This window comes from Mesoplodon mirus (assembly GCF_964341445.2).
Source record: "Mesoplodon mirus genome assembly, chromosome: 2".
NCBI lineage: Eukaryota > Metazoa > Chordata > Mammalia > Artiodactyla > Ziphiidae > Mesoplodon > Mesoplodon mirus.
Genome location: NC_138977.1, coordinates 28016630 through 28088718, shown reverse-complemented (window position 1 = coordinate 28088718; position 72089 = coordinate 28016630). Strand labels below are relative to the sequence as shown.

At 41.5% G+C, this 72089-nt stretch overlaps 2 protein-coding genes across 2 annotated transcripts; both read left to right on the top strand.

The window, feature by feature from the left end:
* Positions 1-41412: 41412 nt before the first annotated feature.
* Positions 41413-44658, top strand: LOC309793225 (HMG box transcription factor BBX-like; the record flags this gene model as incomplete). The annotated part of the gene is given in 2 exon segments (XM_082603600.1): positions 41413-44557; positions 44559-44658. Coding segments are annotated over 2 exon segments (2820 nt in total). The 5' UTR covers positions 41413-41837.
* Positions 44659-67337: 22679 nt separating this feature from the next.
* Positions 67338-70964, top strand: LOC309798870 (HMG box transcription factor BBX-like). Its single transcript, XM_082611605.1, is given in 2 exon segments — positions 67338-70202; positions 70204-70964. Coding segments are annotated over 2 exon segments (2820 nt in total). The 5' UTR covers positions 67338-67482; the 3' UTR covers positions 70304-70964.
* The last annotated feature ends 1125 nt before the right edge of the window (positions 70965-72089 follow it).

Here is a 72089-nt window from a genome sequence, read left to right as displayed (position 1 = left end):
GCCACCTAGCAGCTGGGCCCATGAGCCATGGCCGCTGAGCCTGCACAAAAAAAAAAAAAAAAAAAAAAAAAAAAAAAAATCAGAATTATTTAAGTAAATAATACCAAGGCAAAAAAACCTGTGAGTCTTTTTGCCACCAGAATATGGTGTCAACATGGCATTAAGGTTCAGGTCACGTTCCTGATTCATGAAACAACAGTTTACATCAGAATTATCATGTGGTTGATACCCTATGACTTGCTAGAGTATAAAACATCTCTATCATTTTCCCTTTGTCATGTACGCACCATCTTCAGGGTCAAAGAAGAACGTAGCCTCATCAGTGAGACAGAGTACAGGAACCAGCCCTGGAAGTCCAGTTACACTAGCGGGTGAGTAAAGTTCAGCTGATAGGACCATGGACAGCTCTTTGCTAACAAAATGGTGACAGGAATGGTGACTTTGATGTTGATAATATAAAGTAGGATGACAACAAAGGACAGCATTTCTGGTCTTTGTCACTGAACCATGTCCATCATTTCCTTTAAAACTCAGCTCAGATGATATCCCTAAACCAGCCAACTTAGATTGGTTTTAACTGTTCATTGCTTCGGCATTCACATATTCTATATCTGTTCCACCATTTGCACCAGCTATTTCACTTCGTGATTTTTCCAAAATCCTTGCAGTTCTGCATATGTTGGTTTCCTATCTCCTAGCAAATAGGAACTGTGACCAATATGTTTTAGTCCTGCAAGTTAAACCTGATTCAGGGCTCTATATATCATAGGTGCTGCTTTTAGTGATTAAAGTCAAGTTTGCAAATATATGCACATTGGGTACCTATTTGATGTGAATAACAACAGGCTGTGGAAAATGCAGGGTTGAAGAAGACATAGTCTTACCTGGCACTCATGAAATTTAACACAGAGTAGCTAAGAGGCTTGTGAACAATTAACAGTCCTGCCGGGTGGGATGCATGAATGCTCACACAAGAGGCCTGCCAAAGTGATTACAGAAGATACTTCCTCTACACTTAAAGGACTGGGGAAAACTTCTCAGTGAATGAGGTAAAGTTTCTCCAGAGAATAAACATGAGGGGATTTTATTCCAAACAGAGCCTGACCAAGTGCATGGGAGCTAAGAGTGAGAATTATGCTCAAAAACATTGAGAAGGGGCTTCCCTGGTGGCACAGTGGTTGAGAGTCCGCCTGCTGATGCAGGGGACACGGGTTCATGCCCCGGTCCGGGAAGATCCCACATGCCGCGGAGCGGGTAGGCCCGTGAGCCATGGCCGCTGAGCCTGCGCATCCGGAGCCTGTGCTCCGCAACGGGAGAGGCCACAGCAGTGAGAGGCCCGTGTAACGCCCCCCCCAAAAAAAACCACTGAGAAGTATAATATGACTACATACTATGGGAGTGAGGAAAAATGTGAGAAAATGTGAAGTTTTAGTTGAAATCATCATGAAGTATGTCAGAAATCATACTAAATAGTTGTGCTTGATTCTGTAGGCCTCTATTGCTCAAAACTGTTATCCAAGGAATCCCAAGATATTTTCTGTTACTAAACGGATGTGTGGTCAGAAATTTGGGGGAAATACGCACAGTATGCTCCCTTCTTGAATATTCTTTATGTACAACTAAAATTTCTGAAAAGTCTGATGGCAAAGATGTATTTTTGAGTATTTTTAACTCTCAGTTTCTCAAGTTCTAGAATTCCTCTAATTATTTTTTTCCATGACATTTATTAACACCTTGTGGATCTGATTTTCAGGAGAATAAGGTCTGCAGAATGCTACTAGGCAAAGAGGATCACTTATTTACCTGGATGGAAGTGAGTGTTGGGCTCTGATCAATGTTTAATAAATACTCATAGGTTGCCCATTTTACAAAAGGAATTTCAAGCAATATACAATTATTAGTGAGATCCCTGAGACCAACCCATCAACAGATCATTTCTGCAAGGGGTGGTGGCGTAGGGTAAGTTAGTATGGTTCTTTTCTTTTTTTTGTTTTTTTTTGCAGTACGTGGGCCTCTCACTGTTGTGGCCTCTCCCACAGGCTCCGGACGCGCAGGCTCAGCGGCCATGGCTCACGGGCCCAGCCGCTCCGCGGCATGTGGGATCTTCCCAGACTGGGGCACAAACCCGCGTCCCCTGCATCGGCAGGCGGACTCTCAACCACTGCGCCACCAGGGAAGCCCGATTCTTTTCTTTTAATCATGATAAAATATATGTAACATGAAGTTTGCCATCGTAATCATTTTAAGTGCACAGTTTAGTGGCATTAAGTGCATTACATTGTTGTACGACCATCACCACTAGACAGCTCCAGAACTTTTCCATCATTCCAATCTGAAACCCTGCACCCATTAAACAATAATCACCATTCCCCCCTTATCCACCCCAGCCCCTGGTAACTATTATTCTACTTTCATCTTTATGAATTTGACTATTCTGGGAATCTTATGTAAGTGGAATCACACAGTATTTCTCCTTTCATGTCTGACTTATTTCACTTCATGTAATGTTTCAGGATGACACATTTTGAAAAGAGGTGGCCTGAAGTCCAGGAAGAAACAAAACAAAGCAAAGAACCACACACTACAACAAGCTCTAGTAAGAATTATTAGCAGAAAATCAAGCTATACACATCAAAATGTAAAGCACTGGAGGATATAAAGGCATTAACTTCCCTCAAGAGGGCAATCCTCTAATAGAAAGGGCAGAAATAGAAAGAGCTTCAGGTGCATCCTGCCTGTTATGTAGTTCCTTGGGAGATTGGGTCATACCCTGTCATTTTCTGGAGACGAGTTGCCATCATCCAGGCCTTCAGAAGGCTCTGTTTATGTTTAAATATCCAGAGTACATCAAAAATCACAGAAGCTGGGACTTCCCTGGTGGCGCAGTGGTTGGGAATCCACCTGCCAATGTGGGGGACACGGGTTCGAGCCCTGGTCTGGGAGGATCCCACATGCCACGGAGCAACTAAGCCCATGCACCACAACTACTGAGCCCATGTGCCACAACTACTGAAGCCTGCGCACCTAGAGCCCGTCCTCCACAACAAGAGAAGCCACCGCAATGATAAGCCCGCGCACTGCAACTAAGAGTAGCCCCTGCTCCCCGCAACTAGAGAAAGTCCACGTGCAGCAACAAAGACCCAACGCAGCCAAAAATAAAATAAATTTAAAAAAAAAGATGATTCTTTAAAAAAAAGAAAATCACAGAAGCTGTTGAAGGTACTGAACAGGGTCTGCCATCAGAGAGACAGACTGAGGATCAGGCTTTCAGTTGTCCTGCATGGTTGCTTTCAAGTCATAAACAGCAGAACAGAGGCTGATGAGCCTCAGGTATCAAAGGAAAACACAACTGTTTGGCTGCCCTGGGAAACTCTCATAGGAAAGAAAACAGAAAAATTAAGTGTGTGGTAAGGAAGAAAAGCTGAGGAAAAGGGAAAGTATTAAGGCTGATCTTTTTATCTTCCCATCTTCTGAAATCACGTCTCAAGCCCAAATCACTGCACACCTAGACAATGGTGAGACTGGTCCAAACCCCTCACCCCCATGCCTGGATCTCCCCACTAACCCTCCCTCCCAGGCTACCAAATACTCTGGGCATCTGAAGCATCGCTGTGATAGCTTTTCTTCTTTGCTGCAAACTCTCTAATCCTCAAGTGGTCCCCGTGGTCTAACAGTTAAATTCAGCATTCATGGTCCCCAACAGTTCAACCCTATTTGAGGCCAGGTCAGACACCAGGAAATCAGCCATGCTTTCTCTCCTTACCGAAAACCACCCTCTGTGTATGTGTCATAAACTGCTGTTTGATGTGGACACTTCTATTGTAGCCTTTGGGGCGAGAGCAGAGTCCAAGGGAAGGCACCGGAGTCTGCATGCTGAGGTTCACACCCTACTTCCGCCCTGTATGGCCCAGGGCTGGTTGTTGAATTTCTCTGTGCCTCAGTGTCCTCACCAGAAACACAGGAACATAAGAGTGCCATGAGGTCGAGCAGGTCAGGCCCTCAGAGCAGCACAGGACACCGGGGGCAGTGATGAGCCTGTGCCGACTCTCACTCAGCAGACAAAGCTCCATATGCATCACTCATCAACATCTTCTGGAGGAAAGAATCAATGGAAATTAGCTAGTACTATGGCCAAATGAAAGATTCTTGTATTCAACACAGGATATCCCATGAAAATTGAAAATTCCCCAACTATTTAGGGATGGCTATCATGTTTATGAACTATGAGAGGATATAAAATTCTAATCTGCTCACTTTTTACTTCTAGTAATAAAATTGAGCCAAACAGCCAAGAAGAAGAAAGCAAGCGGTTGGTGGGAAAGAAAAGTGAACCATCTAGGGATGTCTCTTTTGTTTATTTGCATTCTTATGCAAATTCCACACAGCCTCTCTGCAGATCCTTGCATCACAGAATTATGAACAACACTCCTCTGAAGATCAATCACTGTGCTTCCTCACCATAGATGGAGCCTGGGTTGTCCCTGGGGACACAGTGTCCCTCTTAAACTCTTCCAGTGAAAGTGGACAGATCTCTGAGCCACTGAACAATAGAAAGGGATTCACACATATTTTAGCACCCACCTCTGGCTTCTGTGATGGCTGTTGTTTTGTTTAGGCTTATTAAGGTCTTTTTATGAATTTATGTCAACCTCTTCTGTCACCGTTGCTCTGTCCCTTGACCTCTAGAACCCTCTGTCACTTGCCTGGATTTTCTTGTGTACATCTCCCACCCAGTCCTTGTATTTTACTCTTGGGCCTTCATTAATATATTTGGAACTACCTTTTGGACTGGAAATAGAGAAAAGTGATCTGCAAAAATAAAAGAGTAAAACAAATACACAAAGGGGGCTTCCTGGGTCTCCACAGCACTCCAGTCCACTATCGCCCTCCAAAGGCCACACAGAATCCCCACCCTTAGAGTCAAGACACCCTAGTGTCCTCCTTTAACTCAAGTTAGTTCAAACTGAGTTCCTATTCTAACAGAACAACACTTTTCAGGGATTATTTATTTGCCTAAATTGAACGTGGCTTTACTTATGGCATGAAATCAATGTCTTACAAGGTCTTTGTCTCATTTTTCACTTTAGCAAAATGAGAGGTTGTATTTAACTGCTTCCTGGAGTTGTCAGAAGGAAGAAGTAATCAGTCAGGATGCTGTGTCTTGGAGGAGAATGTGGGCAACTTTCCCCCGCTGTGTGGCCCAGGGTTCTTTCAGGAGCACTATGACCCTTTAACTGGAACATTTCTCACCAGCTCTTTAACTCAGGGCGGGGAAATCCCACTAGCTTTGGATTCACGTTTGACTCTCTTTCCTAACTCAAGTTTCCTAGAGGGTTCAGGGATTATCTGAGCAACTCAAGCTAAAGACTTGGGTGACTGAAAGTAGATTGGGATGTTGAGTGTCAGAGACCCGAGTAACTGTACACCCATAGGCTCATCAAACTGGGCAATTAGGGTCCCAGCTAGAGTAAATATCTTATTTTCAGTGCTTTCCCCAATTACTTTCTACTCCCTCGTATCCTTTTTTTTTTTTTTTGGTACGCGGGCCTCTCACTGTTGTGGCCTCTCCCGTTGCGGAGCACAGGCTCTGGACGTGCAGGCTCAGCAGCCAGGCTCACGGGCCCAGCCGCTCCGCGGCATGTGGGATCTTCCCGGACCGGGGCACGAACCTTTGTGCCCTGCATCGTCAGGCGGACTGTCAACCACTGCGCCACCGGGGAAGCCCTCCCTCTTATCTTTGATGCATCTGTTTTCTTTCTAATTTTAAGAATTTAGCCTTAATTCTCTAACACATATGTATTTATTTTTTTAACTATTCAAATAAATACTTTACAGATGGCCTAAACCTTGAACCCCTTCATGTTTTCTTAAAGAGTAAGATTTTGTAATGATTCTCCCTTAATAATATAACTGCCGTGTAGGACAACTAATCATCTTTGCATGGCCTCTCTCCAAATTTGATCCAATGATAATCCGACTCCTGATAAAAATTCAGAGTAACATCAAAAAAAAAAAAAAAAGAAAAAGAAAAAGAAAAAGAAATTCCGTTTGATTTTATAAACAACTAATCAGATTAAAACCTCTATGTTCCCTTCCTCTGATTTGTCTTCCGAGGGGGATTTGGCTATCTTGGTGAAACAACCACTAACTTAGATTTCATCTGATTTAAGAGTCTCCATAGGGCTCCCAAATGACAAAGACATAGGATCTTTAGATATTCATTCTAAAAGAAAAAAAAAACAATATAAAAGAGTTTTGGGGCCTCCCTGGTGGCGCAGTGGTTGAGAGTCCGCCTGCCGATGCAGGGGATACGGGTTCGTGCCCCGGTCTGGGAGGATCCCATATGCCGCGGAGCGGCTGGGCCCGTGAGCCATGGCCGCTGAGCCTGCGCATCCGGAGCCTGTGCTCCGCAACGGGAGAGGCCACAACAGTGAGAGGCCCGCGTACGGGAAAAAAAAAAAAAAGAGTTTTGATTGAGCCTGAGGTGAAATCATGCTGCCGCTGACTGGTAGAGGATGTACTCCATCCATACCCTCCCCTCCCCCTTCACTTATTGATTTATGGCTCCTAAAATTCTGCTCCCTCCTGTTTTACTCTTCTATGGTGTCCCCTTGTGAGCAGCCATCTTTACTAAAGCTGAAATATCATGACAGTGGATCACAGCTAGACACTCCATTTGGGGCTGGATGCCTGGTATCTGTCATTATGTGCAAATTTGCTTCTCACTGAATATGGGGGAGACAAATAAGGAAGATGAAATTGCACATGGTTTAATATTCTGCTAGGTAAACGAGCGTGTAGCCCTATTAGAATTAGGGTCAGATATCACGAGACTCCACGTGTCCTGTGAGTTATGGAAGTGAGACAATAAGGTCCCCCTAAGCCCTGCTCCCACCTTCCTCTGGATTTTCAGATGCTCAGCGGTACCTAAAAACCACATAAGGCCATCTGACTTGAACTCTCTATTTCCAATTTGTTCACTTCATGCTGGAACCCCTGCCCTACTCCCCATCTCCTCGAACTGACCCAGATCCTGATCCAAAGCTGATCCCTTGGATTATTGCAGGTGGAGCCATTTCTGTCTCCAGCAGGGGCCTTCGGGAATGCTCACTATGTCTGCTTTGTCTCCAGGGAATATCAAATCGTATTTCAACGTAGAACAGTGAGAAGGACTTTATCAGTTTTATTAAAGCTGTACATTTTGTTTCTAAACCTGCCAAAGAACCCTCTAAGAGCAACTCAACTTCGTTCTCCTTCTTCCTCTACAGAATCCTCCAGCAGGTCAGACCACCAGGACACTCCACGTGGAGCGCGCATGGAAATCGTCCTATGATTCAAGTCAGCGGCGTCTGTCCGGTGGGATATTTCTGTTTAATCTATCTGGATTCATACTTGGCGCGATGCTGTGGATCCAAAAGGAAAACGGCACGTCTGAGGCTGCAGCCAGGAGGTCTGTGGTGGCTCTGGTCTTGCAGACACGCAATGGTTACTTGGAATTGCTTGGCGGTATCTACCTGGGAACCCCGCACATGCCTTCTGTCCCGCTGCTTGTCACAACCTCCTTCTCCACCCTCTGTAGCATAAGCTGACCCCAGCCCGCCTGGATCTTCGCTGCCTTTCCCTGTCCACACCGTCACTCCCCTTATAGGACCCTCCCAACACATAAGAAGTACCTTCACACCCCTCAAGTTACTCTGAATATTCCACCGGACTGGTACTGTCTTTATCTTCTTTTCTGCCTGGTGAAATCTACCCATTTTTGAGGATCAGTCAAATACACATGTCCTCATCTCCTCAACTTTCCTCCTTTCTCTGCATTCCTTAGAGTCTGGGTCTCATTCCTTGTCTGCTTCCTTCTCTACATCGATGCTCGTGATCGCCAGGACTGTCCTAGCACCTGACACTGTCTTTCCAACGTTAAGCCTACAGAAAACGTGCCAAAGAAGCTCACTCAGAATGGAGAGAAAGGGCTGACCGCATACAGGAGGAGGCATGAAGTTTGTGTGCAGATCATGGAGCTGAAAGAAGTCTGAGGCATGTTCTAGGGGAGACTGAGTGAGTGACAACAGCTCTGTCACAGTGATGCTCTGAGGCTGCCCTAACAGGGGGCTCTCGTGGATTTAAAGTTTTATTCATCTAGCAGGTCAAACACCACCCTTTGGGGACTTGAGGCCATATTGCAAATCTGGACAATTTGATTTTTTCATTATTATTCATTATTGATATTAGGGGACTATATTTCAAAAACCAAAGTAAAACTCACATGACTCACTCATACTTGCATTTTCAACATTACTAAAAAAAAAAAAAAATAGAAAAGAATTCGAAGACTGGACCACTGATCGTGGTAGAAATGTTAGCCGTGGGGATATTTCTTTTTTCCTGTCCCAATTATGAATGATAGCACTGGGACAAAGACCACAGGAGCTGTGCCTGCACAACCCTTGTCCCCTCAGTACCTAGAACACTACCTGGGACATGATAGGTCCTAGGTATAAGTGGAAGAACTAACAGTAAATCCACTATAGCTGCACATGCATGAGAAACCATGCTTTCTGAGTCATGTCCAGAAAGTAGTCCTGAAGGTGGAGATGTTGGTCTGTTCTGTTCATTGCTGTGCATTAGAGCTCAAAATGTGCCTGCCAGGCACTCAGTAAATATTTGTCAAGTGAAGGATTGAACGGTGTTCGGATCTTGGAAGCCCTACAAACCAGGTTAAACTTTGGACTCCATCCTAATAGCAACCAGAAGTCATTAAAAGGTTTCAAGTTCGGAAGTTACATGATCAGATTTCAGGTTAAAGGATGATGCTGGTGGGAGAGTGAGGAAGGGCAAGTGGAGAAAGTCAGGGAGCTGTGGCACACGTCCAGGTGGAGGCAGCCCCGATGAGTGGGGATGGAGAAATGAGCACTAGTTGTCAGAGTTTTTTTTTTTTTTTTTTTCTTTTTGCTGTATGCGGGCCTCTCACTGTTGTGGCCTCTCCCATTGCGGAGCACAGGCTCCGGATGCGCAGGCCCAGCGGCCATGGCTCACGGGCCCAGCCGCTCCGCGGCATATGGGATCCTCCCAGACCGGGGCACGAACCCGTATCCCCTGCATCGGCAGGCGGACTCTCAACCACTGCGCCACCAGGGAGGCCCTTGTCAGAGTTTTAAGAAGAAGAATTAACAGCGTGGTTACTGACCACATGTGGGTGGCAAGGTAGAGGTGTCCAGAGCAACTGCCGATTTGAAGCCTGAGCAACTGAGGAGATGGGGCTGCTGTGGATCAGATGCAGTAACAGCAGAAGAGAGGGTTTGCCAGGGAAGACTGTGGTTTGGTTTTACATGTATGTCAAACTTATGAGGACTGTAAACATCTCAGTAGGGAAGTCTAGTAGATGATTGATGACTCTGGTCAGGAAGTTAGGACACACATCTGTCCCAGAAATTAAGGCACAGCTAAGTGACTGCAAACCAGTGGCCAAATTTCTGCCCACAGACTTACTTAGCAAATTAAAAAAATTTTTTGTGTTAGTTGAAACCTTAAAAATGAGAAGACTAGGGCTTCCCTGGTGGTGCAGTGGTTGACAGTCTGCCTGCCGCTGCAGGGGATACGGGTTCGTGCCCTGGTCCAGGAAGATCCCACATGCCGCGGAGCGGCTGGGCCCGTGAGCCATGGCCGCTGAGCCTGCGCGTCCAGAGCCTGTGCTCCGCAACAGGAGAGGCCACAGCAGTGAGAGGCCCGCTTAACCCCCCCCCCCCAAAAAAGAGAAGACTGCACCGAAAAATCCAGATTTTCAACTTGTTGAAGAAAAGTTGAAAATCTAGTAAGGCTGAATCCACATTCCTTTGAGCTAGCAAAGGGTGAGGGCTGGGAAGTGGCTCCCCCTTAGGTGGGAATGTTCAGTCCAGATCACCATAACCCTTATTCCAGGCTGGAATTCTGGGCTTATCCCACACCTGGAGTTCCAGGCACCACTGTCAGGCTGTTTGTGTGCTTGTTCTTCCTAGAACAGAGCTAAGAGAAGAGTGAAGTCTTTCTTACACAACAGTCTCTCTTGAAAGTTGGAAAATGAAAGCTACTAAGAGGAGTGAGTATTTCACAGAAACAAAACAAATTCTTACCCTTGTTCCATATCATCATTGGGTTATCTGTCTAGCACCTAAGGCATTTGACGTGTGACCTCTGACTTGGTTTCTAAAGATAATTTGAGCTACTGTCATGATATTCAGCTTGGAGGTCCATTGCCCAGAAACTCTGCAGCAGATGGTTCTCTCATAAAGCTACAGTGGTCTGGGGGTCAAATTCTGTTCTTCATTCATCTTGATCTTTGTTGCCTTAGCAAGCTGTTTCCACATCCTTGTTAGCTGGTGGTAAGTAATTTATTTATAATAGAATTGTATGTATTGATACTCTTTTCTGATGATATCAATGAGGAATGCAGATTAGACTCTTACTTTAGTGAGGAAGCACTAGTCATGAGCTAAAATGAAGTCCTGCTTATTTTAGTAGCTATAGGGCTTGTTAACTTTCAAGAAATGTGGCATAGGCTTGTTTACAGAATTCTGAAACCTCCTTAGGTTGAGCAATAAAGCATATTGCATGTGTAGTTTCATGGATTTAAAAAAATCAACAACAAAAAAACAAAAACAAGAACTTATTCTGCTTCAGCGCAGGTCCTAATTCTGCCACAAACTTGTTAGTCTTCCGACAAGTTAATTAACTTTTCGAATTTTTCTATGAAGTAGGGTTAAAAATAGCTGAATAATCTACTCTCAGAACAGTGGGAACTACTATGTAAGATGTTTTACAAAGCCATATATAACATTTTACAGATTTTAGTTGTGGTTATGTTTTCTGGTGATAATATAAAATAGCATATGTTAAATCTGCCTCACGTTCAGTCCAAACTTTCATCAGCTTTCTTCTGGTTTATTAAAACTGCATTGGTCGTTGAACTCATTAGTAAAACTGGAGACTTTTCGCTGGCGTTTGATATAGATATGAAAGAAAAGTGTTTTCATACTGAATTGTCTTCAGAGCCGTCACTTTCCGGCTTCCCTTTGGTATTCCTTAATGCTGACTTTACATCTAGTAATTTGATACATTTTTCTGAAAAGCCTGCCGCTCAGAGGATGGGAGTTTGTGCAATTTACTGGAAGATGAATAACAACCACCAGCATTGCCGGTGTCAAGGCGGTGAGAGCAGAGCAAGGGCGCCCTCTTGCGAGGATGTCCTGCCAGTGCACCTCACGGAAGGATGTAATTGGTGGCTCTAGGAGAGAGATTCTCAGCACTCATTTGAGGTAGATGATTCTGCTGCTCTTTGTTTTATTTGCTTAAGAGACCTTCATACGTGGGAGTCATTGACCCTGATTTTGTTTTAATTTACATGTATAAGTGAACTCATATATTTTATCTTTCTCTGTCCTACTTATTTCACCAAGCATAAGTACTCTTTAGGTCCAACCACGTTGTTCCAAATGGCAAGATTTCATTCTTTACATGACTAAGTAATATTCCACCCTTAAGTCTTTCTGACGACTCAGCAATGGGGATTACAGCTGCACCCTTAACTATGTTTTTACCTTGACACCAGTGTTACTATTAATGTCCTAGATTTGGTCTTTACCCAGAAGCCCTTTCTTATCTTGAGAAAACTTAAGAGTACCTCTTTTTACTTCAATTCTCTCTATCCTTTACGTTTAGCCTATGTAGCTAAAAGAAATAGGAGGGACTTTCAACATCCTCCATGGAATGTCCTGGGCCAAATCCATTAGCTCATTTCTACCTGCCGCATTTCTGGAGGCAACATTACTGCCAATCTTTCTGAGACTACATAGCAAGAGTCCTTACTTCTCCAGCTTCCAATAAGAATTTCCTAACTGTCCCTCAGATTTCGTTAACAGTGTCCTCAAGGCCCTTCCAGTATTTGCTTGCTGCCTGGTCCCAAAGCCAGCGCCACAAGTTTTAGGTCTTTATTACAGCAGAAACCCAGTTCCAGCTAACTTCTGTTGCATGTATCTATTACCGTGCAACAAATCAACCTAAACTTAGAGGCTTAAGACAAAAACTTATTATTACCTCTCATAGCCCTGTGGCTTTTCAGGGCCCAGCTATGTGGTTCTTACTTAGGGTCACTCATATGGCTGCAGTCAGATGGCATCTGGTGTTGGAGTCATTGTGTGGACTGAACCCCTAAACTAGCTCACTTATAAATGATGCTGACTGTGAGGTGGGAGCTCAGCTAGAACTGTTACCCAGAGCACCTGCACAGAACCTCTCCGCATAACCTGGGCCTCTCACAGCATGATAGCTGAGCTCTAAGAGGCAACATCCAAGGAGCAAGCCTTTCAAGACATCCATGTGGAGGCTGGGAAGCTACTTGTGATTTAGCCTCTGAGACACCAGAACATCCTTTCCACCTCATTCTATTGGTGAGGCAGTTCATCACTGCCAGCTCAGATTCAAGGGAGGAAAATTAGATTCTACCTCTTGATGTGAGAAGCAGCATGCAATGTGGTACAGGAGGATTTGGTGGTGGCTGTCTCTAGACTCTACCATAATAAAAAACAAGGTATTTATATAGTCTCAAAATCTCCTTCCAGTGGAAAACCTGTCAGACACTACCTTAACGAAATGATCAATGTTAATATCACTATGAAGTACTCAACATTACTCCGTATTCCAACCCCAAAAGCATAAACTGTGTCTAATCTTGAGGAAATGTCAAACAAACCTCAACAGAGAAAATGTACTCTTCAAAGTGTCAAATCATAAAACACAAAAACGGCTAAGTGCTTGCTTCAGATTATGGACTAAGTGGGGATGACAACTAGCAGAGCACATTCCTGGGTAGATCCTGGGCAGGGAACTTCTTTTTCTTTTTCCTTATTGCTATAAAGTAAATTATTAGGAAAAAAGGCAAAATTTGAGTAAGGTCTTTACTCAAGATGGATGCATTAAATCAATACTAATTTCCTGCTTTTGATTACCATATTGAGGCTATTTAAGATGTAGGAAATACACAGTGAAATATTTAGGAGTTAAGGGTCTTTGTGTGTACATCTTACTCTCAAGTGGTTCAGAAAATAATAATAACAATAATAGAAAGATAAAGCAAATGTGGTAAAATATAAATATTTGGGGAGTTTTTTGTACTATTCTTGTAAACTGTATGTGTTTATTGCAAAAAACAAAGCTATACATAAAACAAACAAACAAAAACACAAGCAGATCAAACATACCAGAGAATTCAGAAATGGAATCAAAGAATGAAAACAACTGATACATAGGAAAAGATGTGATCAAACAAAATTTCATGAAACAGCAAGCACACAGTCATACAAAGTCCAAACCAAACAACTTTCTGAGGAAAATTTTTGCAGCACAAAAGACAGCTCATATTCTGAATTTACAAAAGAAATCACAATCAAGCAGCAAAATAAGAGCAGCCCTAAAGAAAATTGAGCACAATACATAAGCAGGTGCTTCACAAGACAGTAAATACAAGTAGCCAGAATAGGTAAAGCCATGCTTTACGATTTCTGGTTAAATTACACGAGCTGAACACATATGATTTCCTCCTTTCCCAAACCCCTACTAAAATGACAGTGGAGGATTTTTTATGATATTTGTAAAGACAAAGAGAGCATGAAATGAGAACAAAAGACCAAAGAGATCACAAAATTTTAGAATCAAAATGCAGGCAAGAAAGCGGTAACTGAGTTAGAACAGCGACGTCCAAAAATTCAGTGCCTATGGGAAGCAGCAGGTGTAAGTGGGGCAGCTAGGAGGAATCAAGCCTATTTGCTTTGCTCTGGAAAGACCCAGGAGTCGAGGCGCCAGCTGCTACTAAAAGTGCAAACGCAGGGCACACATGAAATGCAGATCATTCTGTTTGCCAAGTACTCCTGCTCTGGAAAGACCCAGGAGTCGAGGCGCCAGCTGCTACTAAAAGTGCAAACGCAGGGCACACATGAAATGCAAATCATTCTGTTTGCCAAGCACTCCAAGCACTCCTGAAAAGTGTGAAATAAGGAGGCCAAAAGGCCTGTCCTCATGAAGCTAATCTTCTAATCCTTCTAATAGGGAGCTTACATTCTAATTTATATACATATATAATTATATAATTATTTATATAATTAAATATAATTATATATTAAATATATTATAATAATATATTATATATATATATATATATATAATGTCACAAGGGCTGTGGAAAAAAGTCAGAACACAGGTAGGTAGTCGTGGTCTGCGGAGTGTGTCTTAACGTATGGGGCTCTGGAAAGCCCTTGCTGAAAAGGTGCCATTTGTGCAAAAACTGAAGGAGCTGAGGGGCCAGTCATGCGAAGACCTGTTGGAAGATGGCACAGCAAATGTGACTGTCCTGAATTGGGACTGTGCCTGGCTTGTGGGAGCTAGTTTGGGGAGGGGGCTTAAGGACAGGCATTAGGAGGTAACCAGGAAATAACTAGGACACCATTGCAAGGTTTTTGGAATAAGACAAGGAGACGTTCAAGTGTTTGAAGCTGAAATCTGGAGAATTAACTGAAAGTCATCTTAAAAGAGCAGTTTGACTTCCAGAAACTGTTCCTCTTCCAACACAGCTAGGAAAGAACCTCTCTCCAGCTACAGGGGCAGACTAGAGGTTTACATGCTTGAAAAGTTTGAACTACAGAGCATTTAGTCTCAGAGACACAGCAGAGAGAGCGAAGCCCCTGCTTGAGAACAGGGGAGTCCTGGAAGCCCGCTTACCAGAACGTTCTGCTTACTGCGTCCTCTGCTCCGAACCCTGCTCCCCCAGAAGGGCAGACTCCCAGCAGCACATGGAGGATTTCTGTTTGGGAAAACTGGCCCGCCTACGCATAGCACAGGGAGATCAGCTCGGTGCTCTGTGACCACCTAGAGGGGTGGGATAGGGAGGGTGGGATGGGGGGAGACGCAGGATGGAAGAGATATGGGAGCATGTCTGTGTGTGTAGCTGATTTGCTTTGTTATGGGGCGGAAGCTAACACACCATTGTAGAGCAGTTATACTCCAATAAAGATGTAAAAAAAAAAAAAAAAAAGAAACCTGGCCCGCCTAAAAAAAAGGGACTCTCTAGGCTGACAGTTGGCAATCTCACAGTGATATGCTAGGTCCCTCCCCAATCCTCTCACAGTAAAACCCAGCGGCTGACAGACCCCACCAACCTCCTAGAGCATCCAGTCCATACTCACAAATGTGATCAGCCTGTTACAAGACATTTGTGAAAAGTCTCCAACGCAAAGGAGAGACTAAAATAAGTAAACCAGAGGAGCTCAAAGGAAGCAGAGACAACACATAATACTATGAAAAACAAAAACCTTTTAAAACAAAACTTATAATTAATATTTGCAGAGAGGAAAAAAAATGATTGCAACGAAGAAAAAAGAAAAAGCTGCTACCAAAAAAGAGTATCCAGAGGTAGGGTGACCACCACCCTGGTTTGTCCTGGACTGCCTCCGTTTTAGCACAGAATGTCCCCCATCCCAGGAAATTCACAGTCCCAGGTAAACCAGGATAGTTGGTGGCTGCACTAGAAAAGGAGAAAGCTCTATAAAATTAAAAATATGATGGCAGCAATACGGGATGAGACTAGAAAACTCCAAAATCCCACAGGCTCACTGAATCATGCCATGTGCCCTGCTTCCTCTCCTCCTTCCCTAGTCTTTCCTGCTGTGGCATCAAAAAACCAGCTAAGAGATGGTGCAGAAATTTATTCAATAGAAGGTAAGGTCCTGACCTCAGGTGGTGAAAGTAGGAAAAGAAAGGAAGGAACCAGCTAAGAGGTAGAATCCAAGGGGTTTGAATCCAAGGGCTTTGGAATTTCAGAGGGAGGAAAACACCTCAGACACCGTCTGGTTCAACATCCTCTTCTTATAACCTGGTGCCTGATTCATAGTAATAGTTGAGTACAATATCTGCTGAATAAATTAATGAATAAATGAGGAATGAGACCCAGAGATGTGCTGACACCACTAATTATTGGCTTACCTGGCATATGAACGTAAACCTCCTCACCCCTAAGCCAGCGCCCTCTCCGTTAAGCCACACTTGGTCTCATAAAGCACAATGAATGACTAAAACATTAATCTGAACCTTATTTTATTGCTGCGGCTTGATTCACCTCACTTTCATCCACAGTCTCATTTATTATATGGCACATAAGAATTAATAAATTTTAAAAAAGAGATACGACTGCAGAAATAAAAAGCCAGAGGGTTAGAAAATAAAGCTGAGGACATGAAGCAGGAATAGAACAAAGAGACAAAGATTAAAAAAAGAAGAGAAAAATACTTTTAAAAATGTAGACTCTGTCTGATAGGATTATTAATCTGAATAATAGGAATTCTTGAAAGAAAATGGAGGGGAGGAAATTATCAAAGAACTAATCAAGAACACTTTCTAGGAAGAAGGACTGAAAGGGCTCACTGGGCCCAAAACAATGTTTGGAAGAAAAGAATGGCACCCAGGGACATGGTCAAGAGTGTTCAGAAGAAATGGTCCCTAAAGCCGAGAAAGGGAGTGGGATGGGCAGAGAGAACACATCAGATTCAGAGGGTTTAAATGGAATCAGGAATAAGAATGGCCCATTGGACTGCTCGACAGCAAGGCTAGAAGCTTTAAGTCAAGGAGATCATGCCTCTAAGTTTCCAAGAGAAAATGATGTCAACGTGGACTTCTACAGCCAGTGCGCCAGGATAAAAGCGCAAGGATGTTTCCTGCACTATTGTTTGGATAAGCAAAACTTCAGAAACAGCCTAAATATCTATTATGAGCAATGAAATCAATAATAACAAATAAACATATCATGAAATAAGTATAATAATTATACAACTAAAATATAACATTTTATAATATTCTGATCATTTAAAACAATTTTCTCGACACATTTTACTGAAGAATGAAATTAATTATATGTACTGGCATGGAAAGAACTCCATTATATATTATTAGGTTTAAAGAAGTAAGTTTCAAAATAACAATGTGTATGAGAGTTTTTATTAAAGAATATATAGATAATTGAGAAATTAATATATAGATATAGATAGATAGACAAGTATGGATAAAATAACTGGGAAGAGAGTAAAGTCTCCATGTTATCATTGACTGCCTTTGGAGAATAGTACTTAGAAATTTAGCCTATACTTTTTGCTTTGTACAGTTTTATAGTAGTTGGGTTTTTTCCTTACAGTGTGCAAATTATTTTTAAAATACTATGTATATTTTTCATTTCTTTGTGATGACAGCACCATCTAGTGGTCTATGTTAACTTTTAAAATATTTTAACTTTAAGTTATGTGATATTGAATAATATATTAATATTAAAATAAAAACAAATAACTACAGCAAGGGAAAAGCTTACTTTTAATAAGGCATTTTAAAATAACAAACCCTCTATTATGCTAAGTCAAGTAAGTCAGACAGAGAAAGATAAATACCCTATGATTTCACTTATATGTGGAATCTGGAAAACAAACAAGCAATGAAACAGAAACAGACTCATAGATACAGAGAATAAACTGGTGGTTGCCAGAGGGGGTGGGTGGGAATAGATGAAACAGGTGAATGGTAATTAAGAGGTAAAAACCTCCAGTTATATAATAAATAAGTCACAGTGATGTGATGTATACATAAGGAATATAGTCAATAATATCGTAACAAATTTGTATGGGGACAGATGGATGATAACTGGACTTTTTGTGGTGATTATGTTATAAAGTATAAAAATATTGAATCACGATGTTGTACACTTGGAACTAATATAATACTGTATGTTAATTATAACTCTGTTCTTAAAAAATGATAAGGAGTGGTCAGCCTTGAGTTGATAATTGGTTTGAGTTGATAACTGACTTTGAGTTGATAATTGTTGAAGTTGGATAGTGGGTAAATTGGAATCTGTTTGTGTACATGATTTAATTTCTCAATTATCAAGAATTTAAAATAATTAAAAAAATAAAAAGAACAAACCCTCACAACTTTATCTAAAAAAATTATATCTTAGAATAATCTCCAAGATATATGAAATGGAAAAAATCAAAGTACAGAAAAATATATGTAGTACTCTATCATTTGTACTAAAAGTAAAGCAGAGCATTTTTGCATATTTGATTGTATATGCATAAAATATCTCTGAAATCACAGCCCCCCAGTGAAGTTGGTTGTCTTTAGTGATAAGTAAATGGCTAAAAAATAGGGATGAGAGGAAGACCTTTGTGTATGTTCCCTTTTGAAACTTTAGAATTTTTTTTTTTTTTTTTTTTGCGGTACGTGGGCCTCTCACTGCTGTGGCCTCTCCCGTTGTGGAGCACAGGCTCCAGACGCGCAGGCTCAGCGGCCATGGCTCACGGGCCCAGCTGCTCCGCGGCATGTGGGATCTTTCCGGACCGGGGCACGAACCCGTGTCCCCTGCATCTGCAGGCGGACTCTCAACCACTGCGCCACCAGGGAAGCCCGAACCTTTAGAATTTTAAACCTTAATATAAAATGCTAATTAAAATCAAAGTCCATACCTAAGGAAAATTTGCTCTTGCTCTGTGTAACTTTCAGAGTAATGATGTTATAAACACATCCCTAATATTTATATATCTTATCTGCACCACATGTTAAAGTAGGATTTTCCTTGAAATGAAACTCAGAGGTTCACAGAACCAAATAATCTCTTTAGGGTCCAAGTCTAGAAGACAACTTAAACACTCTGAGAAAAATCAAACTACCGGAAGTTCTCTACTCTGAAAAAAAAGTCATAGTTTGCTCCCCATCCTATATCTTCACCATGGTTTAAGAGGTCCAAGGTCCCTAATCAGCAGCCAGATGTATCTTATCTCCAGAGAGGGTTCACTATTAAAGGGAACAATTGTCAAACCCCCGAAGAGAAAACTCTGGTCATTGAGACCACAGGGTATCATCAAGGACAGTGGTCTTGGACCAAACTTATTTCCCTGAGTTAATTTAGAGTAATCAACAGAAGAGCATAGGGACTTCCTTGGCAGTCCAGTGGTTAAGACTCTTGTGCTTCCACCGTAGGGGGTATGATTTCAGTCCCTGGTCGGGGAACTAAGATTCCCTCATGCTGCGCAGTGTGGCCAAAAAAAAATTTTTAAATAAAAATAAATAAATAAATAAAACAAATAATGATTATTAAAAAAAAAAAAAACATAATGGCTGTCAGCAAGTCCTTGACAGAGTCCTCATAATGATCTGATTAAATAGAGAAGCTTAAGTGGATGGCAATGTTGGTATGAGGATTAATAGTTAGTTGAACAACATAACCAAAGAATATTGATTAATAGATTTCAATCATTTTGCAGATTTCAAGTGCTATCTTCAGCCCGTGCTTTTCAAGAGTGTTACCAGCAACTAGACAGAGAAAACAATATGATTATCCATTTTGTGAAAGACACAAAGCTGTAGTATACATTTTACGACAGAAATAGATGGCCCTGACATTGTGTGAGAACTAATAAAATGGAAATTAAGAGAAAGAAATGTAAAGACTTACACCTATGCTCAAAGAAATTGTCTTCACTAGTGCAGGATACGGAAGGTCTGGTTTATCTGCAGCAGGTGTAAAAGAGACTTGGGAATGTTAGCTCATAGTAAGGATGATGTTTCTGTTTATGGAAAGATCATTACCTAGAACGCAGAGGCAACATTCCTGTTCTACTGCGTACAGAGCTGAAGTCCTGTAGATGCAAAACCCCAAGACACCACACTTCCTAGATGGACTATTGACAAACTAGAAATGATTTAAATGAACACAAGCAGGCTTCTGAGGGGATTTGAATTCATGACGGAGAGCAAATGCAGGGAAAAGAACTAGCAAACTGAAGTCTCAGATGGAATGGTAGCTGTCCTCAGATATCCCAATTGCTCCAGGTGGAAGAGGAAGTAGAAATGTTCAATGTGCCTGAAAGGATAAAAATAAACTCTGTTGGAAGAAATTTCAGGGAAACCAAATTTGCTGTAATATAATTTCATCTTTTCTAACAGTCAGAACTCTACAAACATGGGACGGAATACCTCCAGATGTAGTGTGTCTCTAGATGCTGGAAAGCTCGAGCAAAAGAAGGAAATTTCTATGTGCAAATATTATGAAGGGGACATCCTGTACTGGCTAGAACTTCCAGTATAACATCTAAAGTGGCTGTATTGCCTTAGGGGAAAAGCATTCAGTATTTCACCTTTAAGTATAATGATTGCTCTAGGTTTTTATAATGACTTTTATCAGATTGAGGAAGATTCCTTCCACTCCTAACTTGCCAGGTATTCCGGTCATGGAAGTATTGCTGAGGAGTAAAGAGGCTGCCTTAGAACCGGATGGAATGTGTTCTGTGAGAGGGTCTCAAGTTTCCCCTGCTTTTTTGACATTAATGTAGTATTTCTGGCATTTTGGGAGAGATCACAAACTTTTATACACTGGACATAAGACTTTAGCAGCCCCTTGTCATAACTCCCTTCATTCAAAGGCCTCAGTGTGGGAACATTTAAAATTGCTAAAGTCTTTCCATAAGTGTTGGTCTCACTCCTTAATTAATTTATTCATTAATGCTTTTAAGGTAAAAAAAAATGAATAAGAGAACGTAAAGGAATGAGACCTCCTGGTGAAGTAAACAGCGAAAGGGTTGCTTTAAATGCAACAATAAAAAACAAGACAAGCTGACAACTAGCTGTAAAGTCCCAAGTGGTTGTCGAGTTAATTGTTTACCAAACTCATATTTGTTCAGCCTACATTATCCTTAAAGAAGGCTGTAGAAATTGACCTGTGCTCCGGCACTCACTCCTATAAACCACCTGCTGAACCTCCAGGGAGTGTCAGCTGAGGGCTGTCTCTGCTTCCTGAGAGCTCTATATACAATGGTATTTGCAGAAGGGTGTGATAGAAAAAATAAATAACTGAATTGCATCCATACTGTTCCTGTTTCCTTCTTGATTCTTCAGAAGGGTTTTTTTTTTTCCTTTTAGGGGTACAGATTCTCCTTGGACAAATCCTAGTTAAAACTCCAACTAGGAGGTTACTAAACTTTGGTTAATGAAGGGGCCCAAGGACACGCCTGTGTTTTCATGGACGAGTCGAGTTCAGTGACATGTTTATTAACAGACGTGGTGCGGCCCGTCCTGACCCCAAGACACTGAAGCCTCTGTCTGAACCAGACTCATGGGTTTCTTCCTAGCCTTTCTCAGGGACAGGAATACTTCTGGTAAGTTTTTATAAACTCCATATACTTTTTAATCTCAAAATGAAACTCTTTTTTATTAGTCTATATTAACCAGTAATATATTTCATCGCCGTAACTTTGAAATTCCACGTATTGTTCTTCCCCGGAGATTTTTTTTAAAGCCAAAGAAATATGGCTTAAAAGGTGGAGGAGAAATCTCCACTTTGTAGAACAGCCCCTCTGAATTTTGTTCTTCTCCTTTGCTATGATTGGTTTCTTTGTGCAAGTTTTTCTTTTTTTCCACATTAGAAGATATGTATTTTCATTTAATTCCAAGGTGGAATTAAGCAAGTTAAATGGAATCACAAGACCTCACTCTGTTCCCATACTTTCCTTGTGTTGAAATATAGTGCTATATTTTGGTAACAGCAAGAAATAATTTCAAATATTTCAATAATATTTCAATAATTCAATTTCAATAATTTGAAATTCTATAATTTCAAATATTTCTGAGGAACAGAGTTAAATAATGACTTATTTATTTTTAATTTAGAATAAAGAAGATAAATAATATTTCTTTCTGTGACCAACATAATTTTGTTCTAGATATTCAACGAGCAACCTGAGGTAAAATGTTATGGAATATGCCTCAAAATTCAGGTTGGATCAAACTAATGTCATGGCCTGTTGGGCCGTGTAATAAGGTACAGAAAAGCCACCCAGGCTCACAGAACAACTGTCTGTTGAGACAGAGCAGCAATTACATTAGCAACAATTAAAACAAAATTTCCCTGAGATGCAATATTTATAATCAACCTATACAAACACAGGCAAAATGCTGTTTTTCATATCTACAGGCCCAACCTAGAGCCATTTTACCTAAGATTTAGCAGCAAAGACTCTTTATTATGAAAATTTTCAAACATACAGGAAAAATGAAATAATTATACCATGAACACCCAAATACCTACCATGCAGATTCTATAATTAACATTTTCCTGAGACTACCCTGGAGGTCCAGTGATTAAGACTCAGCGCTTCCAATGCAGGGGGCATGGGTTCGATCCCTGGTCGGGGAAGTAAGATACCACAGCCGGGCGGTGTGGGAAAATAGAAAAAAAAATTTTAAATAATAAAAATAAAATAAAAACATTTTCCTATATCAGCTTCTTCACATACTATCCAATATCCATTTATCCATCCATCAATTTGTCTTATTTACTATTATGATGCATTTTAAAGTTGCAGATCTCAATTTGAAGTGTACCCCTAAATACTTCGGGATACATATCACTAACTAGAGTTCAATACTTGTTTATTCCTTGAGGTAAAATTCACGTGCAGGGAAATGCGCATATCTTTAGTATACCATTTGATATATACATCTGTGTAATCCAAGCCCCTGTCAAGATATAGAGCATCACCATCACTCCAGATCTAGCAAGGCTCTTCATACCCCTGCTCAGTCAGTCCCTTTCCCCACCCTAGAGGCAAACACTATTCTCCTTCATACAGTATACATGCATGATTCTTTTTACATTCATTCATGTTTTTTTTTTTTTTTTTTTTTTTCTTTTTGCGGTATGTGGGCCTCTCACTGTTGTGGCCTCTCCCGTCGCGGAGCACAGGCTCCGGACGCGCAGGCCCAGCGGCCACGGCCCACGGGCCCAGCCGCTCCGCGGCATATGGGATCCTCCCAGACCGGGGCACGAACCCGCATCCCCTGCATCGGCAGGCGGACTCTCAACCACTGCGCCACCAGGGAGGCCCTCATTCATGTTTTTGAGTGTATCAGTAAGTCATTCCTTTTTTTTACTATGAGTAGTATTACAATAGTATCCCATTGTACGAATGTCCCACAGTTGTTTATCTTTTCTTTTGTTGATGGACACCCGAGTTTTATCCAGTTTGGGGCTATTATGAGGAAACCTGCTATGGACATTTACATGTATCTTTCACTGGACTTATGTTTTCAGCCTCTTGTGTAAACACCTAGGAGTAGAATTGCTGGGTCATAATGTACTAATAGTTTTAGTTTTATAAGACACCATCAGAGCCTTTCCAAAATGATTGCATCATTTCATCTCCCTCACTTCAGTTATTCGACATCCTTGCTAATTTTGGGATGGTTAGCCCTTTTAATTTTTGTTGTTCTGGTGTTTGGGTAATGCTGTCTTACTGTGGTTTTATTTGCATTTACCTAATGACTAATGTTGCTAAGCATTTCCCCAGGGGTTTATTGGTCATTCATATATCTTCCTTTGTTGAATGCCTATTTAAGTACTTGGCTCATTTTTTTACAAATTTGGTGGCTTTTCTTTTTATTATTGAGTTGGAGGAGTTCTTGTAAGTATGTATTGCAGCTGCAAGTCCTGTGTCAGATATATAATATGCAGTTCTTTTTCTATTCTGAATCTTAACCCCTTATCAAATACATGATTTGTAAATATTTTCTACAGAAGTAGAAACGTAATGTTGTACACATGAAACATATAATGTTATAAACTGATGTTACCTCAATAAAAATAAATCTAAAAAAATTAAATGATAAGGCTTCTAGCGCAAAAAAGATAGAAGAGTATCTTTGCAACTTGGGAATTTAAAAAAAGGCTTTTAGATAGCACACGGAAATTAATAACCATACAAAAATATAAGTAATTAGACTTCATCAAATTTAAAACTAGTGCTCGTCAAACTACATATTTAAGAAAATGAATGGGCAAGCCACAGACTGGGAGAACATAACTGCAAACAATAGAGGGGCCTGCTTTCATGGGGAGAGACAAACAAAATATGCAAGGGAGAAGAACTGTGATCAACAGAAAACAGGACAATGAAGAGTGCTCAGAGCCTGGTTTAGCCTGAAGGTCAGGAAAGGCCTCTGTGCAGAGGTGGTATTGGGACAGGAACTAGACACAGGGAAAATGTAGGGAAGATGGCCAGGCCCGGGCAGGAGGAGCTGTGCAGGGCTCAGCACGCGTGAGCTCGCTGCGACCAGGGATACAGACAAGATCAGCTCGAGGGAGCACAGGACGTGTCACAGGTGTGACCATCAGAGGGGATGCGGGGCAGGTGATGCAGGGCCTCGCAGGGAAGGCCTGGGGATTAGGATTGTATTCCAGGGGAAGCCACTTGCGAGTTAAGCAGATGGGTGGCGTGATCAGATTTACACTTAGAAAGATGATTCTAGATGATTCCTGAAGGACAGCAGGAGTGCAGGATGGTGGGGCGACATTAATTTAATGACCCATTTCCCTCCCCAAATCGAGAAGATAATGTCTGAAGTTAGTTGGTTTCTGGGGATCATCTAAGTAATCATGACAAATCAAGATGCCATGCTGTAGTTATTCGTAAGCGACTGCAACTTAAATAAGCTTAGATGCACTATGATATGATCTAAATACATATGACAAAAGGAGTAAGATTTATTTTTATTACGTAAAAATGGATATGATTTATCTACAGTCTGCTACTAAATTATAATTGCAGTTAATCCTATGACAGGGGACACGTGATTCATTTACACACGGAGTAACCTGAGATGGACAATAGCATCCAGAGATCAGGCTGTAGGTACCTGACCCAGGAAGAAATGCAGGTTGCACAACCGTCTATGTTTCAGATGCTCCGACAAAGAATACTCAAGAGTGGGGAGGGGGCAAAGAGCTTCATCTTCTGAAGGCATCAGCTTTGCCTTCAGACAGTAAACGTTTGACTTTGAGACCCAGAAGATGGCCATGAAGCCACCTTTCCTGGAATTGAGGGCATGGTGGTGGAGGGATGCTGGTTATTGGCTCTCTGCCCCAGCAGTTGGGAAGGACCTAATTAGTTTCCACGTTCAAGAGCCATAGATGTTACCGAGCCTGCATGCCCACAGCACAGAAAGCCAAACACTGGCAGCGGGAATTCACAGCAAGGTAAAGGTTGATTGCAGGACACCAAGCAAGTGTGTGGGAGACAAGCCTCAGATCCACACCCGCTTGGTCTTGGAGTTGAGAGTGTTTTAAAGGGGAAGAATGAAGAAGCTAGGATTATCATCATCTTGTGACATTTCTGAATCTAGCTCAGGAGTCAGAATGTCTCTGGTTTAGACTCTCTGGCCAAGTGGTCCACGGCTCAGGGTCTGTGAGCTCATCTTGCCCTGGAGAAACAGCCTGAGCTTGTAAGTTAACGATGATACCTACAACAGCAGTTCTATTGCATTAACTATGTTATTGATGACATCAACTTCAGTCACCTGACTCTGGTGGATTAGCGGTCAGTTAGCACATGATTGAGGTCAGGGGCACAAGAAAGGGAATAAAGTTTTGGACAGCGAGATTGAGCATAAACTTGGTAAGGGACCTCGGTTTTAGGGGGACTTGGTTTCGCAGATATCTCACAATACGTATTACCTACCACATCCTTTCACTCAGCTTTCAAATTGTACTTAAAATCCAACAAGAACCTTGTGTTCGTTATGTCTAGGATAACAGCATCCAGTATGCAGAGCTAGAAATAACTCACAGTGTATGATCTACATGTGTAGAAAATGCTAATGGATGCCTCCTTCTAGAAACAGCTACCTTAAAGTCAGTGGATATTCTGGGTGTGGGACAGCTGAAGGCTATGGGAGACTGTCTGCATAGGTGCGTCTTGGTTACCATGTACTGTAACAAAACGTTAGCGACCTTGGGTATTTCCTCCTCATTTCTTGTTCCGACCTACAGCACTTGGTCGCCGCTAGATGGCATCGTTTCTTTTTCTTCTCTGTTATTTTGCTTCTATTGTTTCAGGAACAGTCCTCCCTAAGATACTGGCAATAAAAATTATTTTTTGTTCTCTGAGCTGCTGTAACAGACCGAAATAGTCCTCATATCCTCTGAAGAAGCACGAGTGTGAGCAATCTAATTTCCAAATGCTGAAGGATTGTGGAACACATGAGACTTTATTCTACTAACCTTGAGGAAGTTTGAGAAATTAATATTCTCTACTGCTGAATTCACATGATTCCGTGGATCTTTTTTTCCAGTGATTTCATCTCCCCTTTTCCTCCTTGTACAGCATCTTAACTAATGTCAGGGCACCCTGTGCACCCCATATAGCCAGCAAACATCCAGAACCCTCCCATCCTTCCTTCCAAGCGGCTTTAGCTTCACCCCTTCCTCTCTATTTCAATTGCCGAACCTAATGCAGAGCTAAGTCACTCCAAGTTTTTCCAAATATGATTCGTTTCCTTCAATCTATCCTTCACAGGGAGATGCAGTTACTGTTCTCAAAATGCTGCTTCGTCATGCTGTCATGCTACTAAAGACCTATAGTTACTTTCTAATAGCATTTAAATAAAAACTAAGGCCTCACCTTAAATTCTATCAATTCTCCTTTGCCTATTCAATCTGATCTTTTCCACTATCTAGCATAAGGTAAGAAAAGGAAACTCAGATGGCAAACAAACATAGGGAAGTAGATATAAAGATAGTGGAGTTCTGTAGCACCTTAACAAGACCCTTCTACCCTACTTCTGTTCACCCTTCACCTCCCAAATGGAGCTGTACCTCCTCTTCCAAGTCTTTTCTGACTACCTCAGCCCCAAGGGTTCTCATTCTTAGACAGATTTCCCTAGCACTTGGTGTCTGTCTTCTATCTTACTTTCCATAAGGAACACAGGTTAGTAAATATTGACCGCACCTCTCTTTTGTCCCGTTTCCCTCTGTGAGAAGGTAGAGTTCTTGAGGACAGAGGCTCTTGCTTTTTTGCCCTCTCATGGCACCCGCTATGATTTCTGCCCAGTGGTTAGCATCTAGAGTTGGAGAGATACAATTAAAAGATTGATAGAGAGCACATGTTAAAAAAAATAATGTCATTTGCAGCAACAAGGATGGACCTAGAGATTGTCATACTGAGTGAAGTAAGTCAGACAGAGAAAGACAAATATCGTATGATATCGCTTATATGTGAAATCTAAAAAAAATGGTGCAAATGAACTTATTTACAAAAATAGAAACAGTCACGTATGTAGCAAACAAACTTACGGTTACCAAGGGGGAAGGGGAAGAAGGGATAAATTGGGAGATTGGGACTGACGTGTACACACGACTGTATATACAATAAATAACTAGTAAGGACCCACTGTACAGCACAGGGAACTCTACTCAGTACTCTGTAATGACCTGTATGGGAAAAGAATCTAAAAAGGAGTGTATATATGTATGTATATAACTGATCTTACCATATGGTCCATCAAACATTCTCCTAGACTGAAAAATCATGTCCACACAAACACCTGCACTTGAATGTTTATAGCAATTTTATTCATAATCTCCAAAAACTGATAACAACCAAGATGTCTTTCAATAGGTGAATGGATAAACCAACTGTGGTACATCCATCTAATAGAGTATTATTCAGTGGTAAAAAGCAATCAGCTATCAAGCCATAAAAAGACATACAGTAAATACTAATTGCTAAGTGAAAGAAGATAGTCTGAAAAGCTACAGACTATATGATTCTAACTTTATGACAATTAGAAAAGGCAAAACTAGGGACAGTAAATAGATAAGTGGTTGTCAGGACTTGAGAAGTTTGGAGGACAGGGATGAGTAAAGGAAGTACAAGAGAAACTATTCTGTATGATACAGTAGCAGTGATTGACGTGAGTTTGTCAAAACTGTCCAATGCAAAGAATTAAACAATGTAAATTATGGATTTCAGTTAATAACGTGTCAATTTTTGTTCATTAATTGTAACAAATGTATTATATTAATGCAGGATGTTAATAATAGGAGAAATCGCAGAGACAGGGGAGAGTACACCGACCTCTCTGTGCTGTTTAATATTTTTGTAAATTGAAAACTGTGCTACAAAACTAAGGCTGTTTCTTTTTTTTTTTTTCTTTTTGCGGTATGCGGGCCTCTCACTATTGTGGCCTCTCCCGTTGCGGAGCACAGGCTCCGGATGCGCAGGCCCAGCGGCCATGGCTCACGGGCCCAGCCGCTCCGCGGCATATGGGATCCTCCCAGACCGGGGCACGAACCCGTATCCCCTGCATCGGCAGGCGGACTCTCAACCACTGCGCCACCAGGGAGGCCCTGTTTCTTATTTTTAAATATATAAGTGATGTAAGAAGAAAAATGTATATGTGACTTTGGAAGCAGCCAATAACATGTTGACTTACTCTAAAAATCACAAAACATTGTTTTACTTATTGCAAAGATTTGTGCATTTGAATAAATCACTAAATTCAACTTACTTATGCCAAGGTGACTTATTAACAGCCAGTTCCCATAAAACTGCCCAGAATCTTTTTTATTATTATTATTTTTATTATTTTTATTAGTTTCTGCTTTATAACAAAGTGAATCAGTCATACATATACATCTATTCCCCCATCCCTTCCCTCTTGAGTCTCCCTCCCTCCCACCCTCTCCATCCCACCCCTCCAGGCGGTCACGAGGCACCCAGCTGATCTCCCTGTGCTATGCGGCTGCTTCCCACTATCTATCTACCTTACGTTTGGTACTATATATATGTCCATGCCTCTCTTTCGCTTTGTCACAGCTTACCCTTCCCCCTCCCCGTATCCTCAAGTCCATTCTCAAGTAGGTCTGTGTCTTTATTCCTGTTTTACCCCTAGGTTCTTCATGACAATTTTTTTTCTTAAATTCCATACATATGTGTTAGCATACGGTGTTTGTCTTTCTCTTTCTGAGTTACTTCACTCTGTATGACAGACTCTAGGTCTATCGACCTCATTACAAATAGTTCAGTTTCGTTTCTTTTTATGGCTGAGTAATATTCCATTGTATATATGTGCCACATCTTCTTTATCCATTCATCTGATGATGGACACTTAGGTTGTTTCCATCACCGGGCTATTGTGAATAGAGCTGCAATGAGCATTTTGGTACATGTCTCTTTTTTTTTTTTTTTTTTTTTTTTTTTTTTTTGCGGTACGTGGGCCTCGTGCTGCTGCGGCCTCTCCTGTCGCGGAGCACAGGCTCCGGAAGCGCAGGCTCAATGACCATGGCCCACGGGCCCAGCCGCTCCACGGCATGCGGGATCCTCCCGGACCGGGACACAAACCCGCGTCCCCTGCATCGACAGGAGGGCCCCCAACCACTGCGCCACCAGGGAAGCCCTCTCTTTTTGAATTATGGATTTCTCAGGGTATATGCCTCGTAGTGGGATTGCTGGGTCATATGGTAGTTCTATTTTTAGTTTTTTAAGGAATCTCCATACTGTTCTCCATAGTGGCTGTACCAATTCACATTCCCACCAGCAGTGCAAGAGTGTTCCCTTTTCTCCACACCCTCTCCAGCATTTATTGTTTCTAGATTTCTTGATGATGGCGATTCTGACTGGTGTGAGATGATATCTCATTGTAGTTTTGATGTGCATTTCTCTCATGATTAATGATGTTGAGCATCCTTTCATGTGTTTGTTGGCAGTCTGTATATCTTCTTTGGAGAAATGCCTATTTAAGTCTTCTGCCCATTTTTGGATTGGGTTGTTTGTTTTTTTGCTATTGAGCTGCATGAGCTGCTTATAAATTGTGGAGATTAATCCTTTGTCAGTTGCTTCATTTGCAAATATTTTCTCCCATGCTGAGGGTTGTCTTTTGGTCTTGTTTATGGTTTCCTTTGCTGTGCAAAAGCTTTGAAGTTTCATGAGGTCCCATTTGTTTATCTTTGTTTTTATTTCCATTTCTCTAGGAGGTGGGTCCAAAAGGATCTTGCTGTGATTTATGTCATAGAGTGTTCTGCCTATGTTTTCCTCTAAGAGTTTGATAGTTTCTGGCCTTACATTTAGGTCTTTAATCCATTTTGAGCTTATTTTTGTGTATGGTGTTAGGGAATGATCTAATCTCATACTTTTACATGTCCCTGTCCAGTTTTCCCAGCACCACTTATTGAAGAGGCTGTCCTTTCTCCACTGTACATTCCTGCCTCCTTTATCAAAGATAAGTTGACCTTACGTGCATGGGTTGGTCTCTGGGCTTTCTATCCTGTTCCATTGATCTATCTTTCTGTTTTTATGCCAGTACCACACTGTCTTGATTACTGTAGCTTTGTAGTATAGTCTGAAGTCAGGGAGCCTGATTCCTCCAGCTCCGTTTTTGGTTCTCAAGATTGCTTTGGCTATTCGGGGTCTTTTGTTTTTCCAAACAAATTTTGAAATTTTTTGTTCTAGTTCTGTGAAAAATGCCAGTGGTAGTTTGATAGGGATTGCATTGAATCTGTAGATTGCTTTGGGTAGTAGAGTCATTTTCACAATATTGATTCTTCCAATCCAGAAGCATGGTATATCTCTCCATCTATTTGTATCATCTTTCATTTCTTTCATCAGTGTCTTATAATTTTCTGCATACAGGTCTTTTGTCTCCTTAGGTAGGTTTATTCCTAGATATTTTATTCTTTTTGTTGCAGTGGTAAATGGGAGTGTTTTCTTGATTTCACTTTCAGATGTTACATCATTAGTGTACAGGAATGCCAGAGATTTCTGTGCATTAATTTTGTATCCTGCTACTTTACCAAATTCATTGATTAGCTCTAGTAGTTTTCTGGTAGCATCTTTAGGATTCTCTACGTATAGTATCATGTCATCTGCAAACAGTGACAGCTTTACTTCTTCTTTTCCGATTTGGATTCCTTTTATTTCCTTTTCTTCTCTGATTGCTGTGGCTAAAACTTCCAAAACTATGTTGAATAAGAGTGGTGAGAGTGGGCAGCCTTGTCTTGTTCCTGATCTTAGTGGAAATGGTTTCAGTTTTTCACCAGTGAGGACGATGTTGGCTGTGGGTTTGTCATATATGGCCTTTATAAGGTTGAGGAAAGTTCCCTCTATGCCTACTTTCTGCAGTGTTTTTATCATAACTCGGTGTTGAATTTTTTTGAAAGCTTTCTCTGCATCTATTGAGATGATCATATGGTTTTTCTTCTTCAGTTTGTTAATATGGTGCATCACATTGATTGATTTGCATATATTGAAGAATCCTTGCATTCCTGGAATAAACCCCACTTGATCATGGTGTATGATCCTTCTACTGTGCTGTTGGATTCTGTTTGTTAGTATTTTGTTGAGGATTTTTGCATCTATGTTCATCAGTGATATTGGCCTGTAGTTTTCTTTCTTTGTGACATCCTTGCCTGGTTTTGGTATCAAGGTGATGGTGGCCTCGTAGAATGAGTTTGGGAGTGTTCCTCCCTCTGCTATATTTTGGAAGAGTTTGAGAAGGATAGGTGTTAGCTCTTCTCTAAATGTTTGATCGAATTCGCCTGTGAAGCCATCTGGTCCTGGGCTTTTGTTTGTTGGAAGATTTTGAATCACAGTTTCAATTTCAGGGCTTGTGATTGGTCTATTCATATTTTCTATTTCTTCCTGATTCAGTCTTGGCAGGTTGTGCATTTCTAAGAATTTGTCCATTTCTTCCAAGCTGTCCATTTTATTGGCATAGAGTTGCTTGTAGTAATCTCTCATGATCTTCTGTATTTCTGCAGCGTCAGTTGTTACTTCTCCTTTTTCATTTCTAATTCTATTGATTTGAGTCTTCTCCCTTTTTTTCTTGATGAGTCTGGCTAATGGTTTATCAATTTTGTTTATCTTCTCAAAGAACCAGCTTTTAGTTTTATTGATCTTTGCTAATGTTTCCTTCATTTCTTTTTCATTTATTTCTGATCTGATCTTTATGATTTCTTTCCTTCTGCTAACTTTGGGCGTTTTTTGCTCTTCTTTCTCTAATTGCTTTAGGTGCAGGGTCAGGTTGTTTACTCGAGATGTTTCCTGTTTCTTAAGGTGGGATTGTATTGCTCTAAACTTCCCACTTAGAACTGCTTTTGCTGTGTCCCATAGGTTTTGGGTCATCGTGTCTCCATTGTCATTTGTTTCTAGGTATTTTTTAATTTCCTCTTTGATTTCTTCAGTGATCACTTCGTTATTGAGTAGTGTATTGTTTAGCCTCCATGTGTTTGTATTTTTTACAGATCTTTTCCTGTAGTTGATGTCTAGTCTCATAGCATCGTGGTCAGAAAATATACTTGATACAATTTCAATTTTGTTAAATTTACCAAGGCTTGATTTGTGACCCAAGATATGATCTATCCTGGAGAATGTTTCATGAGCACTTGAGAAAAATGTGTATTCTGTTGTTTTTGGATGGAATGTTCTATAAATATCAATTAAGTCCATCTTCTTTAATGTATCATTTAAAGCTTGTGTTTCCTTATTTATTTTCATTTTGGATGATCTGTCCATTGGTGAAAGTGGGGTGTTACAGTCCCCTACTATGAGTGTGTTACTGTCGATTTCCCCTTTTATGGCTGTTAGTAGTTGCCTTATGTATTGAGGTGCTCCTATGTTGGGTGCATAAATATTTACAATTGTTATAGCTTCTTCTTGGATCGATCTCTTGATCATTATGTAGTGTCCTTCTTTGTCTCTTCTAATAGTCTTTATTTTAAAGTCTATTTTGTCTGATATAAGAATTGCTACTCCAGCTTTCTTTTGATTTCCATTTGCATGGAATATCTTTTTCCATCCCCTTACTTTCAATCTGTATGTGTCTCTAGGTCTGAAGTGGGTCTCTTGTAGACAGCATATATATGGGTCTTGTTTTTGTATCCATTTAGCCAATCTGTGTCTTTTGGTGGGAGCGTTTAGTCCATTTACATTTAAGGTAATTATCGATATGTATGTTCCTATTCCCATTTCCTTAATAGTTTTGGGTTCGTTATTGTAGGTTTTTTCCTTCTGTTGTGTTTCTTGCCTAGAGAAGTTCCTTTAGCTTTTGTTGTAAAGCTGGTTTGGTGGTGCTGAACCCTCTCAGCTTTTGCTTGTCTGTAAAGATTTTAATTTCTCCATCAAATCTGAATGAGATCCTTGCTGGGTAGAGTAGTCTTGGTTGCAGGTTTTTCTCCTTCATCACTTTAATTATGTCCTGCCACTGTCTTCTGGCTTGCAGAGTTTCTGCTGAGAGATCAGCTGTTAACCTGATGGGGATTCCCTTGTGTGTTATCTGTTGTTTTTCCCTTGATGCTTTTAATATGATTTCTTTGTGTTTAATTTTTGACAGTTTGATTAATATGTGTCTTGGCGTATTTCTCCTTGGATTTATTCTGTATGGGACTCTCTGTGCCTCCTGGACTTGATTAACTATTTCCTTTTCCATATTAGGGAAGTTTTCAACTATAATCTCTTCAAATATTTTCTCAGTCCCTTTCTTTTTCTCTTCTTCTTCTGGAACCCCTATAATTCGAATGTTGGTGCATTTAATGTTGTCCCAGAGGTCTCTGAGACTGTCCTCTGTTCTTTTCATTCTTTTTTCTTTATTTTTCTCTGCATCAGTTATTTCCACTATTTTATCTTCCACCTCACTTATCCGTTCTTCTGCCTCAGTTATTCTGCTATTGATCCCATCTAGAGTATTTTTCATTTCATTTATTGTGTTTTTAATTGATGCTTGATTCATCTTTAGTTCTTCTAGGTCCTTGTTAACTGTTTCTTGCATTTTGTCTATTCTATTTCCAAGATTTTGGATCTTGGAAATAGAATCGTGGATCATCTTTACTATCATTATTCTGAATTCTTTTTCAGGTAGACTGCCTATTTCCTCTTCATTTGTTAGGTCTGGTGGGTTTTTATCTTGCTCCTTCTCCTGCTGTGTATTTTTCTGTCTTCTCATTTTGCTTATCTTACTGTGTTTGGGGTCTCCTTTTTGCAGGCTGCAGGTTCGTAGTTCCCGTTGTTTTTGGTGTCTGTCCCCAGTGGCTAAGGTTGGTTTGGTGGGTTGTGTAGGCTTCCTGGTGGAGGGGACTAGTGCCTGTGTTCTGGTGGATGAGGCTGGATCTTGTCTTTCTGGTGGACAGGTCCATGTCTGGTGGTGTACTTTGGGGTGTCTGTGGACTTTTTATGATTTTAGGCAGCCTCTCTGCTAATGGGTGGCATTGTGTTCCTGTCTTGCTAGTTGTTTGTCATAGGGTGTCCAGCACTGTAGCTTGCTGGTCGTTGAGTGAAGCTGGGTGCTGGTGTTGAGATGGAGATCTCTGGAAGATTTTCGCCATTTGATATTATGTGGAGCTGGGAGGTCTCTTGTGGACCAGTGTCCTGAAGTTGGCTCTCCCACCTCAGAGGCACAGCACTGACTCCTGGCTCCTCAATTTGGGATGATGTGTTTTCTATTCATGTATTCCACACATGCAGGGTACATCAAGTTGATTGTGGAGCTTTAATCCGCTGCTTCTGAGGCTCCTGGGAGAGATTTCCCTTTCTCTTCTTTGTTCTCACAGCTCCTGGGTCTCAGCTTTGGATTTGGCCCCACCTGTCCGTGTAGGTCACCGGAGGGCGTCTGCCCAGATTCTTAATGTCAACATGATGTGACAGATTCTATCTCTACTAACAGATATACCTTGGGTTTTGGGAACACAATACTAATGAAAAAAATCAATACAGGGCTTCCCTGGTGGCACAGTGGTTAAGAATTCACCTGCCAATGCTGGGGACGTGGGTTTGAGCCGCAGTCTGGGAAGATCCCACAGCCCGTGGAGCAATTAAGCCCGTGTGCCACAACTACTGAGCCTGTGCTGTAGAGACCGCGAGCCACACCTACTGAGCCCGTGTGCCACAACTACTGAAGCCCGTGTGCCTAGAGCCCGTGCTCCACAACAAGAGAAGCCACCGCAATGAGAAGCCCATGCACCACAACAAAGAGTAGCCCCCACTCGCTGCAACTAGAGAAAGCCTGCGTGCAGCAATGAAAACCCAATGCAGCCAAAATCAATCAATCAATCAATTAATTTTTACAACATCAATACATTCTTAGAGAAATAAACAGAATCCATCAACTGTTATAGATCTGGACATACCACAGAATAACATAATCACTTTTTCCTACACTGATTTCCCTGAACCATCTGGAACACTCAGTTCTGTTTTCCTTAATCACTGTGTTGGACAACTTCTCCCCATGTCTTCTCCATCTGAGTGTGTAACTGTGAGCTTGGTTTCAGTGTAGCAGGGGACAGATGACAAAAAGCAATGGTGAGGCAGATGTGTTGGCATCATAAAGTTTTTAACAAGGCACTGGCAGTCATAAGTAATAATTAACCTCCAATCCCTACCCCAGACATGGCAAGATACCAGGGAGAACTAGGAATGAGACCAGAGATGGATAAGAGCTTTTCAGTTAAGGTGGACTTAACTTTGTTAAAAATAAATTTTTGAGGGAATTCCCTGGCAATCCAGTGGTTAGAACCTGGCACTTTCACTGCCAGGATCCGGGTTCAATCCTTGAGCAGGGAACTAAGATCCCACAAGCTGCCCAACATGGCACAGCCCAAAAAATTAATAATTAAAATTTTGAATATCTGTATAACAAAAAGGATCATAAACAAAGACAAGAGATAGATTGAAAGGAAGTTGTTGTTGTTGTTGTTTTTTTGCGGTACACGGGCCTCTTACTGTTGTGGCCTCTCCTGTCGCAGAGCACAGGCTCCGACGCGCAGGCTCAGTGGCCATGGCTCATGGGCTCAGCCGCTCCGCGGCATGTGGGATCCGCACGGACCGGGGCACGAACCTGCGTCCCCTGCACCAACAGGCGGACTCTCAACCACTGCGCCACCAGGGAAGCCCTGAAAGGAATTTTTTATCCAAAGTTTATAATGAGTGTCTACAAATCAGTGAGAAAATTACAAATGCCCAGTTTAAAACTGGGCAAAACATAAAGACAAGTTATTCACAGAACAAACTGTATAAATAATAAATCAACACATAAAAAAAGTTCAACCTCACTAGAAATCAGGGAAAAGCCAATTTAAACATGAGACAGTATTTTTAACTTCAAATAGGGGGGGAAAACCGGAAGAGGGAGTGTTGAGGAAGGATTTGGGAACCAGTTCTTTACATATAGTACTGAGAAGGTTGTAAATTTCAGGGAAATTTGTGAAGGAACATTTCAAAAGTTTATACATCCAGCAGTTCTACTTCTATAAATCTTTCCTAGAGATATGTGTACCTGTGTGCAAATTTATATTTACAAAAAAATATTTTCCGCTGCATTGTTGGCAATGACAAAAAATTAGAAGGAACCCAAATTCCCATCAATATGAGTGGTTAAATGACAGTAGAGCCATACTCTAGAATGCTCAGCTTCCAGTAACCAGAATAAGCTCGACCAATGTGCACTGATGTGAAAAATTTCCAAGATACATCTTAACCCCCTTGGTAGTATTCTTTTTTTTTTTAAATTTAATTAATTTATTTTTGTCTGTGTTGGGTCTTCGTTTCTGTGCGTGGCTTTCTCTAGTTGCGGCGAGCGGGGGCCTCTCTTCATCACGGTGCGCGGGCCTCTCACTGTCACAGCCTCTCTTGGTGTGGAACACAAGCTCCAGACGCGCAGGCTCGGTAGTTGTGGCTCACGGGCCTAGTTGCTCCACGGCATGTGGGATCTTCCCAGACCAGTGCTCGAACCCGTGTCCCCTGCATTGACAGGTGGATTCTCAACCACTGCACCACCAGGGAAGCCCCGGTAGTATTCTTCATATCTTAAAATGTGCATACCTATGACACATAAATTCCATGTCTAATTTTCTGTCCTACAAACCTACGAAAAGCTACAGACTTCTGATCAATATCCCCCAAACTATTGTCAATTGTAAGAAGTATGTCCAAAAGAAAAAAAAAAAAGAATCAGAAATCTGTTCAAAACCAGCAGATTTTAAAGAACTTATTATCCCCTCACCCACCTCTGTTCTGCTATAGCAACGCTGGAAGACTGCAACTAGGAAAGAGAGCAAGCCTAACTCCCACCTCAAATCTTGTCTCTCAACTACAGGGTATGATGAAGTCATTTAAAAAATATATTTAAAGGAGACTGAACCCTTAGGTGAAAGACCCCAATAAGTTATCTCCCTAAAATAGACAGTAAATAAAGAATTTGGAATGAGTTGCAGGGGAAAGATGTGAAATCTCTTTCTTTGGGTCTTCTTAAAATTATAACATTCCCACATATGTCTGCAGTGTTTTAAATATTTTCCATTTATGTAGTAAACATTGAAAGACAGAAAGACAGAGGTTATTTCCAACTAGATGTTATCCTTTCCCCCCAATGGAACTATGCTTTCCTTTCTAGACACATGAGCTCTCCTTTTTCGAGTCTGAGATTGGAAGTTCTCATGGTTGAATTGTTAACACATTTATCTTTATTTGGGTCGAGTTTGATCCAGCTACTCTGAAGACTATGGTTTCTTCACTAAAAATTGCTTCCATTGTAGATTTATCACCTGGTTGGCAAACGCTGGATAACTTCAGGCACAAGAACATTACTCTGAACCTGGGTGTGGTCAGTGAGATAGAAACCAACATTTTTTTTTCCTTCATGATATGAAATATACTCTATCTTTACTCCCAGGGTTTTGTCCAAAAAACTCATAAAACATAAATTGACTCTGCCCTTCAGACTCCCATGTTCTCCTCCAATCTACACAGCAAAGTCTAAGTTCAATTACACCAAGACTGATGCCAAATTTCAAAAAACGAGAGCACCCTCCATTTCTGCTAGTGCCAGGTGTGTTGTTCCAGGTGCACAGAAGTATCTTAAAAAGTCTTAGTAAATCTCATTCTACACTAAATAATTACTCAACAAGTTCTCTCTGGACCAGGGTGTACTAAGCCAGTGTCTACTTTCTATTGCAGGCGAAGAAGTTTGTGGTCTTTCATGGAGCTTCCGTTTACCAACCTGGAAATGGCATTCATTTTATTGGCTTTTGTTATCTTTTCCCTCTTTACTCTGGCTTCCATCTACACTGACCCGGATGAGAGGAATGAAGGTAAACAGAGAGAGCTCTTCATAAGAGTCCCCGTTTCCTTTCCCCACCCAATCATCTTTCTCTATGGTTTGATTTGGTTTAGTTTCTATTCTGTATGTGAGAATGAGTTTGTTTTGGGGTGTGCTGTGTGTGTGTGTGTGTGTATGAGAGAAAGGAGACAGAGAGACAGAGAAAGAGAGTTTTATTAAATAGCCTGAAATATCTACTCTGGCATTTTACCATTCTTTATTAAGAGAGGTTTGGAAATGGAAACGATTATTCACATGACTTTTAATCCCAGGATTTTGCAGGTCTTATGCCCTGAATTTTATATATATATATATATATATATATATATATATATATATATATATATATGTATATATATAATTTTTCTTTCACCATCCTCCCATCACTGCCCCTCATCCCTGTCCCCCATCAGAAACTTAAAATGTGCAGAAAGCACAATATCTTTCAAAGTCATTAAAGGTAATTTTCACAGGCTAAATGCAAGTTCACAAGAAACAAATTCCATTATCGTATACAAATATGGTGTGTGGAGGTGTGCGTTTTTGTTCAACTATAAATAAGAAGGAAAAGAATTAAAGGTGTTTTCCTAATGAGCTCTTGTCAAAGCCCAAACTTTCAAAAAAAATGTAGAAGCGTTTAAAAAACTCAACACCACATGTTTGCTTATTGCCAATCATAACAATTATTAGCAATAATATGTAATTTAAATGGCAGTTCTTGGTATTTCACTGTAGTTCAGGTCCTACCAAATTTCACACAAAATTAATGGTGACTGACCATTTTTGAGGTCAAAAATTATATATATATATATATATATATATATATATGGCATATGCTAAGGAAATAATATATGTTTGTAGAGAATAAGATAAAATCATAAAAAGAAAACTGTGCTTCCTAAAATTGTGATACCTCTCCATCAATTTTTGGCTGTGAAAGAAGTGCTCTCTGTAAAAGACAATAGTATTCTCTGTCTTATAAACATACTACACTTAAAGAAGTAGAAAACAAGAAGCCACAGTAAACAGACATTTAATTTGTGCTGACATGAAGATTGGGAAGCATAACTGGCGTCCGTAAAGTCTTTTCCATGCTCCATATTGTTTTAGTTTAAGATGGGTTTGGCTGAAAGAAAGAGTAAGAGCAAAATTGCAGTTACTTTAACTAGATGATAATGTCTTTCTCTCACACATAAAGGAAGCCTGGGGGTAGGAAGTTCCCTCCTGACACGACTCCCTGGTGTCCTGGACCCAGGCCACACTGTCTTGGTTCCCTCCCATCTCCTATGGCAGCTCCCATGTCCGGCACTGACCCAGCTGGCCCATCTTCCACTATCATCTATGCATGCCTGTCAGCAAGAAGAAGCAAGAGGGCACACCTCTGTCTTTTAAGAGTGCTCCCAGAACCTACACTCACCACTTCCCTTTGGCCGGAATTTAGTCCACGGACATAGCCAAAGGAAAGCTGGGAAATGTAATAGTTATTCTGGGAGGCGTGTGCGGAGCAAAAACTTTGGGTTTTGTTCCTAAAGGAAGAGGGGTACAACCAGCAGTGTCTGCCAGACACGTAGACTCCTAACCATGCATTCACTACGGGGCTGGTAGTCATGAAATCGGGGAATATTTGAGCTAGAAGGAATGTTAAGAGAGCATCTGATTTACTGATGCTTAACCAGAACTGAATATCAGAAAGGCACCTCATACTTGGGGCCCATCACAAACCCAGCAAATACGCATTTCTGGGTGTCCCACCTGGCCACGTGTCTTTAAACAAGACCCCCTACCCTCCCCCCCCCATTTTTCTAGCTTTCTTCTCTGGTTAAGAAGCATTGACCAACTATTCATATTTCAGATGTGACAACAGAGACCCACAAATGTTTAGTGAGTTTCTCAGGTGCTCAGTTAATTAGCAGAAGAGCCAAAACTAGAGCACAGACTCCCCGTTGCAAGTTCCTGCCCCCTCTCTGCACCCCTGTGATTCCCCAGTTATGATCTATGGACACGGAGAATCAGAAGACTGGGCCAGTCATAGAAATTTACCTTTCCTTTACACTTCTGTATTCCGTTTTTCATAAGTTCCTTTTTCTTCTGCTGTATTCCTCCTATATCTGAGGTCTACTTTCCAAGCTAAAGCAATTCCTCCATTTGAATACTGTTCACTAACAGAACTAGACCCAGCTGCCCAAGAATTCTCATCGAAGAACACCCTTGCGTCCCTTCGTGACCACCAGGTCGGTGCCAAGCACAATTTTGCATGAAAGTACAAAATGTATACACTTTCCTAAATGTGGTAAGACCCAGGAGTAAAACCCACCTTCATTAAAATTGCAGGGCTATTTTAATCTCCTTTCTGGCACAAGCAGAGAATTGCAGGAGCCACAAAAATAAACTTAAGAGAGGCAGATTTAATTTCACATGTGTATTTAAAATCTGATAGACTCAGCTATGGGTAATGGAGAATCTAAATCTGAATGGGACTCAGCTCCTATGTCAGGGAGCTGATTGTCTCATGGAGGATTCAGTTGTATAACCAGAGCAGACCCAGTGAATGGGCTACCAGAGTTTTCAACTAAGGAGGATGGGGTCAGAACGGAAGCTCTTCCTTGGGGGTATTGCGGTGGGCTTCACGGAAGAGGTGGCCACCCTGATGCAGGTGATATTGACAGAGTAGGGTGGGTGGGGTGCATTCCAACTAAGAAAACAGCTTAAGGAAAATTACCTGACCGAAAAAAATGAAATGTATAAGAGGAAAAATCAGCTATAGTTTGGAATGTACCGTAAGTCCAACAAGGAATTGAACAGAACTGATCATTGGCCAGAATCTTCTCAAGTCCTTCAGAGGTCAGAAGACGAACAAAGCATTTTAACAGGGAGTCTCTTAAACTTAAGAGTTGGGTGCCTCTGACCTCAGCCTCCCACGTGAGAGCAAAGGCTCTCAAGCTCTAACTTGCACATAAGTCACCTAGAGATTTTATGAAAAAGTAGACTACTGTTCAGTAGGTCTGGGTGGGACCTGAGATTCTGCATTTCTAAGAAGCTTCCAGGTGACGACCATGGTCTAGAAGACGAGCCCAGCCACAGATGTGATACTTGCAGGCCCCAGGGGGCCAAGCTCATCTGTGTGCAGCAGGGGAGGCGGGAGCTTGGCTACGTGGCTGGGCGTCCACGTTCCGTCCCGTAAGCAAGGCCCTACAGGACACGGGGCAGACCCAGAGCTGGAGGGCAGGGCCTCAGCCTCCAGCCCAGCGCAGTCTTGCCTCAGGTCCTAACGTGTCAGGAGTGGGTGGATTAAGGTTTAAGAAAATATTTTATATGTTTAGAAGAGTTGAGAGTCATTCTTATTTTTTTAGGGAAGAACTTGTATTTAATTAGATTAATTAATTAATCATTTAAGTTGAAGTATAGTTGATTTACAATGTTGTGTTAGTTTTAGGTGTACAGCACAGTGATTCATATATATATATTCTTCTTCAGATTCTTTTCCATTATAGGTTATTACAAAATATTGAGTATAGTTCCCTGTGCTATAGAGTAGGTCCTTATTGGTTACGAGAGTCCCTCTTTAAACATCAGAATATTGGAGTGTACAGTGAAGCGGAGGCAGAGTGGCTCTGCGAGCTCCTCTCTCTCCACTTTCCCATAGAGAAGCCCTGACTGGCCGCTGAGGGCGGGCCACACACACGCCCTCGCGCCCGGCGAACCCGCGCGGTCACTATCATATGACACAGGCTTTGCTGCAGTTCATCTTCCTCCCTGTGTACTTTCCGTTTGCCTTCCTGGAATTCTGCTGCATCACAGAAGCTGGAAGTTCTGATGTTCCATTGAACTCACGATGGAAAGTCTTGACTTGACCGGTCAGAGTCATGAAAGGCAGTCATAGAAATAAAGATTATTCCGCAGAAGGAGAAGGAGCTGGAAAACGACCAAAACGAAAGTGCCTTCAGTGGCATCCATTGCTAGCAAAGAAACTTCTTGACTTTTCAGAAGAGGAAGAAGAGGAAGACGAAGAGGAGGATATTGATAAGGTTCAACTCCTTGGGGCCGCTGGTCTAGAGCAAGATGGTGAAACTGAAGATGATGAATCACCAGAACAGCGAGCCCGGAGACCAATGAATGCATTTCTCTTATTTTGCAAACGTCATCGCTCTCTTGTACGTCAGGAACACCCCAGGCTTGATAACCGAGGTGCTACCAAGATACTAGCTGATTGGTGGGCTGTTCTCGATCCAAAGGAAAAGCAGAAATACACAGACATGGCCAAGGAGTATAAACATGCATTTATGAAAGCAAATCCTGGCTACAAATGGTGTGCTACCACAGACAAGCCTGTGAGATCCCCAACATCCACTGTCAATCCACGGGAGAAACTATGGGCCTTCCCATCTGACTCTTCAAGAGCCTTGCCAAGCCCCAAGAAAACAAAGCCTGAAGAAATGCCTCAGCTTAACTTTGGGATGGCCGATCCTACTCAAATGGGAGGCCTGAGCATGCTGCTTTTAGCTGGAGAACATGTTCTTGGTACACCAGAGATATCCTCTGGCACTTGCAGGCCTGATGTTTCAGAATCCTCTGAATTGCGTCAGAAGTCACCATTATCTCAGTTTGCCGAGATATCTTCAGGTACCTCCCACCCTGATGTTCTGTCAAAACAATGTCAAGCATCAGCCTTGTTTCAGTTTGCAGAGATTTGTTCGAAGACTTCACAGTTGGGCGGTGCTGAACCTGTAAAACGCTGTGGAAAGTCTGCACTCTTTCAACTGGCAGAGATGTGCCTGGCATCAGAGGGGGTGAAAATGGAAGAATCAAAGCTCATAAAAGCCAAAGAATCAGATGGCGGGAGAATTCAAGAACTGGAGAAGGGCAAGGAAGAAAGAGAAATGAAAATGGAGAAAATAGATGAAGCCAGGTTCCAGAAAGAAGCAGAATTTGAAAAATCAGCTAAGGAAAATGTAAGAGATTCTAAGGAATTAAGAAATTTTGAGGAGCTGCGAATGGATGATATAATGGGTATAAAAATGGAAGCTCCTAAAGCAATTAAAAAGGAAGAATTAGAGGAAGATCAAAAAGGTAGTCACTTCCCTGATTTTTCTTACTCTGGCAGTAGCAAGACAATAATAAGCGATGTTCCCAGTAGAAAGGATCACATGTGCCATCCTCATGGCATTAGGATCATCGAGGATCCCACAGCATTAAGCAAACCAGAAAAGCTAAAAAAGGAAAAGAAGAAAACCAAAATGGATCGACATGGAAATGATAAATCCACACCCAAGAAGACTTGCCAAAAGAGGCAGTCCTCGGAATCTGATATCGAGAGTGTCATGTACACCATTGAAGCTGTTGCAAAGGGAGACTGGGGCATCGAGAAGCTTGGAGATACCCCTCGCAAGCAGGTCCATACATCCTTGAGTGGCAAGGGAAGCATTTTGGATGCCAAGCCACCAAAGAAGAGAGTGAAATCAAGAGAGAAGAAAATGTCAAAGGAGAAATCCTCAGACACCACCAAAGAGTCAAGACCTCAAGATTTTATCAGTATTTCTGCCAGCAAGAACATTTCTGGTGAGGTCCCAGAGGGTATAAAAGCAGAACCTTTGACCCCTACAGAGGATGCATTACCACCCAGTCTATCGGGACAGGCCAAGCCTGAGGACAGTGAGTGTCACAGAAAAATAGAGACTTGTGGCTCCCGGAAATCTGAGAGGTCTTGCAAAGGTGCTCTTTATAAAACCCTGGTGTCTGAGGGTATGCTCACCTCTCTGCGAGCTAATGTTGGCAGAGGGAAACGAAGGTCAGGAAAAGGAAAGTCCTCTGATCATGAAGAGTGTTGGCATGAAGAAAGCTGGACGTTTCACCAGAGTGGGACCAGTGGAAGCAAGAAGTTCAAGAAGACAAAGCCAGAGGAAGACTCTCTCCTTGGCTCAGCAAAGCTGGATGAAGAATTTGAAAAGAAATTCAACAGCCTCCCTCAGTATAGTCCTGTTACATTTGACCAGAAATGTGTACCTGTCCCAAGAAAAAAGAAGAAGACCGGACATATGTGCTCAGAACCGACCAAAACCAGCAAAGGTCCTTTCCAGTCTCAGAAAAAGAACTTATTCCACAAAATTGTCAGCAAATACAAGCACAACAAGGAGAAGCCTAATGTTCCGGAAAAAGGAAGTGGGGATAAATGGTCAAACAAGCAACTCTTCTTGGCTGCCATTCACCCTACAGAAGCCATATTTTCAGAAGACAGAAACACCACAGAGCCTGCTTATAAGGTTAAAAATGCCCCATCCATTCGCAACACTCCAGAGCCAACAACGGCGCAAGAGCCCTTGGTGGGCAGTCAAAAGAGAAAAGCCAGGAAAACCAAGATCACACACCTTGTCAGGACAGCAGATGGCCGGGTATCACCAGCAGGAGGTACTTTGGATGACAAACCAAAGGAACAACTGCAGAGGAGTCTTGTGAAGGTCACCGAGACAGGCTGCAATGACGAACGCTCACACAACCAAGAGGCCACGGAGACGTGGAGCAGCACCCCGGAGATGCCCGCCGTGTCTGCGTTCTTCAGCCTCGCTGTGCTGGCCGAAGTGGCCGCCATGGAACATGCATAGAAGTCAGAGATCAACTCCGCTCACCCATGATGGACAGCCAAAAGAAATGCCCCAGACTCCTGTACTTATTTCTTGCGCTGACCAGTGAAGCGCCCTTTACTTGTAAACCATTGTGCTTTACCTACTACCCTAGCCTTGTCTTTATTGAGAGATGCGAGTGAGTCCATGTGGTGGCAAATATAGACAGCAAACAAGGGCTTGTTGCCCTACACGGCCCAGATTCACTTGAAGCAGAAGTTGGCACCCTGGGCCAGTTTGTTCTTTCAGAACCCAGAGTCTTTGAGGGTGATGTTGTCTGTCTGATAATGAGCAGAAATGGGATGATCCTAGAGCTTTGCTTTCTAGTGAAGGCTTTTGATGGTAATAGGTGGTAACTTGGTAAAAGGCTGCCTTTACTGTAGCTCATCCAGCGTCTCTTTTACCAACCAGAGAGTGTGAAACTAGTTTCATATATTACCTAGTTATTCTTTCAAAACAAAAACAAACAGCAAAAAAACAAAAACTGACACACTGCACTAGTTATTATTAGATATTCTTGGTCTTTTTTGTACGTGGAGGTTTATGTTCTAAGATGGTTTATATAATAGGTTATACCTACATTTATATTGTAGAATAATATTAAAAAGCCTCTTCCAGAGACTCCCAAACAGCACGGGCAGGCAGATGTACCGCTGTTAGCGGTGTATGCTCGGCCTTGTGGTCCATATATTCTGCACTTTTATATTTGCCAAGAGAGTGGTAGTTTGCTGGCAAAAAGAGAAAGAGAGAGAAGAAGAAAAATTACAGTTCTTACAAGCAGAAATTTTTTCTTAGCCTTGAGTGACCAAGAAGAATTTGCTTGGGTCAAATTGTGGCGAATATTTTCCCAGACAGGGGAAGAGTCCAGCAGATTACAGATTACTGATGTTTTCATGCCTTGAGGATTCTTTTATTTTTACACAAGGGTCTGAGTGACCAATGGATCGTTCATACAGACAAAAAAAGAAAAATAGTATTCAGAAGTGACCTTAGTATTACTTCACTATTCAGAACACATTGAAGACACACTCACTTTGTGTGGTCTTTGAGCTACAGCCCTTTTACATCCATCCCAGACAGACTGGACGGGTAGCAATTGCTATGCACAGCGTAATTGGCACTGCAGGTTTTTAGAGCCATTTTGAGTTTTTGTGGTTACGGAGGTATTGATGAGGGAGGTGTGCCTGACCAGAGTGGGACTCGCGGTTATAGATCCACCTGCAAGTTTCCTGTTTCCTTTTCATGTTTTGTTGCTTTTGAACATAAAACCAACTATACATATGCCAGTGCAACTGGATTAACTGGCTTAGAACATTCAACATATTGACTCCATCACCTGCCGTTCACAGTATCTTGTTTCTTAGCAACAGATGCAAAGTGATAAATCAAAATTAGTCGGCGGCTACAGATTTTACAGGGTATTTGTTCCATAGCACAAAGTATTTCCCCACTCTTGCATCACAGCACAAACTACCAAATTTTAAGTATTGGATTCCAGCAATAATTTTTACTGGTTTTCAAACTGGCGGAATTTTGATAGTGTTAGTTCAAGTTTGAAACTTTTGAATTAGATCTCTAAATGGTGACAGTTTACAAGGTTTTATCTAGCTATCTTATTTATACTTGACTGAATTGTAATGATGATTTTTTTTCTAATCGTAATTTGACCTAATAGCCATACAAAAAATGACTCTATTCGTACTGACTAGGTTTAGCTTTTCACGGTTGTAGATGTTACTTCAGTTTCGGTGCTGGAAACTATGTACCACATACTAACAGAATTGAAAAAGAACAGAGAGATTTGGGCTTTTTTTTTTTTTTTCAAAGCAGGTAAAGAGGGCATCAGGGCATTGGAACGGTGTCCTCAAAAATGCATATTCCTTGTGGGCATGGAGGAAGAAGGAATTAGTAAGCAAGGTTAATCAGAGGCAGAAGCTTAGCCCCATTCACACAGAAATAAATCAGGTGAGCAACCCCAGATTTTAGCATGATATTTTTACTATGATGCTGTTGTATTCATATTTTCTAAATTTCGAAACACAAAGTGAATGTTTGAAAATTGCTGGGTCCCAGTGTTGGTGGCTGTTGGAGTTTCTGGACCACTTGCTAGCAGTGATTTAAAAATTATAATTAGCTAAAATCCAAAAAAAAAATAAAACCAACAACAAAAATTGTTTGGTGCAGAACATGCACCTTGACAATGGCACTAACTTGTTATTCTCTAGAACATGTTAGAATAGGTCTATTTTTGCCAGTGCCCTCTCCTCCAGTCCTCTGATTACATTTCACTAGAGTTCCTTAACAGAGTGCTGTATATTCATGGGACCTTTTTTAAAAAGAAGCAAAACAAAAGATGACTTTTTTCTATGTGATTAATATATCTTACTTGATCTGCTTTTCCTAAACCTCAGTGGCTTTTCCCTTAGGCAGGGGTCGGGGTGGAGGGCAACCTACTGGATACGACTGTTTTCAGATACTTTAGAAAAAAAAAAAACCCACCTTCTTGTAGACATGCTTAATTTTTAAGCGGTTAGGCACTGAGAGTAGCAGAAATCCTGCAAAGCTTTATAGTCTTTTAGACACTCACCTTGTCATTTCTCTGAGTAATGTCTTGATTTCAAACATAGTGCTTTTCTCATGCCCTGAATCCACTGGAGAGGGGTGTTGGTATTTTCAGGTAACAACATTTGTGAGCACACATATTGCAGACCAACATGTAGTACCCTCCCCCATTTATCATTTTCATTTCACTTCTCTCATTCTTTTTTATTTTGGAAAATCATATTGCTATGGTGTGTACCTTAATCTGCCAGCAAACACCATCTACACTAACATTTGTCCCACAAGCATCCTCAAGAGAAAAAGTTGTTGCACCTTATGTATATCTCAAGCAAACCCAAATATGATGCTCTTCTGCCTTTGTTTTTTTTTTTTTTTTTTTTTTTTTTTCCTTTTTGCTGTATGCGGGCCTCTCACTGTTGTGGCCTCTCCCGTTGCGGAGCACAGGCTCCGGATGCGCAGGCCCAGCGGCCATGGCTCACGGGCCCAGCCGCTCCGCGGCATATGGGATCCTCCCAGACCGGGGCACGAACCCGTATCCCCTGCATCGGCAGGCGGACTCTCAACCACTGCGCCACCAGGGAGGCCCCTGCCTTTGTTTTATTCTAAATTGTTGTATCATATCTTTCTGAAACCATTCTGAATCTAGTTGAAATTCTCAATATTTATGCTTTTACCTTAATTTCTAGATTCAAACCTGTATATAAATCTTTTGAACAAAATTGTCCTAGCCCTTCTCTGTGTTGCTGGAAGTGGATGATTTAGTCTCAGATGGAGACACAGTACTGTTCCAGTTTTCTTTAGCCTTTTATTTATTTAGTTATTCTGGGTATTTTCCTATGTAATTTTGAAGTGTGTAGAGTATATTATAGTTACTGAAGCTGCAGCTCTAAGAAGCTGAGTGAAAGAGAGAAAATACTGTAAGACGCCCTTCTTAAGTGTTTATTTGTTTGGATAACTGTAATGAGGCCAGGAAAAGGCAAAAGGTCCCACAGCCACTTTGAAGACACAGGTTCTTATCCCCAAACTAGGTTAGGTCCCAGATTTTAGATCAAAATGGTGAATTCTTTAAAGCCCTCTTTTTTAAAAGGATATATCATACCATTGTAATTCTGACAGTCTTTGCCCCCCCGAAAATATATTTATTTAATTCCGTCAGATGAGCTTTCTACCAGTGCCCCCTCAAAGCCATGCTCAACTCATTCCCACGTTATCACTGTTATTATAGTTCCTGCCATTCAAACTGCTGCAGAGAAAAAAAGGGATGGAACACTATGAACAAAAAGGAGCATCTGAACGGGTCTGGTTATTTAGAATCCAACTTGTGTAATCCCTGTCACTCTCTTATCAAGTCAGATGCTACTCTGCCTGAGTCATAGAAAAGTTTGTTTGCACTCTGTAGTCCTTGGCTCATCCTCTGGAAGTGTTTGCACCTATGTAAAATCTCAAGCAGATTATAAATCAATACAGCACTAGGAGTAAGCTGAAAACTGAATGACATGTTTTGTTTAGACAGTTCCGGGGGAGGGATGGGGAATATCAAGTAACTCTGTTCCAAGTTTGACATTTGGCATTAATGTGAAGCAGTGGGACCATGCTGCCTGCTAAAGTACTGTATGAATCCTAAGTGTTCTGGAGACCAGCAGCTGGAGGCTGGAGGCCAGCATCCATACAGCAAAGGGGAAGCATCGCCGCTTCTTGGGGGAAAAGGAAGGAAGTCGTGCAAGGCCTGGAGTCATCATTTGTAAAGGGAAAGTCGGGGTGTACGTGATGCTGTGAGAAAGTTCACCGTTGATTGCACTGCTCCACAGAGCCCTCAGATAAGGCCAATCCTAATGGGCTACCTCGGCTTTAACGGTTAAGTCCAGTAAGTCCTGTTTCAAAGGTTTGTCTCTTTTTGCTTCTACCGTCAGTGCCACTGTTTTCCACTGCAGTGTTTTGACTTCCCAAACCACCTTCTCCGGAGAGAACAATGTATTGCTGAAAATGGGCAGTAGAAGCAAATGCTCTTATTACATTTGACCTATAAAGTATTCAGAGTGACTGCTAGGTGGGAATTCAAATTGAGCTTTCCCCACATAGGATCTTGTTTTGCACCTTATAAAGAGTGTACTAATTGTTAATTAGGTGTTGCTTTTATTTATACAAGCATTCCCAAAGAATTAGATTTGGATTTTGTGTTTCTTTGAGTTTGGGGATTTTTTGTTTTACAGTTATCTTATTTAGATTGACTAACATCATACTTACAATAAAAAAAGAAACAGTGGTTCAGTTCATCTTACCAGATATGTCTGGTGATGTATTCAGAGTCTGATGGACTGCTTTGCTTTTATGTAGTTTGGAAGTGATAATGAAGTTTATTATACCCCATATGAAATGACCTTGTCCTTTTCACTGGGGACATTATCTTACATTTTAGAAAAAGAAGCACCAAAAGAGTGAACAACAAGACAAGTACATTTGATTCCCCTCATACACCTCCATCTGTTTGTGCTACGCTTTCCTTAAAAATATAAACATAGGGCCTCCCTGGTGGCGCAGTGGTTGAGAGTCCGCCTGCCGATGCAGGGGATACGGGTTCGTGCCCTGGTCTGGGAGGATCCCATATGCCGCGGAGCGGCTGGGCCCGTGAGCCATGGCCGCTGGACCTGCGCATCCGGAGCCTGTGCTCCACAACGGGAGAGGCCACAACAGTGAGAGGCCCGCGTACCGCAAAAAGAAAAAAAATATATATATATAAACATACATTTTCTTCACACATACAAAAAGTTTCCTCTCCTGGCCAAATTTTATTTGTGGTGGTATGATTTATACTAATAACGGAAAAGAGGAAACCTTGTACTTTGAAGTTCGGTGGCCACTGTTTCCTTGTTGCAGTCAGTGGTCAAAATTGATCCTGCCCTGAAGTTGATCTTTTAAATTAATTAATTAATTAATTAATTTTTAAATTTTTTATTAGTTTCTGCTTACTAACAAAGTGAATCAGTCATACATATACATCTGTTCCCACATCCCTTCCCTCATGCATCTCCCTCCCTCCCACCCTCCCCATCCCACCCCTCCAGGCGGTCACAAAGCACCGAGCTGATCTCCCTGTGCTCTGCGGCTGCTTCCCACTGTCTATCTACCTTACGTTTGGTAGTGTATATATGTCCATGCCTCTCTTTCGCTTTGTCACAGCCTACCCTTCCCCCTCCCCATATCCTCAAGTCCATTCTCAAGTAGGTCTGTGTCTTTATGCCCGTTTTACCCCTAGGTTCTTCGTGACATTTTTTTTAATTCCATATATATGTGTTAGCATACGGTATTTGTCTTTCTCTTTCTGACTTACTTCACTCTGTATGACAGACTCTAGGTCTATCCACCTCATTACAAATAGCTCAGTTTCGTTTCTTTTTCTGGCTGAGTAATATTCCATTGTATATATGTGCCACATCTTCTTTATCCATTCATCGGATGATGGACACTTAGGTTGTTTCTATCTCCGGGCTATTGTGAATAGAGCTGCAATGAACATTTTGGTACATGTCTCTTTTTGAATTATGGTTTTCTCAGGGTATATGCCTCGTAGTGGGATTGCTGGGTCATATGGTAGTTCTATTTTTAGTTTTCTAAGGAACCTCCATACTGTTCTCCATAGTGGCTGTACCAATTCACATTCCCACCAGCAGTGCAAGAGGGTTCCCTTTTCTCCACACCCTCTCCAGCATTTATTGTATCTAGATTTCTTGATGATGGCGATTCTGACTGGTGTGAGATGATATCTCATTGTAGTTTTGATGTGCATTTCTCTCATGATTAATGATGTTGAGCATCCTTTCATGTGTTTGTTGGCAGTCTGTATATCTTCTTTGGAGAAATGCCTATTTAAGTCTTCTGCCCATTTTTGGATTGGGTTGTTTGTTTTTTTGCTATTGAGCTGCATGAGCTGCTTATAAATTGTGGAGATTAATCCTTTGTCAGTTGCTTCATTTGCAAATATTTTCTCCCATGCTGAGGGTTGTCTTTTGGTCTTGTTTATGGTTTCCTTTGCTGTGCAAAAGCTTTGAAGTTTCATGAGGTCCCATTTGTTTATCTTTGTTTTTATTTCCATTTCTCTAGGAGGTGGGTCCAAAAGGATCTTGCTGTGATTTATGTCATAGAGTGTTCTGCCTATGTTTTCCTCTAAGAGTTTGATAGTTTCTGGCCTTACATTTAGGTCTTTAATCCATTTTGAGCTTATTTTTGTGTATGGTGTTAGGGAATGATCTAATCTCATACTTTTACATGTCCCTGTCCAGTTTTCCCAGCACCACTTATTGAAGAGGCTGTCCTTTCTCCACTGTACATTCCTGCCTCCTTTATCAAAGATAAGTTGACCTTACGTGCATGGGTTGGTCTCTGGGCTTTCTATCCTGTTCCATTGATCTATCTTTCTGTTTTTATGCCAGTACCACACTGTCTTGATTACTGTAGCTTTGTAGTATAGTCTGAAGTCAGGGAGCCTGATTCCTCCAGCTCCGTTTTTGGTTCTCAAGATTGCTTTGGCTATTCGGGGTCTTTTGTTTTTCCAAACAAATTTTGAAATTTTTTGTTCTAGTTCTGTGAAAAATGCCAGTGGTAGTTTGATAGGGATTGCATTGAATCTGTAGATTGCTTTGGGTAGTAGAGTCATTTTCACAATATTGATTCTTCCAATCCAGAAGCATGGTATATCTCTCCATCTATTTGTATCATCTTTAATCTCTTTCATCAGTGTCTTATAATTGTCTGCATACAGGTCTTTTGTCTCCTTAGGTAGGTTTATTCCTAGATATTTTATTCTTTTTGTTGCAGTGGTAAATGGGAGTGTTTTCTTGATTTCATTTTCAGATGTTTCATCATTAGTGTAGAGGAATGCCAGAGATTTCTGTGCATTAATTTTGTATCCTGCTACTTTACCAAATTCATTGATTAGCTCTAGTAGTTTTCTGGTAGCATCTTTAGGATTCTCTATGTATAGTATCATGTCATCTGCAAACAGTGACAGCTTTACTTCTTCTTTTCCGATTTGGATTCCTTTTATTTCCTTTCCTTCTCTGATTGCTGTGGCTAAAACTTCCAAAAGTAGGTTGAATAAGAGTGGTGAGAGTGGGCAACCTTGTCTTGTTCTTGATCTTAGTGGAAATGGTTTCAGTTTTCCACCATTGAGGACAATGTTGGCTGTGGGTTTGTCATATATGGCCTTGATTAGGTTGAGGAAAGTTCCCTCTATGCCTACTTTCTGCAGGGTTTTTATCATAAATGGGTGTTGAATTTTGTCAAAAGCTTTCTCTGCATCTATTGAGATGATCATATGGTTTTTCTCCTTCAATTTGTTAATATGGTGTATCACATTGATTGATTTGCGTATATTGAGTAATCCTTGCATTCCTGGAATAAACCCCACTTGATCATGGTGTATGATCCTTTTAATGTGCTGTTGGATTCTGTTTGCTAGGATTTTGTTGAGGATTTTTGCATCTATGTTCATCAGTGATATTGGCCTGTCGTTTTCTTTCTTTGGGACATCCTTGCCTGGTTTTGGTATCAAGGTGATGGTGACCTCGTAGAATGAGTTTGGGAGTGTTCCTTCCTCTGAAATTGTTTGGAAGAGTTTGAGAAGGATGGGTGTTAGCTCTTCTCTAAATGTTTGATCGAATTCGCCTGTGAAGCCATCTGGTCCTGGGCTTTTGTTTGTTGGAAGATTTTGAATCACAGTTTCAATTTCAGGGCTTGTGATTGGTCTATTCATATTTTCTATTTCTTCCTGATTCAGTCTTGGCAGGTTGTGCATTTCTAAGAATTTGTCCATTTCTTCCAGGTTGTCCATTTTATTGGCATCGAGTTGCTTGTAGTAATCTCTCATGATCTTTTGTATTTCTGCAGCGTCAGTTGTTACTTCTCCTTTTTCATTTCTAATTCTATTGATTTGAGTCTTCTCCCTTTTTTTCTTGATGAGTCTGGCTAATGGTTTGTCAATTCCTTAAGTTGATCTTTATGCACAGAATTAGTTCCTGTGAACATTACTACTCTTTCCAGAGATTTTCTAATAACTTGGGCCAGAACTGGTTACCGAGGAGCAAGGACCTAATTCCATGCCTCCACACCCTCCCACTGCACCGCACCACACGTCTTACCTCACAAGCTCTAACCTAAATCACAGAGGCACGCGTTTCGTGGACTAACCATGACCTCCCCTGGCGGCCTCAGGGGAGTGCTCACGTCCACTGACACCTCCCTTTAGTGCGTCAGCTCGTAGCGGCAGAGCTGGGGTGGGGGAGGTTTGTGATCTGGAGCTCAGCACATGCTCGGCAACATGTTTCTCATTTCCTTAGCATTCATGGCTTGCTCTCAGGAATCTGTCGAAAAGGAATAAAAACCACCTGAGAGTCCACATTACCAGATTATGAACTTTTCCCATAGGTTTGAATTGCTTACTTACCTGTTATAAATTAACCACAGCTTCATTTGACCACCAGGTCTTAAGTCTGTTGACAGTTTTCAGCATGACCGAATTGCTCATTTTTCTTGCTTTCAGAAATTGGCTTGGTTCTCTTTAGAGTTGGTGTAAACATGCCATGTAAGAAATGATTTCCACTTAATGGTACAACAGAATTATTGCTTTCTTAGATGTATGTGTAGTAAAAGTCAATATACACATTTATATAATTTCTTTCCTCAAAATCTTATACTTAATTTGATATTTCTAAAAGTTGCACATGTAAGTCATGTGTATAACCTGCTAAAGTACTTTAACTGTGATCTTAAAAGTGAATAAAAAATATTTAATAGAAAATCAGAATATTGGGCTTCCCTGGTGGCGCAGTGGTTGAGAGTCCACCTGCCGATGCAGGGGACGCGGGTTCGTGCCCCGGTCCGGGAAGATCCTACATGCCGCGGAGTGGCTGGGCCCGTGAGCCATGGCTGCTGAGCCTACGCGTCCGGAGCCCGTGCTCCACAACGGGAGAGGCCACAGCAGTGAGAGGCCCGCGTACCGCAAAAAAATAAAAAATAAAAAAAAACTCAGAATATTTTAGTATTGCAAGAGTTCTGCAGCTCTTAATAGTTTGTAAATCCACTATCTCATTTGTAATTAACATTCTCAATTCTCTTACTCTATGCCTTTTTGTAAGGGAATAGTTAAGACAACTTTCTTTGTTGAAAAGGGTATAAGGTATGACAAAGCCCTGAGATATTTCAGGAAATTGTATTTATTGAGAAACTGACCAAGAACCCACATTTTTCCCTGTTACTGTAAGAAGTCTCCAGAGAAAGATTTTCAAAGACTGTCAGTTCAGTTCTTCTCACTGGAAGAAGTCTGGCTATTTTGATCCCTAACTGAATTTACATAGATCATCTACATTTGACCATTCAGAGGTACTGAAGAACATTGCTTTTGTTCTGGACCATATGATGTATTTTAAAAGTTAAAGTTGAAACATAACATATAGTGCTTCTTTGCAAATATGAGTCCAAATAAGAACAGAAATCAGTCACTGTAGAAAAACATGTAGCCCAACAGAAATCTTGACTGGGCAAGGAAGCTTCACCTACTTCACCTAGGGACGAACCCGCGTCCCCTGCATCGGCAGGCGGACTCTCAAACACTGCACCACCAGGGAAGCCCTGAAGGGAATTTTTGTTTTTTTTTTTTTTTTTTTTGCTTTATAACAAATTTAATCAGTTATACATATACATATGTTTCCATATCCCCTCCCATTTGCGTCTCCCTCCCACCCTCCCTATCCCACCCCTCCAGGCGGTCACAAGGCACCAAGCTGATCTCCCTGTGCTATGCGGCTGCTTCCCACTAGCTATCTACCTTACGTTTGGTAGTGTATATATGTCCATGCCGCTCTTTCACTTTGTCACAGCTTACCCTTCCCCCTCCCCATATCCTCAAGTCCATTCTCTAGTAGGTCTGTGTCTTTATTCCTGTCTTACCCCTAGGTTCTTCATGACATTTTTTTTTTCTTAAATTCCATATATATGTGTTAGCATACAGTATTTGTCTTTCTCTTTCTGACTTACTTCACTCTGTATGACAGACTCTAGGTCTATCCACCTCATTACAAATAGCTCAATTTCATTTCTTTTTATGGCTGAGTAATATTCCATTGTATATATGTGCCACATCTTCTTTATCCATTCATCCGATGATGGACACTTAGGTTGTTTCCATCTCCGGGCTATTGTAAATAGGGCTGCTATGAACATTTTGGTACATGTCTCTTTTTGAATTATGGTTTTCTCAGGGTATATGCCCAGTAGTGGGATTGCTGGGTCATATGGTAGTTCTATTTGTAGTTTTTTAAGGAACCTCCATACCGTTCTCCATAGCGGCTGTACCAATTCACATTCCCACCAGCAGTGCAAGAGTGTTCCCTTTTTTCCACACCCTCTCCAGCATTTATTGTTTCTAGATTTCTTGATGATGGCGATTCTGACTGGTGTGAGATGATATCTCATTGTAGTTTTGATGTGCATTTCTCTAATGAGTAAAGATGTTGAGCATCCTTTCATGTGTTTGTTGGCAGTCTGTATATCTTCTGTGGAGAAATGTCTATTTAGGTCTTCTGCCCATTTTTGGATTGGGTTGTTTGTTTTTTTGTTATTGAGCTGCATGAGCTGCTTATAAATTTTGGAGATTAATCCTTTGTCAGTTGCTTCATTTGCAAATATTTTCTCCCATTCTGAGGGTTGTCTTTTGGTCTTGTTTATGGTTTCCTTTGCTGTGCAAAAGCTTTTAAGTTTCATTAGGTCCCATGTGTTTATTTTTGTCTTTATTTCCATTTCTCTAGGAGGTGGGTCAAAAAGGATCTTGCTGTGATTTATGTCATAGAGTGTTCTGCCTATGTTTTCCTCTAAGAGTTTGATAGTGTCTGGCCTTACATTTAGGTCTTTAATCCATTTTGAGCTTATTTTTGTGTATGGTGTTAGGGAGTGATCTAATCTCATACTTTTACATGTCCCTATCCAGTTTTCCCAGCACCACTTATTGAAGAGACTGTCCTTTCTCCACTGTACATTCCTGCCTCCTTTATCAAAGATAAGGTGACCATATGTCCGTGGGTTTAACTCTGGGCTTTCTATCCTGTTCCATTGATCTATCTTTCTGTTTTTGTGCCAGTACCATACTGTCTTGATTACTGTAGCTTTGTAGTATAGTCTGAAGTCAGGGAGCCTGATTCCTCCAGCTCCATTTTTCGTTCTCAAGATTGCTTTGGCTATTCGGGGTCTTTTGTGTTTCCATACAAATTGTGAAATTTTTTGTTCTAGTTCTGTGAAAAATGCCAGTGGTAGTTTGATAGGGATTGCATTGAACCTGTAGATTGCTTTGGGTAGTAGAGTCATTTTCACAATATTGATTCTTCCAATCCAAGAACATGGTACATCTCTCCATCTATTTGTATCATCTTTAATTTCTTTCATCAGTGTCTTATAATTTTCTGCATACAGGTCTTTTGTCTCCTTAGGTAGGTTTATTCCTAGATATTTTATTCTTTTTGTTGCAATGGTAAATGGGAGTGTTTCCTTGATTTCACTTTCAGATTTTTCATCATCAGTATATAGGAATGCCAGAGATTTCTGTGCATTAATTTTGTATCCTGCAACTTTACCAAATTCATTGATTAACTCTAGTAGTTTTCTGGTAGCATCTTTAGGATTCTCTATGTATAGTATCATGTCATCTGCAAACAGTGACAGCTTTACTTCTTCTTTTCCAATTTGGATTCCTTTTATTTCCTTTTCTTCTCTGATTGCTGTGGCTAAAACTTCCAAAACTATGTTGAATAAGAGTGTTGAAAGTGGGCAACCTTGTCTAGTTCCTGATCTTAGTGGAAATGGTTTCAGTTTTTCACCATTGAGGACGATGCTGGCTGTGGGTTTGTCATATATGGCCTTTATTATGTTGAGGAAAGTTCCCTCTATGCCTACTTTCTGCAGGGTTTTTATCATAAATGGGTGTTGAATTTTGTCGAAAGCTTTCTCTGCATCTATTGAGATGATCATATGGTTTTTCTCCTTCAATTTGTTAATATGGTGTATCACGTTGATTGATTTGCGTATATTGAAGAATCCTTGCATTCCTGGAATAAACCCCACTTGATCATGGTGTATGATCCTTTTAATGTGCTGTTGGATTCTGTTTGCTAGGATTTTGTTGAGGATTTTTGCATCTATGTTCATCAGTGATATTGGCCTGTAGTTTTCTTTCTTTGTGACATCCTTGCCTGGTTTTGGTATCAAGGTGATGGTGGCCTCGTAGAATGAGTTTGGGAGTGTTCCTCCCTCTGCTATATTTTGGAAGAGTTTGAGAAGGATAGGTGTTAGCTCTTCTCTAAATGCTTGATAGAATTCGCCTGTGAAGCCATCTGGTCCTGGGCTTTTGTTTGTTGGAAGATTTTTTATCACAGTTTCAATTTCAGTGCTTGTGATTGGTCTGTTCATATTTTCTATTTCTTCCTGATTCAGTCTTGGCAGGTTGTGCATTTCTAAGAATTTGTCCATTTCTTCCAGGTTGTCCATTTTATTGGCATAGAGTTGCTTATAGTAATCTCTCATGATCTTTTGTATTTCTGTAGTGTCAGTTGTTACTTCTCCTTTTTCATTTCTAATTCTATTGATTTGAGTCTTCTCCCTTTTTTTCTTGATGAGTCTGGCTAATGGTTTATCAATTTTGTTTATCTTCTCAAAGAACCAGCTTTTAGTTTTATTGATCTTTGCTATCGTTTCCTTCATTTCTTTTTCATTTATTTCTGATCTGATTTTTATGATTTCTTTCCTTCTGCTAACTTTGGGATGTTCTTGTTCTTCTTTCTCTAATTGCTTTAGGTGCAAGGTTAGGTTGTTTATTCGAGATGTTTCCTGTTTCTTAAGGTGGGATTGTATTGCTATAAACTTCCCTCTTAGAACTGCTTTTGCTGCATCCCATAGGTTTTGGGTCGTCGTGTCTCCATTGTCATTTGTTTCTAGGTATTTTTTAATTTCCTCTTTGATTTCTTCAGTGATCACTTCGTTATTAAGTAGTGTATTGTTTAGCCTCCATGTGTTTGTATTTTTTACAGCTCTTTTCCTGTAATTGATATCTAGTCTCATAGCATTGTGGTCGGAAAAGATACTTGATACAATTTCAATTTTCTTAAATTTACCAAGGGTTGATTTGTGACCCAAGATATGATCTATCCTGGAGAATGTTCCATGAGCACTTGAGAAAAATGTGTATTCTGTTGTTTTTGGATGGAATGTCCTATAAATATCAATTAAGTCCATCTTGTTTAATGTATCATTTAAAGCTTGTGTTTCCTTATTTATTTTCATTTTGGATGATCTGTCCATTGGTGAAAGTGGGGTGTTAAAGTCCCCTACTATGATTGTGTTACTGTCGATTTCTCCTTTTATGGCTCTTAGTATTTGCCTTATGTATTGAGGTGCTCCTATGTTGGGTGCATAAATATTTACAATTGTTATATCTTCTTCTTGGATCGATCCCTTGATCATTATGTAGTGTCCTTCTTTGTCTCTTCTAGTAGTCCTTATTTTAAAGTCTATTTTGTCTGATATGAGAATTGCTACTCCAGCTTTCTTTTGGTTTCCATTTGCATGGAATATCTTTTTCCATCCCCTTACTTTCAGTCTGTATGTGTCTCTAGGTCTGAAGTGGGTCTCTTGTAGACAGCATATAGATGGGTCTTGTTTTTGTATCCATTCAGCCACTCTGTGTCTTTTGGTGGGAGCATTTAGTCCATTTACATTTAAGGTAATTATCGATATGTATGTTCCTATTCCCATTTTCTTAATTGTTTTGGGTTCATTATTGTAGGTATATTCCTTCTGTTGTGTTTCTTGCCTAGAGAAGTTCCTTTAGCATTTGTTGTAAAGCTGGTTTGGTGGTGCTGAACTCTCTCAGCTTTTGCTTGTCTGTAAACATGTTAATTTCTCCATCAAATCTGAATGAGATCCTTGCTGGGTAGAGTAATCTTGGTTGCAGGTTTTTCTCCTTCATCACTTTAAGTATGTCCTGCCACTCCCTCCTGGCTTGTAGAGTTTCTGCTGAGAGATCACCTGTTATCCTGATGGGGATTCCCTTGTGTGTTATTTGTTGTTTTTGCCTTGATGCTTTTAATATGATTTCTTTGTGTTTAATTTTTGACAGTTTGATTAATATGTGTCTTGGCGTATTTCTCCTTGGATTTATTCTGTATGGGACTCTCTGTGCCTCCTGGACTTGATTAACTATTTCCTTTCCCATATTAGGGAAGTTTTCAACTATAATCTCTTCAAATATTTTCTCAGTCCCTTTCTTTTTCTCTTCTTCTTCTGGAACCCCTATAATTCGAATGTTGGTGCGTTTAATGTTGTCCCAGAGGTCTCTGAGACTGTCCTCTGTTCTTTTCATTCTTTTTTCTTTATTTTGCTCTGCAGCAGTTATTTCCACTATTTTATCTTCCACCTCACTTATCCGTTCTTCTGCCTCAGTTATTCTGCTATTGATCCCATCTAGAGTATTTTTTATTTCATTTATTGTGTTTTTAATCGATGCTTGATTCATCTTTAGTTCTTCTAGGTCCTTGTTAACTGTTTCTTGCATTTTGTCTATTCTATTTCCAAGATTTTGGATCTGGGAAATAGAATCTTGGATCATCTTTACCATCATTATTCTGAATTCTTTTTCAGGTAGAGTGCCTATTACCTCTTCATTTGTTAGGTCTGGTGGGTTTTTATCTTGCTCCTTCTCCTGCTGTGTGTTTTTCTGTCTTCTCATTTTGCTTATGTTACTGTGTTTGGGGTCTCCTTTTTGCAGGCTGCAGGTTCGTAGTTCCTGTTGTTTTTGGTGTCTGTCCCCAGTGGCTAAGGTTGGTTTAGTGGGTTGTGTAGGCTTCCTGGTGGAGGGGACTAGTGCCTGTGTTCTGGTGGATGAGGCTGGATCTTGTCTTTCTGGTGGGCAGGTCCACGTCTGGTGGTGTGTTTTGGGGTGTCTGTGGACTTTTTATGATTTTAGGCCACCTCTCTGCTAATGGGTGGCGTTGTGTTCCTGTCTTGCTAGTTGTTTGGCTCAGGGTGTCCAGCACTGTAGCCTGCTGGTCGTTGAGTGAAGCTGGGTGCTGGTGTTGAGATGGAGATCTCTGGAAGATTTTCGCCGTTTGATATTATGTGGAGCAGGGAGGTCTCTTGTGGACCAGTGTCCTGAAGTTGGCTCTCCCACCTCAGAGGCACAGCACTGACTCCGGGCTCCTCAATTTGGGATGATGTGTTGTCTATTCATGTATTCCACAGATGCAGGGTACATCAAGTTGATTGTGGAGCTTTAATCCGCTGCTTCTGAGGCTGCTGGGAGAGGTTTCCCTTTCTCTTCTTTGTTCTCACAGCTCCTGGGTCTCAGCTTTGGATTTGGCCCCGCCTCTGCGTGTAGGTCGCCGGAGGGCATCTGTTCTTCGCTCAGATAGGACAGGGTTAAAGGAGCAGCCTCTTCGGGGACTCTGGCTCACTCAGGCCGGGAGGGAGGGAGGGGGCACGGAGTGCGTGGCGAGCCTGCAGCGGCAGAGGTCGGCGTGACGTTGCACCAGCCCGAGGCGCGCCGTGCGTTCTCCCAGGGAAGCCGCCCCTGGATCCCGGGACCCCGGCAGTGGCGGGCTGCACAGGCTCCCGGAAGGGCGGTGTGGGCAGTGACCTGCGCTCGCACACAGGCTTCTTGGCGGCGGCAGCAGCAGCCCCAGCGTCCCACGCCTGTCACTGGGCTCCGCGCTTTCAGTCGCGACTCGCGCCCGTCCGTGGAGCCCCTTTAAGCAGCGCTCTTAATCCCCTCTCCTCGCGCACCAGGAAACCAAGAGGGAAGAAAAAGTCTCTTGCCTCTTCGGCAGCTCCAGAGTTTTCCCGGACTCCCTCCCGGCTAGCTGTGGCACATTAGCCCCCTTCAGGCTGAGTTCTCGCCGCCAGCCCCAGTCCTCTCCCTGCGCTCTGACCGAAGCCCGAGCCTCAGCTTCCAGCGCTGCGCGCCCCGGCGGGCAAGCAGACAAGCCTCTCGGGCTAGTGAGTGCCGCTCGGCACCGATCCTCTGTGTGCGGATCTCTCCGCTTTGCCCTACCCAGGTATGTGGGGAGTTTCTTGCCTTTTGGGAGGTCTGGGGTCTTCTGCCAGCGTTCAGTAGGTGTTCTGTAGGAGTTGTTCCACGTGTAGCTGTATTTCTGTTGTATCCGTGGGGAGGAAGGTGATCTCCGCGTCTTACTCTTCCGCCATCTTACCCGGAAGTCTTTCCTGAAGGGAATTTTTTATCCAAAGTTTATAATGAGTGTCTACAAATCAGTGAGAAAATTACAAATGCCCAGTTTAAAACTGGGCAAAAGATAAAGACAAGTTATTCACAGAGCAAACTGTATAAATAATAAATCAACACATAAAAAAATGTTCCACCTCACTAGAAATCAGGGAAAAGCCAATTTAAACATGAGATAGTATTTTTAACTTCAAATTGGGGGGGAAAACCGGAAGAGGGAGTGTTGAGGAAGGATTTGGGAACCAGTTCTTTACATATAGTACTGAGAAGGTTGTAAATTTCAGGGAAATTTGTGAAGGAACATTTCAAAAGTTTATACATCCAGCAGTTCTACTTCTATAAATCTTTCCTAGAGATATGTGTACCTGTGTGCAAATTTATATTTACAAAAAAATATTTTCCGCTGCATTGTTGGCAATGACAAAAAATTAGAAGGAACCCAAATTCCCATCAATATGAGTGGTTAAATGACAGTAGAGCCATACTCTAGAATGCTCAGCTTCCAGTAACCAGAATAAGCTCGACCAATGTGCACTGATGTGAAAAATTTCCAAGATACATCTTAACCCCCTTGGTAGTATTCTTTTTTTTTTTTAATTTAATTAATTTATTTTTGTCTGTGTTGGGTCTTCGTTTCTGTGCGTGGCTTTCTCTAGTTGCGGCAAGCAGGGGCCTCTCTTCATCACGGTGCGCGGGCCTCTCACTGTCACAGCCTCTCTTGGTGTGGAACACAAGCTCCAGACGCGCAGGCTCAGTAGTTGTGGCTCACGGGCCTAGTTGCTCCACGGCATGTGGGATCTTCCCAGACCAGGGCTCGAACCCGTGTCCCCTGCATTGACAGGTGGATTCTCAACCACTGCACCACCAGGGAAGCCCCGGTAGTATTCTTCATATCTTAAAATGTGCATACCTATGACACATAAATTCCATGTCTAATTTTCTGTCCTACAAACCTACGAAAAGCTACAGACTTCTGATCAATATCCCCCAAACTATTGTCAATTGTAAGAAGTATGTCCAAAAGAAAAAAAAAAGAATCAGAAATCTGTTCAAAACCAGCAGATTTTAAAGAACTTATTATCCCCTCACCCACCTCTGTTCTGCTATAGCAACGCTGGAAGACTGCAACTAGGAAAGAGAGCAAGCCTAACTCCCACCTCAAATCTTGTCTCTCAACTACAGGGTATGACGAAGTCATTTAAAAAATATATTTAAAGGAGACTGAGCCCTTAGGTGAAAGACCCCAATAAGTTATTTCCCTAAAATAGACAGTAAATAAAGAATTTGGAATGAGTTGCAGGGGAAAGATGTGAAATCTCTTTCTTTGGGTCTTCTTAAAATTATAACATTCCCACATATGTCTGCAGTGTTTTAAATATTTTCCATTTATGTAGTAAACATTGAAAGACAGAAAGACAGAGGTTATTTCCAACTAGATGTTATCCTTTCCCCCCAATGGAACTATGCTTTCCTTTCTAGACACATGAGCTCTCCTTTTTCGAGTCTGAGATTGGAAGTTCTCATGGTTGAATTGTTAACACATTTTTCTTTATTTGGGTTGAGTTTGATCCAGCTACTCTGAAGACTATGGTTTCTTCACTAAAAATTGCTTCCATTGTAGATTTATCACCTGGTTGGCAAACACTGGATAACTTCAGGCACAAGAACATTACTCTGAACCTGGGTGTGGTCAGTGAGATAGAAACCAACATTATTTTTTCCTTCATGATATGAAATATACTCTATCTTTACTCCCAGGGTTTTGTCCAAAAAACTCATAAAACATAAATTGACTCTGACCTTCAGACTCCCATGTTCTCCTCCAATCTACACAGCAAAGTCTAAGTTCAATTACACCAAGACTGATGCCAAATTTCAAAAAACGAGAGCACCCTCCATTTCTGCTGGTGCCAGGTGTGTTGTTCCAGGTGCACAGAAGTATCTTAAAAAGTCTTAGTAAGTCTCATTCTACAATAAATAATTACTCAACAAGTTCTCTCTGGACCAGGGTATACTAAGCCAGTGTCTGCTTTCTATTGCAGGCGAAGAAGTTTGTGGTCTTTCATGGAGCTTCCGTTTACCAACCTGGAAATGGCATTCATTTTATTGGCTTTTGTTATCTTTTCCCTCTTTACTCTGGCTTCCATCTACACTGACCCGGATGAGAGGAATGAAGGTAAACAGAGAGAGCTCTTCATAAGAGTCCCTGTTTCCTTTCCCCACCCAATCATCTTTCTCTATGGTTTGATTTGGTTTAGTTTCTATTCTGTATGTGAGAATGAGTTTGTTTTGGGGTGTGCTGTGTGTGTGTGTGTGTGTATGAGAGAAAGGAGACAGAGAGACAGAGAAAGAGAGTTTTATTAAATAGCCTGAAATATCTACTGTGGCATTTTACCATTCTTTATTAAGAGAGGTTTGGAAATGGAAACGATTATTCACATGACTTTTAATCCCAGGATTTTGCAGGTCTTATGCCCTGAATTTTATATATATATATATATATATATATACATATATATATATATATGTATATGTATATATATAATTTTTCTTTCACCATCCTCCCATCACTGCCCCTCATCCCTGTCCCCCATGAGAAACTTAAAATGTGCAGAAAGCACAATATCTTTCAAAGTCATTAAAGGTAATTTTCACAGGCTAAATGCAAGTTCACAAGAAACAAATTCCATTATTGTATACATATATGGTGTGTGGAGGTGTGCGTTTTTGTTCAACTATAAATAAGAAGGAAAAGAATTAAAGGTGTTTTCCTAATGAGCTCTTGTCAAAGCCCAAACTTTCAAAAAAAATGTAGAAGCGTTTAAAAAACTCAACACCACATGTTTGCTTATTGCCAATCATAACAATTATTAGCAATAATATGTAATTTAAATGGCAGTTCTTGGTATTTCACTGTAGTTCAGGTCCTACCAAATTTCACACAAAATTACTGGTGACTGACCATTTTTGAGGGCAAAAATTATATATATATATATATATATATATATATATATATATATATATGGCATATGCTAAGGAAATAATATATGTTTGTAGAGAATAAGATAAAATCATAAAAAGAAAACTGTGCTTCCTAAAATTGTGATACCTCTCCATCAATTTTTGGCTGTGAAAGAAGTGCTCTCTGTAAAAGACAATAGTATTCTCTGTCTTATAAACATACTACACTTAAAGAAGTAGAAAACAAGAAGCCACAGTAAACAGACATTTAATTTGTGCTGACATGAAGATTGGGAAGCATAACTGGAGTCCGTAAAGTCTTTTCCATGCTCCATATTGTTTTAGTTTAAGATGGGTTTGGCTGAAAGAAAGAGTAAGAGCAAAATTGCAGTTACTTTAACTAGAAGATAATGTCTTTCTCTCACACATAAAAGAAGCCTGGGGGTAGGAAGTTCCCTCCTGACACGACTCCCTGGTGTCCTGGACCCAGGCCACACTGTCTTGGTTCCCTCCCATCTCCTATGGCAGCTCCCATGTCCAGCACTGACCCAGCTGGCCCATCTTCCACTATCATCTATGCATGCCTGTCAGCAAGAAGAAGCAAGAGGGCACACCTCTGTCTTTTAAGAGTGCTCCCAGAACCTACACTCACCACTTCCCTTTGGCCAGAATTTAGTCCACGGACATACCGAAAGGAAAGCTGGGAAATGTAATAGTTATTCTGGGAGGCGTGTGCGGAGCAAAAACTTTGGGTTTTGTTCCTAAAGGAAGAGGGGTACAACCAGCAGTGTCTGCCAGACACGTAGACTCCTAACCATGCATTCACTACGGGGCTGGTAGTCATGAAATCGGGGAATATTTGAGCTAGAAGGAATGTTAAGAGAGCATCTGATTTACTGATGCTTAACCAGAACTGAATATCAGAAAGGCACCTCATACTTGGGGCCCATCACAAACCCAGCAAATACGCATTTCTGGGTGTCCCACCTGGCCACGTGTCTTTAAACAAGACCCCCTACCCTCCCCCCCCCCATTTTTCTAGCTTTCTTCTCTGGTTAAGAAGCATTGACCAACTATTCATATTTCAGATGTGACAACAGAGACCCACAAATGTTTAGTGAGTTTCTCAGGTGCTCAGTTAATTAGCAGAAGAGCCAAAACTAGAGCACAGACTCCCCGTTGCAAGTTCCTGCCCCTTCTCTGCACCCCTGTGATTCCCCAGTTATGATCTATGGACACGGAGAATCAGAAGACTGGGCCAGTCATAGAAATTTACCTTTCCTTTACACTTCTGTATTCCGTTTTTCATAAGTTCCTTTTTCTTCTGCTCTGTTCCTCCTATATCTGAGGTCTACTTTCCAAGCTAAAGCAATTCCTCCATTTGAATACTGTTCACTAACAGAACTAGACCCAGCTGCCCAAGAATTCTCATCGAAGAACACCCTTGCTTCCCTTCGTGACCACCAGGTCGGTGCCAAGCACAATTTTGCATGAAAGTACAAAATGTATACACTTTCCTAAATGTGGTAAGACCCAGGAGTAAAACCCACCTTCATTAAAATTGCAGGGCTATTTTAATCTCCTTTCTGGCACAAGCAGAGAATTGCAGGAGCCACAAAAATAAACTTAAGAGAGGCAGATTTAATTTCACATGTGTATTTAAAATCTGATAGACTCAGCTATGGGTAATGGAGAATCTAAATCTGAATGGGACTCAGCTCCTATGTCAGGGAGCTGATTGTCTCATGGAGGATTCAGTTGTATAACCAGAGCAGACCCAGTGAATGGGCTACCAGAGTTTTCAACTAAGGAGGATGGGGTCAGAACGGAAGCTCTTCCTTGGGGGTATTTCGGTGGGCTTCACGGAAGAGGTGGCCACCCTGATGCAGGTGATATTGACAGAGTAGGGTGGGTGGGGTGCATTCCAACTAAGAAAACAGCTTAAGGAAAATTACCTGACCGAAAAAAATGAAATGTATAAGAGGAAAAATCAGCTATAGTTTGGAATGTACCGTAAGTCCAACAAGGAATTGAACAGAACTGATCATTGGCCAGAATCTTCTCAAGTCCTTCAGAGGTCAGAAGACGAACAAAGCATTTTAACAGGGAGTCTCTTAAACTTAAGAGTTGGGTGCCTCTGACCTCAGCCTCCCACGTGAGAGCAAAGGCTCTCAAGCTCTAACTTGCACATAAGTCACCTAGAGATTTTATGAAAAAGTAGACTACTGTTCAGTAGGTCTGGGTGGGACCTGAGATTCTGCATTTCTAAGAAGCTTCCAGGTGACGACCATGGTCTAGAAGACGAGCCCAGCCACAGATGTGATACTTGCAGGCCCCAGGGGGCCAAGCTCATCTGTGTGCAGCAGGGGAGGCGGGAGCTTGGCTACGTGGCTGGGCGTCCACGTTCCGTCCCGTAAGCAAGGCCCTACAGGACACGGGGCAGACCCAGAGCTGGAGGGCAGGGCCTCAGCCTCCAGCCCAGCGCAGTCTTGCCTCAGGTCCTAACGTGTCAGGAGTGGGTGGATTAAGGTTTAAGAAAATATTTTATATGTTTAGAAGAGTTGAGAGTCATTCTTATTTTTTTAGGGAAGAACTTGTATTTAATTAGATTAATTAATTAATCATTTAAGTTGAAGTATAGTTGATTTACAATGTTGTGTTAGTTTTAGGTGTACAGCACAGTGATTCATATATATATATTCTTCTTCAGATTCTTTTCCATTATAGGTTATTACAAAATATTGAGTATAGTTCCCTGTGCTATAGAGTAGGTCCTTATTGGTTACGAGAGTCCCTCTTTAAACATCAGAATATTGGAGTGTACAGTGAAGCGGAGGCAGAGTGGCTCTGCGAGCTCCTCTCTCTCCACTTTCCCATAGAGAAGCCCTGACTGGCCGCTGAGGGCGAGCCACACACACGCCCTCGCGCCCAGCGAACCCGCGCGGTCACTATCATATGACACAGGCTTTGCTGCAGTTCATCTTCCTCCCTGTGTACTTTCCGTTTGCCTTCCTGGAATTCTGCTGCATCACAGAAGCTGGAAGTTCTGATGTTCCATTGAACTCACGATGGAAAGTCTTGACTTGACCGGTCAGAGTCATGAAAGGCAGTCATAGAAATAAAGATTATTCCGCAGAAGGAGAAGGAGCTGGAAAACGACCAAAACGAAAGTGCCTTCAGTGGCATCCATTGCTAGCAAAGAAACGTCTTGACTTTTCAGAAGAGGAAGAAGAGGAAGACGAAGAGGAGGATATTGATAAGGTTCAACTCCTTGGGGCCGCTGGTCTAGAGCAAGATGGTGAAACTGAAGATGATGAATCACCAGAACAGCGAGCCCGGAGACCAATGAATGCATTTCTCTTATTTTGCAAACGTCATCGCTCTCTTGTACGTCAGGAACACCCCAGGCTTGATAACCGAGGTGCTACCAAGATACTAGCTGATTGGTGGGCTGTTCTCGATCCAAAGGAAAAGCAGAAATACACAGACATGGCCAAGGAGTATAAACATGCATTTATGAAAGCAAATCCTGGCTACAAATGGTGTGCTACCACAAACAAGCCTGTGAGATCCCCAACATCCACTGTCAATCCACGGGAGAAACTATGGGCCTTCCCATCTGACTCTTCAAGAGCCTTGCCAAGCCCCAAGAAAACAAAGCCTGAAGAAATGCCTCAGCTTAACTTTGGGATGGCCGATCCTACTCAAATGGGAGGCCTGAGCATGCTGCTTTTAGCTGGAGAACATGTTCTTGGTACACCAGAGATATCCTCTGGCACTTGCAGGCCTGATGTTTCAGAATCCTCTGAATTGCGTCAGAAGTCACCATTATCTCAGTTTGCCGAGATATCTTCAGGTACCTCCCACCCCGATGTTCCGTCAAAACAATGTCAAGCATCAGCCTTGTTTCAGTTTGCAGAGATTTGTTCGAAGGCTTCACAGTTGGGTGGTGCTGAACCTGTAAAACGCTGTGGAAAGTCTGCACTCTTTCAACTGGCAGAGATGTGCCTGGCATCAGAGGGGGTGAAAATGGAAGAGTCAAAGCTCATAGAAGCCAAAGAATCAGATGGCGGAAGAATTCAAGAACTGGAGAAGGGCAAGGAAGAAAGAGAAATGAAAATGGAGAAAATAGATGAAGCCAGGTTCCAGAAAGAAGCAGAATTTGAAAAATCAGCTAAGGAAAATGTAAGAGATTCTAAGGAATTAAGAAATTTTGAGGAGCTGCGAATGGATGATATAATGGGTATAAAAATGGAAGCTCCTAAAGCAATTAAAAAGGAAGAATTAGAGGAAGATCAAAAAGGTAGTCACTTCCCTGATTTTTCTTACTCTGGCAGTAGCAAGACAATAATAAGCGATGTTCCCAGTAGAAAGGATCACATGTGCCATCCTCATGGCATTAGGATCATCGAGGATCCCACAGCATTAAGCAAACCAGAAAAGCTAAAAAAGGAAAAGAAGAAAACCAAAATGGATCGACATGGAAATGATAAATCCACACCCAAGAAGACTTGCCAAAAGAGGCAGTCCTCGGAATCTGATATCGAGAGTGTCATGTACACCATTGAAGCTGTTGCAAAGGGAGACTGGGGCATCGAGAAGCTTGGAGATACCCCTCGCAAGCAGGTCCATACATCCTCGAGTGGCAAGGGAAGCATTTTGGATGCCAAGCCACCAAAGAAGAGAGTGAAATCAAGAGAGAAGAAAATGTCAAAGGAGAAATCCTCAGACACCACCAAAGAGTCAAGACCTCAAGATTTTATCAGTATTTCTGCCAGCAAGAACATTTCTGGTGAGGTCCCAGAGGGTATAAAAGCAGAACCTTTGACCCCTACGGAGGATGCATTACCACCCAGTCTATCGGGACAGGCCAAGCCTGAGGACAGTGAGTGTCACAGAAAAATAGAGACTTGTGGCTCCCGGAAATCTGAGAGGTCTTGCAAAGGTGCTCTTTATAAAACCCTGGTGTCTGAGGGTATGCTCACCTCTCTGCGAGCTAATGTTGGCAGAGGGAAACGAAGGTCAGGAAAAGGAAAGTCCTCTGATCATGAAGAGTGTTGGCATGAAGAAAGCTGGACGTTTCACCAGAGTGGGACCAGTGGAAGCAAGAAGTTCAAGAAGACAAAGCCAGAGGAAGACTCTCTCCTTGGCTCAGCAAAGCTGGATGAAGAATTTGAAAAGAAATTCAACAGCCTCCCTCAGTATAGTCCTGTTACATTTGACCAGAAATGTGTACCTGTCCCAAGAAAAAAGAAGAAGACCGGACATATGTGCTCAGAACCGACCAAAACCAGCAAAGGTCCTTTCCAGTCTCAGAAAAAGAACTTATTCCACAAAATTGTCAGCAAATACAAGCACAACAAGGAGAAGCCTAATGTTCCGGAAAAAGGAAGTGGGGATAAATGGTCAAACAAGCAACTCTTCTTGGCTGCCATTCACCCTACAGAAGCCATATTTTCAGAAGACAGAAACACCACAGAGCCTGCTTATAAGGTTAAAAATGCCCCATCCATTCGCAACACTCCAGAGCCAACAACGGCGCAAGAGCCCTTGGTGGGCAGTCAAAAGAGAAAAGCCAGGAAAACCAAGATCACACACCTTGTCAGGACAGCAGATGGCCGGGTATCACCAGCAGGAGGTACTTTGGATGACAAACCAAAGGAACAACTGCAGAGGAGTCTTGTGAAGGTGACCGAGACAGGCTGCAATGACGAACGCTCACACAACCGAGAGTCCACGGAGACGCGGAGCAGCACCCCGGAGATGCCCGCCGTGTCTGCGTTCTTCAGCCTCGCTGTGCTGGCCGAAGTGGCCGCCATGGAACATGCATAGAAGTCAGAGATCAACTCCGCTCACCCATGATGGACAGCCAAAAGAAATGCCCCAGACTCCTGTACTTATTTCTTGCGCCGACCAGTGAAGCACCCTTTACTTGTAAACCATTGTGCTTTACCTACTACCCTAGCCTTGTCTTTATTGAGAGATGCGAGTGAGTCCATGTGGTGGCAAATACAGACAGCAAACAAGGGCTTGTTGCCCTACACGGCCCAGATTCACTTGAAGCAGAAGTTGGCACCCTGGGCCAGTTTGTTCTTTCAGAACCCAGAGTCTTTGAGGGTGATGTTGTCTGTCTGATAATGAGCAGAAATGGGATGATCCTAGAGCTTTGCTTTCTATTGAAGGCTTTTGATGGTAATAGGTGGTAACTTGGTAAAAGGCTGCCTTTACTGTAGCTCATCCAGCGTCTCTTTTACCAACCAGAGAGTGTGAAACTAGTTTCATATATTACCTAGTTATTCTTTCAAAACAAAAACAAACAGCAAAAAAACAAAAACTGACACACTGCACTAGTTATTATTAGATATTCTTGGTCTTTTTTGTACGTGGAGGTTTATGTTCTAAGATGGTTTATATAATAGGTTATACCTACATTTATATTGTAGAATAATATTAAAAAGCCTCTTCCAGAGACTCCCAAACAGCACGGGCAGGCAGATGTACCGCTGTTAGCGGTGTATGCTCGGCCTTGTGGTCCATATATTCTGCACTTTTATATTTGCCAAGAGAGTGGTAGTTTGCTGGCAAAAAGAGAAAGAGAGAGAAGAAGAAAAATTACAGTTCTTACAAGCAGAAATTTTTTCTTAGCCTTGAGTGACCAAGAAGAATTTGCTTGGGTCAAATTGTGGCGAATATTTTCCCAGACAGGGGAAGAGTCCAGCAGATTACAGATTACTGATGTTTTCATGCCTTGAGGATTCTTTTATTTTTACACAAGGGTCTGAGTGACCAATGGATCGTTCATACAGACAAAAAAAGAAAAATAGTATTCAGAAGTGACCTTAGTATTACTTCACTATTCAGAACACATTGAAGACACACTCACTTTGTGTGGTCTTTGAGCTACAGCCCTTTTACATCCATCCCAGACAGACTGGACGGGTAGCAATTGCTATGCACAGCGTAATTGGCACTGCAGGTTTTTAGAGCCATTTTGAGTTTTTGTGGTTACGGAGGTATTGATGAGGGAGGTGTGCCTGACCAGAGTGGGACTCGCGGTTATAGATCCACCTGCAAGTTTCCTGTTTCCTTTTCATGTTTTGTTGCTTTTGAACATAAAACCAACTATACATATGCCAGTGCAACTGGATTAACTGGCTTAGAACATTCAACATATTGACTCCATCACCTGACGTTCACAGTATCTTGTTTCTTAGCAACAGATGCAAAGTGATAAATCAAAATTAGTCGGCGGCTACAGATTTTACAGGGTATTTGTTCCATAGCACAAAGTATTTCCCCACTCTTGCATCACAGCACAAACTACCAAATTTTAAGTATTGGATTCCAGCAATAATTTTTACTGGTTTTCAAACTGGCGGAATTTTGATAGTGTTAGTTCAAGTTTGAAACTTTTGAATTAGATCTCTAAATGGTGACAGTTTACAAGGTTTTATCTAGCTATCTTATTTATACTTGACTGAATTGTAATGATGATTTTTTTTCTAATCGTAATTTGACCTAATAGCCATACAAAAAATGACTCTATTCGTCCTGACTAGGTTTAGCTTTTCACGGTTGTAGATGTTACTTCAGTTTCGGTGCTGGAAACTATGTACCACATACTAACAGAATTGAAAAAGAACAGAGAGATTTGGGCTTTTTCTTTTTTTTTCAAAGCAGGTAAAGAGGGCATCAGGGCATTGGAA